Consider the following 72,089-nt stretch of genomic DNA (forward strand, 5'->3'; position numbering starts at 1 on the left):
TTTACTGCCTATTAGAAACAAACCTACCCCCCTACATCACGGGACATATAATTATGCCTTGTTCTCGGCCATGATATTCCTTCCATTCTATATCCAACATCCAACTTAGCAGACAGCAGACCTTCTGGTTCACAACAGGGCCTAGACTGGCCGGATGATATTTTAACAGAATAGCCCTTGATATCTCTTTCACACTTTCATTTAATAATTAAATAGGAGGGCTGGATGGTATAATTTCTAGAAAGAATAGCCTGTGAAATAAAAACTTCTGCGTGGACATTATCTTTCTTACCTTTGTCTGCTATTTTTTAATAAAAAACAACTGTTTAGTTTGCACAAAAATAAAATTAACATCAAAAATTTCTTAAAAAATGATCAAGCGTTTGTACTACGCCGTGTGCCGGTTTTTGAACAAACAACAAACAAAAAAATGAGGTTAGCGGCGTTGCCAATGTCAATTTTCTAAACTATCCAAAAATCTAAATTAAACTCGCCAATTTGGGGAGAAAAATGTCCAGATTCACCAAAAATTCCCCATATGATTATTTTAACAAAAAAAAATAATTTTAATAAAAATACAATATTTATTATACATATTAGAGGGATTAAACTGTAAATTGACTCCTTGTTTTTTAATCCCTTCCCTAGTAGTCATTAAATAATTTGAGGTCACTAAATTTTCTTTCAACTGAAGCATTTGCAAAGGGAAGCATAAGTAAAAAGCAGATTATAATTTTTAAGTTGGGAAAGATATAGGTATCGTCCCGCTCCGTTTTTAAAGCTAAAAATTTTACGCCATTTTCAATCAGCAATAAAATGTTGAAACTCCCCTTATTTTCGCCGCCTATTGCTAATCCCCACAAAATTCCCAATCGGCTCCGGATTCCCCAAAATTAGGGAAATTCCCCACAAATTGGCAACGCTGGAGGTTAGCGTGTTCTTTCTGAATATGCTAAGACTAACGGACTAGTGTCGAAACACAGATAGCTAGATGGACGTATTTCGGCACTTGCGTCGATGCGCTACAGGTACATTTGCCTGCGCGTCGTATGTCTTCTGGCAGTCTTTTAATTTTTCTGTTTGTCTATGGTCTCGATTCTTCTCGAACGAATGAATCATTGCGGTGTCTATGCGATGTTAAGGTCATCCGAGGGCGGGCCATATTGTGAGGTTAGGTCGAGTCCACACCGGCTCGCAACAATATATTCTGGTATTACTTATGTATAACCTAAAGTAAATAAGCAAACGAAGGTAAGTGATGGCAGGTGAAACTTTTAGGAAGATCTGTATGTAAAAAAATTGTAAATTATCGTTTTTAATTTGTTGATAGTATCGACAAAGATGTTAACTTGTCAAAGACACAATACATGATAAACCTAGTACTAAGTGGAAATTTAGACATTAATAACATACCTTTGGAACAAGTGCATATATATAAATACTTAGGGCATGAGATCGGTATTAAAAGGGATAATCAGACCCACGAAATTCTACGAAGAATAGGTTTGTCGTGAATAGGTGGACGGCATTTGGCAAACTAAGGTATATACTGAGATCTGATATTCCCATATGTTTAAGAAGAAAGATCTTTAACCAGTGTGTCTTGCCTGTCCTCGCGTATGGAGCTGAAACGCTTACTTTGACAAAAAAGAACATACATAGAATACAGGTCATGCAACGGAAAATGGAAATAGCCATGTTGGGAGTTACACTCAGAGATAAAATACCCAATCATACAATACGAAATCGAACAGGAGTAAGAGATGCGGTGATATCTGTCTTACATCTTAAATGGAATTGGGTAGGACATGTGGCTAGGATGACAGATGGACGGTGGACAAAGAGACTTGTGGAATGGAGACCGAGACACGAGGCCTATAGAAGCAGAGGACGACCTCCTAGTCGATGGACAGATGACATTAAGAGGGTGTCTGGAAACTGGATTCAAGTGGCACAAAATAGAAGGAAATGGCTAGAGTTAAGGGAGGCTTTTGTTCAGCAGTGCACGGTATAAGCTAAATGATGATGATCGACAAAGATTTATGTATATTTTTTTCACATGGAAATATAAATTGTATAATGCTAATCGAAAAGCACCCAAGCGCCAAACTGTGATTTTGAGATATAGCCTTCTAAAGTATGAGCGAGCTCTATCTCTCTTTGTTGAGCTACCAAGAAAAATGTATCCACAATTTATGACAAAATTAATTTAAGATGAGTACAAGAACAAATTGACAAAACATAGCTTCAAACTTTACACATTTTAATAAACATTTGGCGCATAATTCTTTTTTAAGAAATACCGGAGTACTGTTATTAATTTTAAAAAAGAACCAAGTTCTTGGTTACTTGTAACCAAAAAAAAAATCTACAACATGGTTTACGGTGTTTTCTATTGCAGATTTGTTTCTCTGTTTGTTCTGTAAAATAGAAGTCTCCTTTATCCATTGTTATTGTTTCGAAAATTATATTTTCCCAAGCAGCCAACACAATACTTTTAGATCTTTCACTAATTCCTTTGTTTACCCTTGTTTTAGGCTAATACCTTTCTTGTTTATAATAGTTTTGTAGTTTTAATATGAACAGCACGCGGCTAAGCAAACATTTAAAGAGAATCAACAGAAAACGGGCATACCAGGCCGGTGAAACTCTTACGGGATTTCTTTTGTCGGATAAAATGTTGCATGGCTCTTCGGCTAAATGGCGCCACAGTTTTACTTAAAATTATTTTTATTTATAAATTTAACTAATATTCCAGGAAAATATGAGAAAAGCTTTATTATTAATAGTAGTTATTGCTAATATATTTATTTTAGATTGGTTAAGAAAATTATTATTTTTTATGTTTTGTATATATATAGAAATTTGACATATGTCAAAATAGTCAATAAGTGACACAATAATTATTTAAATTGTTTTTCAATTTTTTCTTTGTTTATAAACTTTATGGTGTTATTTATAATACCTTTGTGTTAGGTGGTTGTCTTTTTCCCTCAAAAGAACCGTTTTACAAAGTTCCCGACTATAAAGCAGACTGATTTGTTTGTAGCGTAGGCTAAAGCCTTCTTTATAAAGCTAGTGGTAATTCAGAATTTATAAATGGAAATCTTCAAAATATTTTCCAAGATGCTAGAATATGTGCAGTACATTTTGAAGCATACGACTTAATAAACATTTGGAAGAAGATAAAAACTTGTATTCCTCATATTAATGCCTGGTAAGTACACAACATTAAAAATATGTATTGCCGTATTGCTGGATTCAGGCTTTAGTAGGTTTGGTACTTTATTCAGAATTCTAAAGTAGCGGATTAAATATTAATATTTTTACCACAGGAAAATAGTCCTATTGCTTAAAAAATGTTGTAGGGCTGGCTGTATCAAATTTAATACCTATGATGATGACACATTAAAGTATGACTTCAACAAAAGCTTACGTATATACGTATTGATATGTACACACATAAATATACTGTATGACAAAAAAACTGCGTCAAGTAGTCTTAGAAATGAACATATCATTCTCCATATAATCTAACATATCAGTGACGGCAGTCTGCGTTTTCAAAAGGTGCTAGTCAATTCTCACTATTCAATGAAGCTTGAATTCTATTATTAATGCTGTTTTTTGATTCATATCATATAGCATTTGACTAAAGGCTATTATTGCAGTAAGTTATAACTAATATATGCTTATGTTTTTACAGTGCCTCTTGAAATTGTTTTTGGACTAGATTACAATGAAGACAGTCGAAAGAATCAGTCGAAACAACCACTCAGTAGTGTTGATTCAAGACCATCCTTAAATTAACCATCTGTATGTAAAACAAAAACAATATCGAACAACACGAACATAGGAAATGAAGTTGTATTTTGTAAATACTTTGTGTTTTATTTAATTCGCATCCCACCTTCGTATATTGAATGTATCAAAACTTATCAATTCAGCATATGCAGATTGTCAATTTGACTTCTGCATATGCTGAATTTTAATTAAATTTGGTTTTTAATGAACATTAATAACGATAACAGAACTAACGATATTAAAAAAAACATTTGTAATACTCAAGTATACAAACAGAAAAGTAAAATTTTATTGTAAAAACTACCCTAATACTTTGTATTGCTGCCCTTGGCTGCTATAACTGCCTGTATATGTCCGTTCATACTGTCATTGAGGCTGCATATATTATATTGCGTTATGTTTTCCCATTCTTCTTTAAGGGCCAAGCAATGTTCGTTTAATGAAGCTAGTACTGCTTCGCGACCTCTAATCCTCCTGCCAAGCATTTGCCAAACGTCGAACATGATGGGCAGTTCATAGTAGCATATAGTTCACAATAATCACCAAAGCCACCTTGTCACATTGAAAAATAACTTCAAAAAGAAGTGATAATTGAAAAAAATGCTAATTGTTGGTGGCAAGTTCATTTCGCTCTTAAAAATTAGCAATAGCTAGGCAACGGCCCAGCTACGTCGAAACACCGGTTCCCATTAGAACACCGAAGTTAAGCGACGTAAGCTGATACTAGCGGATAAACGGGTGACCAGTTCGAAACTCTGTGTCGTGCTGTTGTTCAATAAAGGCAAAAGTGTAAAATCTATTTACACACACTGCTCTTTCACGCCGATTCGAGGCCGGATGAGATCGAATATCTCGTGAGTAAGAGTCGATTTAGACACTTGCCAAGTCGGTAGGCCATTGACCATGATATGGCCGAGGACCGCGGTTCGGATTCCGCGTAAACAAAGTAGGCCCCGTCCAGATTAGCCCTGGCAGCAAAAAGGAGACGTTAACTGAAATCTTTACTTTACTTTTTTTAAAATTAACCAAGGCATGTATTGACATATGATCCAAAAAACAAAATACTCAGGAGACATGGTTATCACCGTAAAATTATATATACTAAAGTTTATAAAAAACTAAGTTTTACGAATTAAAGTTGATATTATACAGTTTGATAAAAAAATCATGAAAAAAAGACTAAAAATAACAAAAATATAACACTTTTTGACCAAAAATTTCTCCTTTGCGTCTTTTTTTGCAGCTTAGTAAGCGTTTTTCTAAAAAGTGGGATATGAATTTATTACTAGTCCTGCTATCAAGTTTAAATTAATTAAACAATTCCAGATTCTAACACGTCATTTTAAAATTAGACTAGAAACATAGTTTTTGTTATCAATCATAGAGGTACTCCGTTTTCACAAAAAGTTGGGTGTGACTTTTTTTATTCGGTACACCCTGTATAGCTGAGCTATCAAGTTAAAATATGTATAAAATTCCAAAACGGGGTCGTCATATCAAAATCACTCTAGAAACATAGTTTTATATCAATCGTAGATGTGCTTCAAATTTTTCGCGTTTTTTGGTATCTGGGGACCACTGTGCGGCGTGGATAACCCTGTAGACTACTGTAGAGAGTGACAAGACATACTTACATATTTTGTCAATTCCATCGGCGCAGTAATTGCCTTCATTACCCCTTCTCTACCTATATGCGTCCTTTACAGACATATTGCCAGAATTAACACGCTTTACCAATAAATGGAATTTTAAGATAAAGCAACATTGTATTTTTTTATATTTATTAAAATGCTTCTCTTTAAGCGTTTTTTTGAATTGGTACTTGTAATATACTTTGTAACAAATTTATAAGCATGAATATAAAGGTTTCTTATTCAATTATTACATTACATAGTAACTCTTATTTGCATACCGCATATCAACAATCTAATGATACAATATTATCTAGATTTTAAAACTTATATATTCATGTGAATATAAACAGTTTGTTTCATATTTAAATATTATTATAGTGTTCTTTATAAGAATTTTAGTGTCAGTAGTAGTAAAAATAATTCAATTTCCATTTTATTTTTCATATCCTAACTTAATTGAAAAGCTCTAAATTCTAAATATAAAAACGTCCAACAAGAATCCTCAAAAAAATGGATTTGATACTAATTGCCTTAGTGATTGTAGTACTTCTAGTATTAGTACTCCCCCCTTTGTTCAAAATTTACAGGAAAAACAAATTTGTTCATCAATGCATTGATATCTTGCCAGGTGATAAATGGTACCCTCTAGTAGGTACTACTTACAGTATTTTAAGAGCTCCAGCTGAAGGTAGGCAGATTTTTATTATTAATAAACAAAATTGTTATATCTCAAGATGGAAGACAAAACTCTGATTGTATTAAATATAAAAAATACGATGCAGGTGTAAATGTAACAAAATCTGTACTATCAGAGTCGATCCACGACGTCGGCAGTCTTCTGTCTCTGTCTCACTCATCGTACGGTAGCGACCCGACGTAAGTCGGAGTTGTATCGTATTAAGGCGGGGCTTAGGCAAAATCTCCGGTCGCCTTTGCATGAAGTCGTGGAGGCTCGGTAGGCTTAAAAGTTAAGGGGATATTCCGGATATTTCATAATAAGGAGATATATCACATTTCGTTAAGGGGATATTTCATATGATTCATTATACGTAGCATTTAAAACTTTTATATGAAAATTCAAAAAACGTTTAAAGCAAATTGGAAACATTTTTCGGGCTTGTCCGAGATTATTAAAAATGATATAACCGGTTGTATTTCAGAACACGCCAGAGAAATAAAATAATCTGAAATAAAAAAGCGCGTTATTTTATTCGGTGCAAGAAGACGATACAACAGATATATTACCGAAAAGTCTCTGTGCTATTTCAATTCGATATGTTAATAAAAGCGGCTAAGTCAAATACCTTTGCGAATTGTATTTTATGAAATATTAGATAACATTGTTATACATTTAGAAATAAGGTTTGCAGATAGGTACTAGTATGTCTCAATTATTTTTATTTATCTCTTGCGGATCCGAAATTTAAAAGATCCTATAAAAAATTTCCAACGCATTTAACATCTGATTTAACAAACTTGTTATATTGATACATTTCCAACGCATTTAATAGTGATTTAACTTTTTTTAACCAGTTAAATCACTTTAACTGGTTTTGTTTGTTACTACACCATTTACAAGTACGTTTGAAATGCATTAAAATGTATAAAAAAATAAACGTTTATCGCCTCTTGCCTTACTTTCAATCTAAAAAGATCTTTTCACAGCTCTTCAACAATCTGATGATTTTACTGATATAATAATAAATAACTTTTCTTTATTAAGAGACCGACTCATCAATTTAATATATAAAACATAATTATTCTTTCTCTCAATACTACCAATTGTTAAATTTGCGTAAATAAATAAAAATAAAATAAAATTCTATGATGTAATCCATAGTGACTCCATAGTAATAGATAAAAAAATAATAGATAAAATAGATTAATAAAAATTATACTTATACATTATGTCATTACGTTGAATGCTGTTATTTTTACTTTAGCTTTGTCCTTAATATTTATGAGCTATGTTTTTAACCCAGAGATAACATATATTTACAAACTGGGCTAGAATTAAAATTTGATATAAACGTATAATTATGTGACAAAAATTAGCTAGATGAAATCAAAGCTCAAAATACTTCCTTTCCTGTTCACTGCATAAAATGATTCTCTTTTCAAAATATCTTTACATTTTAAAAAGGTACTCCGAAAAGCAACAACTACAATAATTTCTCTCATGTTGTCGACAATAGTTGGTCAAGTTTTGTAAACACTGTCTTTAACATATCCCCATAAAAAAACTCAGACTAGACCAAACCAGGAGCATTTAAGTATTCTATCTGTGATCCTATTAATTACGGAATGCACACTGCATTTACCAACTAATAGAATCATATCAATTGTCTCTGATGTAGGATAAGTTTTCATTTTCCGCAAATTTCTGAGATTATTTTTTGTTTTTACTGACACAAAACGATAACTAGTTAAAGTTGGACTAATTAGACAGCTCTATGTTGAAGTAACGGCAGACATATCACAACCACCTAGATTTTATCAAATAATAAAGATCTACTGGCACTAAATCTTAAAAATCAAAATATCTAGGAAAATCTTTGTTTGGTAGGTAGGCAACCTTAATAGTAATTTAAGGAGACATGAATTCCTTATTGAATATCGAAATAATATACTGGGTGTTCCATGTAAAAGAAATGAGTAACTTACTTTTAAAGATGGCCAATGTTCAATGTTAATTGTCACCCTGTATAACTTTTTGGGCCAAGTTTTAATTTGATTTAATATAGAGTAGTTATTTTGCTACATATTACACTATACCGGATAACTTCCAATTTAGGTAGCTTTTTTCAAATTTAAAAATTGTTCTTTATTTTCAGAAAATCTTAAATATTTCAAAAAACTTACATTTTAGTCATATACTTCTCCAATAAAACTCACCTTTATTTTTCTCCTAGAATCCAAAAATCAATGGGTGTTCCATTACAAAAAACACAACTTTGATAATATGTAACTTTTATAGGGGACACCCTGTAGAATTCTCTATATTTTAAAAAACGCTTTCAATTAACATACGTATGCTCCCAAAATTTCATTTCGTGAAATTTGGGGAGCATATTTTATGCACGGATTTTCATTCTCTGAGATAACCTACATAATATGCTCACAAAATTTAATTTCAATACCAAATACCAAATACCAACTGTCGCCCTCTTTGCAGTCTCCGCGTCGTCTGAGAGGAGCCACCCTGTATTTTCGAAAATATAAAAACTAGAAAATAAATTGATCCAAAAATGTATCACTTTACAAAAAATGTGAAAACGGAAATATATTATTGTTGATACAAATTACCATAAATAAAGACTTTTTATGCTTTCTTTAGATAGGTGGGAAGTTACAAGCAAAAGACATAAAATTTTTGGACCAATTTTCAGATCCTGGTATGGTTCCATACCCACTGTTCATATATTTAAACCAAATCATATCGAGGTATATTTTAAAACTATAAAAAAAACAACCAACAAATAATAAACCTATTTTATTTCAGAAAATTTTGAAAAGTCATATTAACATTAAAAAAGGCAGAATTTACCACGTACTTAAACCTTGGCTTGGACAAGGGCTTCTATCAGCAACTGGTAAGACTTAACGAGAGAATTAAGTATATTTTTCTCAATGTGCCAGCAAAGATTATTTAACTTTTTTTGGTTTAAATAGGTGCTTATTGGAGGAGGCATAGAAAAATTATAAGACCAGCATTTTATGGCGCTATTCTGGATAGATATATGGATGTTTTTAATGAATGTGCTCAAAATTTTGTTGGTATTTTAGAACAACATGTAGAAGAAGAATATACAGATATTTTTTCGTATATAAATCAAATTGGTTTAGATGTTATTGCTGGTATATCATAAAGTAGTTTTTTTGTAATATAATAATTCATTTTTTCGAATTCAGAAACAGCAATGGGTGTAAAAATCGATTTTCTCAAGAATCCTAGATCTGAATATCCTGAGGCTATAGAAAAGTATGTTTTGTATACAGAGTGGTTCGAATTGTATTCCAATTGTTCGAATTGTAATATAAGTAAACTTCGGCAGCATATTCTGCAGATAAAAATATGTAAAAAAGTTTGTATACATGTATGTCCTAAAATACTTAGTTTCGGAGATACAGGGTGTAGAAGTTTCATTTTTATTGCGATTTTTTCGAAATAATTTCTGAAGTAATGTTAATATTTGGATGAAAATTGGTGTCTGAGAGTTTTTTGACATGAGAAATTTGATTTTGATGTCAATATGATTCCTACTTGTAGAGGGCGCCACTTTTTTATTAGTTTGAAGACTAATAACTTTTCGTCCGTACCTGTATAACATTACTGAGTAAAAAAATATACATTTAAAACGTCTTTTACGTAAAAAAGATCTCTTGGTAAAAATTGCTACGAGTAATGGTTCTCGAGATATTCAGAATCGAAGTTATCAATAACTGTCGTCATTGACATAATTTATTAAACATGTTGACTAAATAGTTATTAGACTGATCTAATAAATTGAATTGTTTTTGTGTCATAAGTTCAACAGAAACTGTTTTATTCTCATTTCTTCGCAGAAAAAATTATGATTAATTTAAAAAAATTAAAATTTCCCAAATTTATTATTTCAGTCAAATTATCTACTCAATGTGTTTATTTTTTGTCAATAATGATATGTGTTGACTATTTCCATTCTAAATATCCTCCATTTCGCAACGCTTGCGCGTAGCGATTTTTACCAAGAGACATTTTTTACGTGAAAAGTCACGAAAATTTATATTTTTCTATAAGTACGGACGAAAAGTTATTACTCTTCAAAACAGTTAAAAAACGTGTAGGTGGCGCACCCTACAAATAGGAGTCATATTAATATTAAATTCAAATTTCTTGTGTCAAAACACTCCCAGGCACCAATTTTCATCCAAATATTGACCTTACTTCAGAAATTATTTGAAAAAAATCGAAATAAAATTGAAACTTCTACACCCTGTATTTCCGAAACTAAGCATTTTAGGACATGCATTTTATACGAACTTTTTTACTTATTTTTATCTGCAGAATTTGTTGTCGAAGTTTCCGGAATACAGTTCAGACCACCCTGTATAAGTTGGAGGCAGATACCGAATTCGGCCAATGTCCGAAATAATTAGACATATCGCGATTATAATTAATTATACTGTGATTATACCTACCTATATCCACAAAGTTACGCGGAAGAGTTTTGATTGCATTGGTTTCAACTTCTATGCGAAGGGTGTTAATCTTTTGTTGTTATATTATACCAAAATAAGATTAACCCCCTCCGCAAAGAAGTTATATAAAGACTATTTATAACCACGAAGTTGCACGCAACTGGCAAGTTTAGTATGGACAAATCGCCATATATCTAATTATTTCGGACATAGGCCGAATTCGGCATCTGCCTCCATCATATACACTCAGATGCAAAAAAACGCAACGGAAAAATCTTTCGTGTGTGTTAAATTTTTTTTATTTTTAGCTCTTTTTCCTTAATTTTTTTAGCAAACTGTCTATAAATATATCAATTTTAATTCGTAAACTCTTAGGTTATTATACCCTTTAGTATTTGATTAAGGTTATAATAAGGGTTAATACAGGGTTAATCGAAGAGTTCTTTTTTACGCTATCTTTAAAACACTCTGGTGCAATAATTTCGTTAGCAAATTTTCATAAAACTTTTCGGTCAGAACTATGTCTCCAGGATATTTTGTTTTTTAACCTTGGTTGATTTTTAAGAGCAAAATGAACTTACCACAAACATTATGCAATTTTTTCAATTATCGTTACTTTTTGATGTTATTCTTTATAACGACGAGGTAGCTTTAATGACTACTGTTGTGTACGATTGAATATGGTTCTTAGTGTCGAGGATTGTGCAAAAGGCATTGATCTTGTTAAAGATTGCCTAAATTATGAATATTCGATTGGTTCTTGAAGAAGAATAGGAAAACATAACACAATATACACAAGACCAAAATTATTGCATATATCGTTTAAAAATATACGGAAAGGAATTTAAAGAATCTTTTTTAGCCGACCATACCAATAGGTATGGTAGGCTAGTAGGATCGGCAAAAAAAAAGTTTTTTTAATTTCACTCAAAATGAGTTATTTGGGTCATAAATGACCTAAATACAAAATATTTGCCGACCATACCAATAGGTATGGTAGGCTATTAGGATCGGCAAAAAAAAATGTTTTTTTTTAATTTCACTCAAAATGAGTTATTTGGGTCATAAATGACCTAAATACAAAATATTTTCGTGGTGTCTGTCTGTCTGTCTGCCGGTCTGTCCGTCTGTCTGTCCGTCTGTAACACGATAACTCAAAAACCGCTGAACCGATTTTAACCAAATTTGGCACAAAAATACTGTGGCAACCGAGAATCTGGCTATTAGTTTTTGGTGGTGGTGGGGGGTTGGTAAGGGGGTATAGGAGGGGGTTATAAATTTAAAAAAATCGTAACTCCAAAATTACAGTAGCTCGCGAAACGCGGTTTTCAAATTAAGATTAGGAATAATATTTGCAACAAAATTTGTAATAACATCAAAATCAGTCAAAGTCGCAGTTTTCGAGATATTAACATATTTTAGTATGGGCGGCTATACGTGCCTCCCGGCGCCAATTTTTATACATAGCTTTGATAATAATCTAACATGTAATAAACATTTTTTTGTTAAAATAGATATGGTAAACAATGTTTATCGTTTATCGTTTAGACCCAATATTATTACAAATTCTTGCACATTTCGATTTGTGGTCTCTTGGGTTTCAGAAGAAATTTGACCATTGTTTTGGCCTTAAAATGCCTAGAAACATTATTTCACAGTTTAATAGAGTCAGAATATTAACACTGTCTCAACAGGGCTACCGGCAAGTTGCAATAGCTGAAATTGTAGGAGTTAACCAAAACGATGTTTCGCGAATATTAAAAAAAATCAGGGAGACAAACGAGGTTACAGACCGGCCTGGAAGAGGTAGAAAGAGAGTTACTACTGATGTGCAAGACCGTGAAATATCCCTAATTGCACGACGCAATCCCCTGCTTTCTAGTACTGCTATTAAAAATGAGTTAGCTCGCCTTGAAGGAGTAAATGTTTCAAGAAAGACCTTAGCAAGAAGACTCCATGACAGAGGATTACATCTAAGGGGGCCTTTACGTATTCCCAAGCTTAATTTACAGCACAAAATTACGCGACTACAATGGGCTGAGGAGATGAGAGCAAATGGACCTAATAGGAATTTCGTCATGTTTAGTGATGAAACAAAAATAGGCCTAGTGTCAGACTCGCGACGAACTTTGGTCTGGAGAGCAACTGGAAGACGACCACGCTTGAGTGCAGCACAACCCCGTGTCCCGTTTCAAGGGGGAAGCATTATGGTATGGGCAGTTAAAATGCACGGAGCTCAAACTCCTCTTGTTTTTATTGATGGCACAATGACAGGTGGCTCATATCTTAGAGACGTTTTAGAGCCTATTTATTATGCGTCCATTTCGAGGGGCAGTAGGGGATGAATTTGTTTACATGGACGATAATGGTCCTCCCCATCGCACTTTAGCGGTTCGTGAATTTTGTGAGAAAGAGGGTATAAGAAAACTGTAGTGGCCACCGATGTCACAGCGATGTCAGAATGTGATCGAGCATGCTTGGGATACGCTAAAGTATCTCGCTGTTCCTCGCCGCTTCACTATGTTTCAGCACCTCGAAGCTTGCTCGACGCGGTATCGCGCTGCTTGCTCGCCGCTATCCTCGGCGCTCTACTTTCTTAGGATAGTCGTGTAGTAAGCCAATATCTCCAAAAATATAAAAAGAATCATATTAGGTCCAAAATAAAATAAAAATACCGTTATATGCAATAATTTTGGCCATGTGTGTACTTGCAGCGTCATTGGCAGTATGAACCGACGGCGACGTCTACAGAGTACAGACAGTTACAGCAACAGGAGGAGGCAATACAAAATATTAGAGTATTTTTACAAGTTCCCTTGGTTTAACACCTAAACCAAACCAAAACAAACAAACAAGAAACTTCACACTTTGTTATTACAGTTTGTTATTACACTTAGTTATTACATTATTTTTTTTTAATTAATCTTAGTTCTGTGAATATTACTAATATTTATTAAAACCAAGCTTGTATCGTTACTTTTTAACGTTTTTATAAATTTTAATATAGAGTGCAGTGTCGATATGACATTACGACAATAGTCACCAAAGCTACCTCGTGGTATTAAAAATTAATAATGATAGTTGAAAAAATTGCAAATTATTAGTGGCTTTTCGCTCTCAGGGCCGTTCCTGGCGAGCGTGCAGTGCGTGCACGCACGTAGCCGCAACATTTTGGGGGCGCAAAATCGAAGTGTCAATCAGTACTTTGTAACAAAAAACCGATACGCTTTCTTGTTAATAAACAAATACTTAAACATACATCAGAATAATTGGATTATAGGATAAAGGATATAGGATGAAGATTATATAATATAAAGATTATTGGATAAAGTTTGCTTAGCGTCTTTTTTGCGTTGGCCGCACCGAATAAACAAGTCTATGGCAATCTGTCGGCAACACATTGATCTCATCTATTTATTTTTCATTTTATGGAAAGCACTGTTCATTAAATTGTTGTATCCTATGTTATACATAGACATATACCGCCATTACTCGCTGACGAGTATTTGACTCGCATCAGAAGATGGTCACGCAAGGCGTTTTATTCATGAGCTTTTGTTAGATCCTATGTTATAGGGCTTGTTTCTCTCTACAATTTCCTATCTCACAATATACCGTTTGTGTCGGGGAAGGGATCATAGTTTCATAGTTGTCGATTTTCGACAGAAATCAGTACATGCATATTATTTCGTATATTTTTCATTTTATTGATTTTATGGAAAGCACTGTTCATTAAAATATTGTATCCTATGTTATAGGGCTTGTTTCTCTCTACAATTTACTGGCTCACAATGTACCGTTTGTGTCCGGCAAGGGTTCATAGTTTCATAGTTGTCGATTTTCGAAAGAAATCAGTACATGTATATTACAGTTGAGGGTTGGAACCTTTGGTGTTGTAACGTTTTTAGTTCGTTACATGTTTTTTTTTATATATAATATATGATGTCTGGCCTATCATCACCGGATTCCCTCTCGTTCAGGCCGGATAGATTATTTGACGCGTAATTTTTACGTTCCCTGGTCGCCAACCCTGTGATCGTTCGACACAACCCTGTTACTATTCTGTGAAGGTCTCTTCTGTCAACTCTCCGTGCTTAACCTCACTTTGTTTTGACGCTCTGTTTTATCCCAGCTTTTAGAAATGGTGATTATTTAAATCTTGCTGTATAATCTGAATCAGCTGCTATTTCAAAGCAACAGGTAAAGATGAGATATTATCCTTTTAGATTCGATATTATTATTGAATATTTTTAGGGTAGAGTTACGGATGTCCCAACTTGTATTTGTGTTTTGCTGGCACGTTGGCGTCCCTTTTCTTTTGTCCTCCAGACTGTCACATGGAAGAAAGGACATGTTGTTTATTATTTATTGAGCCCTCGGAAGTATTTCGAGGTAGGTTTATTTTGTTTACTAGACCTTGTTTGGTTTTGAACAAGAGTTTCATATTTTTAGGGTCCAAGGTACGGACTATTTCCAAGGTAACGGACTGTGTCCAAGGTACGGACTGTGTCCAAGGTACGGGTAGTGTCTTATATACGGATGTCCTGTGGACGAGTGTCCCCAGTAAGAATGATTTTTTCTTACATATAAGTGCCACAGCATGGGTGTAGTTTGAGTCCCATGCTGCTTCGTTCCCAGCGGTAAGCTAGTTAGTTACGGCTGTACCAATTTATGGTGTCTCATTCTGGCCCCTTTGGTTGTGTTGGATGGCTGAGTACAGAGAAATGCGAGACCACCTCACGATGTTACTGCTTTAAGCAGGATTGCATAAAGAACAGCTAAGTGTAGATTTAAGTTATAGTTTTGCATTTAACATTTAAAACATTTACAGTCTTAAACAATAATGTACATCTTAAATAATATCGTATAGACTATGTTGAGTGGTTAGATTGTTAAGAACATTCATGTCGATTTAGTAGTTAAAATATAATTTAGATCTTAGGTTTCATTGCATTATGTCTTGTAATAGTATTTCTTTTTTATAGATATTATTATTGCACTCTAACATCATATAAAATATATCAAATTAATTAAAGTAATGCTACATTTCATACATTCTCTTAAACTTTACATTTCTTGTATTTTATCATAGTCGTTTTCATAGATATTTAGTACAACTCTTACCACCACTTTCTGTGACATATAACCACTACATATTCACTAGAACTCTACAATGTCATGTATCAGCAACGAACATCATGAATGAATATAGTCATTAGTTTTAAGTAATATACAACTGTGTTTTCTTTCTCTGTACATGCCTGGCGCCCAATATCTATTTTTTTGTTTATTGTTATTAATTAGTTTTCTTTCCAGTGAAATACCTTATCCACGACTGCTCTCCGATGAAAAGCTGCCGTTCGCAGTGGTGGTTGTTTAAAAAACGCTACACTTAATTTGGCGCCCAACGTGGGGCGCCAAATTATGTGTAGCGTTTTTTAAACAACTACGACTGCTCTCCGATGAAAAGCTGCCGTTCGCAGTGGTAGTTGTTTAAAAAACGCTACAGTGTTACACAGCAAAATAAAAACACTAAATCACCACAATACACCAAAACACTTTTAGTACACCAGTTTAAAAGTAAAAGTGTTTTGGTGCATTGTGGTGATTTAGTGTTTTTATTTTGACATGTATATTATTTCCGATTTTTAGTTTATTGTTTTTATGTATTTCATATAAAATAAGTGAGTTTTTTTCTTTAGGGTACTATTTTTGTTACTAAATATTTTTGTGTTTTTGTTTGTTTTCTGTATTTAATAAATGTTTTTATACTTTAATTAGAATAATTTTTTTACATTTCCAATTACATATTGCTCGTTTGTCGCACAATATAAATTCTTTAAATTTTTGAGATTAAGATTAAAATATATAATTGATTTAAATATAAAAAGGGCGCACCAAAGAATGCTGCACGTAGGCGCCAGATACCCCAGAAACGGGCCTGTTCGCTGTTATATAAATTAATCCAGGCATGTGTTGACATGAATCAAAAAACAAAATGCTCAAGAGACATGGTTCTGATCGAAAAATAATGTTTTAGAAAAAGTTACTTACGAAATTATTGCACAGGGTGTTTTAAAGTTAAAGTAAAATACAACCATTCAATTCACCCTGTCTAATCAGCCAAATACTAAAGTTTATAAAAAAAACTGAGTATATTAATTAAAGTTGATAGATTTATATACAGTTATTGCTAAACAATTCATGAAAATATGGCTGAAAATAAAAAAATATAAAACTTTTAAAACTTGACGAAAAAAAGTTCCGTTGCATTTTTTTTCTTCTGAGTATATAAAAATACTGATTTCTATAGTAAATTTTCTATAAATGTCTCTAGTTATATCATCTTAGCTGTAAAACGGGCCTTTAATCCAATTGGACATATCGATTTCTTATTTGGATTGACCAATGATGCCAAAAGTATGAAAGAAAGTTTAGATATTATCAATAAATTCAACAAAAAGGTATGCACGTTCCTTACTACATAAATCAAGAAAATTTTAGAAATTATGGTTTCAGATAATTGCTGAAAGAAAGGTTCTATACCAACAAAACAAGTGTAATAATGAATCGAATTTGAAAAACCGTAACAAAAATTTGGCTTTTTTGGATTTGCTGCTCTCCTACCAAGAAACTGACAATTTCACAGATGAGGAAATTGAAGAAGAAGTTAATACTTTTATGTTTGGTGTAAGCACGATGTTTTTGTTTATAATTAACTTTTTTGTTTTTTGTGTATAATTATCTATTCTGTTTATAATTATTATAAGCTTTTTAATCTTCTTTTTTTGTTACTAGGGGCAAGATACTACCTCCCTTACTATAACATACACTTTACTAGCCATAGGAAATCATCCTAATGTACAGGTACATTTTTTTTAGTTACCGGATAAATAAAAAATAATTCAAAACTACATCAAAATTTAAAAAATAGGGAAAAATTAATACAGATTTTGTAGAAACGTCTCCAAGAAGAAATTGACAGCATTTACCAAGGCGATGAAAGACCAATAACATCAGAAGATTTGAGTAAAATGGTATATATGGATAGGGTAATCAAGGAAACTCTTAGAGTATACTATTTTGTTCCTTTCATGTCAAGAACGCTTGTTGAAGATATCGAAATAGGTACTTTCTTGATTGATATACAGCGCGTTTCAAAAAACATGTGCCATCTCTCGTGGAGAGATTCTTCACCTAAAAATAGGATTTATTTTTCATATCAACATAGGTCCAATTCTGTTTTCTTTCGTAGTTACAGGGTGTTAAAGTCTTTTTAAAATTTTTTCGATTTATTTTAATTTTCTTCCAAGCACTTTTAGCGTTTCGAATGAAATTTTGAGGGTAAAAGTTACTACAATTGCGACAGATTTTAAAGCTAATAAAGTGTAAAAAAAAGCATGTACGCCACTGACTTTTTTTTCTTTTGTTGGCGAAATAGTGTAAGCAGTTGAATGGCCATTAAAAGTTGTCTCTTGATATTTTGTCGATTTCATCGAATAAAAACGGCGTCACCGATGGCTATGAAGTGACAACCGATGACATTTTTCATATAGATTTACATATAAAATGACAGCGATCTTCATTTCATAGCCATCGCTGAAGCCGTTTTTATTCGATTATACGGTATTAACAAGCGATTTTCGGCAATTCGTCGCCAAATTGTGTAAAATTAGGGGTGAAAGTTTGAATAATCTATGATTTTCGAATTACTACTATTTTACTATTTATTGTATGAAAGTTACTACTGATCTAGAAGTATGAAATTTTGTAAAAATATTTTTTAAATGGCGTAATTGGGCAGTATAAGAAGCAATTTTTGGAAATTCATACCCTCGGATGTGATATTGGGGTGAAATTTTGTATTAGCTTTCTTATATCTTGCCTAGAACTATAAAATTTGGCACAAAATTACGTAATTGAACAAAATGACGTAGTTGAACACTGCGATAAAAGAATTAAGGTACATTTGGTAGGTAATGTGTCGTAAGTTGGAAAAAATTTTGTAGGAAACTTTGTTACAACTCGCTCAATGTTAAATACATTAAAATCTACCTGAATACCGCTACAGACAGCATGCTATCATTTTGGTAGGATTAAGAGGTGGTAAGCGGGAGCGATAGTCAAAAGTGAGTGATAGATATGTACCACCCTGTACAATTCGACGCTTTTAAATGGAAACACCCTTTTCTATAAGAGATAGGTGAAAACTAATATCGGTGTCTGGAACTCATTTTCATGAAAAACATGATGGTGAAAACCGCACATCAAAAGCTGTTACCGTTTCGGAGTTACGGGGTGTTTTTCAAAAATGTGCATTTTTAACAAATCGCTGTAACTTTTTTGCTATGGAAAGTTTTGTATTTCTATGAAAACATTTCCAAAGCACCTTTTTACGTAGAATTTAATGGTTTAAGTATATTTTTTTTTAAATTAATAATTTAAGAGTTATCAACAGAAAAATTGATTTTTTATTTGGGACAACCTCTATATTTTTAATTAACTAAAAAGAATTTAAAATTACCTTTCCAAAAATATAGCACACTTGATATTTTGTTATAATCCCCTTCGAAATACAGAATTTTTAAAAGTTCGCCACTTTTAACTAGTAGGCTTTGGACCCCTTATTGATGATATGCCCTTAATGGAACTCGAAAACATATTTTTCCAGCAAGACGACGCACCGTCTCTGAACGCTGAAGTTATCAGCAAATTTTTGCATCCACTTGCAACAATAATTGAATAGCTAACCAACACTCCAGCCGTTGGCCGTCGAGGCCACCTGACTTAGTGCCCATGGATCTAATCCTATGGATATATTTGCGGAAAAATAAAGGTTCCGTATAGAGGTGTGTAGTTCGTGAACGAACTAGTTCCAATGAACTATTGCGACCCCGGAATGAAAGGAACTAGTTCCTGGTTTCTCAAAGAACTAGTTCCTCGGGACCTATTCCGGGATCGAGACTGTGACCGATATTGAATAATATGCGACGGCGACGGATCGGCTAGCGCGCGTATCCCGATGGTAGGCAGGAGTGGGGCGTGCCAGCCGTACGTTATCAGATCCGGACCTAGAGGAACTAAACTAAATAAAAGACTAGTTTACGTACGAACGGATCGGGCCAGCGCGATCGGAGTGGTGCTAGGCAGGAGTGGGGAATGCCAGCCGTATGCCGTATGTTATCGGATCCGGATCTAAAGGAACTAGAGGAACTAAATAAAAGACTAGTTTACGTATGGATCAGCCATCGTGATTGATGCTAGGTAGGCGTGGGGAGTGCCAGCCGTATGTTATCGGATCCGGATATAGAGGAACTATTAAAAGACTAGTTCACGGGAATCTATTCAGTCGGCAGATCCGAGATATAATACAAGGCGACGACGATGGATTCGGCCTTGTCTATTGCCACAGCCGGCGCGGCGTAATTACCACAGAAAATTGTCGTGGATACTGTTTTTAATTTTGAATTAGTTTTTTAAATATTTTATGGGAATGTTTCACTTTAGGTCTCTAAAATTAAGAAATATCTTATAAAACGAAGTAGATATTCTGAATTTTTAGACAAAAACAAAAAGCTTGAAGTGAGGAAACATGCAATTTTTTGAAAAAATTTTGTAATATTTGCTCCAATTGATTTGTGATATAGTTTTTTAAATTCTGATTTGTTTTTTTTTATTTTTTTATCTGCAATAAAACTTAGCTATATCTTTTTAACATACACAATTACCCGTCTCGTTATATTATCTCCGTATATTATAAAAATTATACAGATCATACTGTGAATAGTTCTGACTGACAACGAAACGCATTAGTAAGCAAGGGGGATGTCAATGTTAGTCGGGAACTATTGTGAACTAAAGACCTAGTTTAAGGAACTATTCCTTTGGAGGAACTAGAACTAAGGAACTACAATTCCCACCTCTAGTTCCGTCTAATCTAGACAAGAATTAGAAATACTTAGCAGTTATGAGAGGGTATCTTTCACCCCACTGAGTTAATTGAATTCCGCGAGAAATGTTCAAAAACTTTGTGTTTCTGATTCAGTTTGGGATGACTCTTATTCAGTTTCAATTTTAAAAATGTGTTAATAAACGGTTTTACGATTTTTATGTATCTATTTTTTTTATGATTATATCGTTATTTTTATTATACCACTACACCAATATATTCAGAATCGAATATCGATATTTAATAAGATCGATCTTTTGTTACCGATTTTTTTCTGGATCGATCTTGTTATGTCCGATCTTGAATCGATTCAAAATATCGATTTTTTTTATTTTTGGGACATCCCTACCGTAAACGCGAATGAAATCGAGAGCCAAAGATTGTTATTAATATTATCATACATAGGTAGTTGGGAAATTGAAGGTCAGCACCCCCCCCCCCCCCCAATACAAGTGCCCTCGCTACGCCTCTGAGTAACATGAGTAAGAATAACATAACGTTGCAGTCAGCAGGATCACTGACCGTTATCATGTGTAAACTGATAACGTTTTACACTTGATAACGGTCAGTGATCCTTTTGACTGAAACGTTATGTTAATCAAAATAAGTAAAGACAATAACAGTAAGAATTAGAGGTGAGCAACAAATCGGAAACTGCGATTCAATCGCAGCGATTTTAAAATCGCAATTGCAATGCGTGCGATTTGCGATTGGCTTTCATAGGAAACTGCGACTGCGATTTCTATTTGCGAGTTTCAATTTAGGCAACCAATTACTATAGTTGCGATTTTGATGCGATTGTGATTTTATAAACTAGGACCATGATAACATTCTATCTTAGAGTTTGAATTTTTAGGAGTTGCGATTTCCAATTTTGTTGCGAATGTAATTTTGTGGTCCATTGAAGCATTTTATACTCAACTGCGATTGATTTTTTTCTCTGATTTTGTTTATTTATAGAGAAGAAATTATTTTCTAGGGTCAAGATCATAATCTACCGGGTATTTCTTAAGAGTGGTTCGCTCCTGTAACTTTTTTATTTTTTCTGATAAAAAAAAACGAGATTTGGTATGTTAGCATATGACATAAATTAGGATTGATTGACGTATTCAATTAATTTCGATCACTCCCTGTTTCACCTAAAATGACTACAACTTTTGATTTTTAAATGGCACCCTCGGTATTTTTTTACTTTATTCGATAGAAAATAACACTCTCAATAGAATGGCATATTATATGTCAACTTTTGACATTATCGCTTTAAAAAAATCGTATTTTAAATTTCAATTTAGAGTGCCTTAGTTGTGTCAGTAACACTAATTTTCAATCAAGGAGCCTTGGAAAAATAGATTTGATCGTCTATTGTTTTTCGTGTGCTGTCCTGGCCGATTAAAAGATGCCCAAATCGTATTTTTAATCATATCTCAAAAATGTTTGCAAATGGAACGAGGGTGGCTAATTAGCATATTTCGAAAAAACATTTTTTAGGAATAATTTGGTACGATTTCTAGTCCAATTGTTATGAACCGCATGTTTTTCCACAATTTCCAGTTAAACTACATACAAAAATGTTAAAACTTGATATATGATATGTCAGTCTATTCCAAGTGTCATTTTCTATCGAATAAAGTAATAAAAATACCGAGGGTGTTATTAAAAAATCAAAAGTTGTAGTTATTTACGGTGAAACAGGATTGAATACAAATCAATTGAATACGTTCATCAATCCTGATTTATGTCATATACTAACATATCTACTAAATCTCGTTTATTTATCTGAAAAAAAAGAAATAAAAAAGTTATAGCGGTGAGCCATCTTAAAAAAGTAGATAACTGAGAACCGTAGAAAGACTAGGTATGTGTAGTTGTAGTTGTTGTTGCAGATATTGTGTTGCAGATATTAAAAAAAATTAAAAAACTAAAGAACTGATTTAAACATTGTGCAACGGCCTAGCTACGTTAAAACACCGGTTCCCATTAGTACACCGAAGTTAAGCGACGTAAGGCGATACTGGTGGATGGACGGGTGACCGGTTCGAAACTCTGTGTGTATCGTGCTGTTGTTCAAGGGAAAAGTGTAAAATCTATTGATACACACTGCTCATTCACGCCGGTTCGAGGCCGGATGAGATCGGATATCTCGTGAGTAAGAGTTGATTTAGACACTTCCTAAGTTGGTAGGCCATTGACCATGATATGGCCGAGGACCGCGGTTCGGATTCCGCGTAAACAAATTAGGCCCCGTCCAGATTAGCCCTGGCAGCAAAAAAGAGACGTTAACCGAAATCTTTACTTTACTTTGATTTAAACATTAACTTTTTTAACTGTTAAGCTATACAAAATACACAGACGATTATATACCCAGTACAATATTTAAATATTAAAATCGCAATCGCAGGTTACAGTCGCAGCGATTTTAAAATAGGAATCACAGTTACAATTGCGATTGGAGAATCGCAGTTTTGCTCATCTCTAGTAAGAATAGCTAAGCTAAGCTCTTCACAATTATACTTACCACATTTACATTATTTTTAATGTTATGGTTTTCTTTGAAATAAAGACGTTTTTATTATTAGTATTAGCAGTAGTACAATATAATTTTTTTTATGTTATTAAAACAATTTCCAATGTGTTTTAGATGGATTTTTAATTCCGAAAGATGTGACAGTTATCATATCCATGCACGATCTACACCACGATCCAGAAATATATCCAGAACCCGAGAAGTTTGATCCTGATAGATTTTTACCAGAAGTAACAGCTAAAAGGCATCCCTATGCTTATATCCCGTTCAGTGCTGGCCCTAGAAGTTGTATTGGTAAATTAACAAATTATTTACACACCTATATTATTCTTTATAAATATAGACAAAATAAATCCAAGAAAATCTGAAACAAAGATAAAACTCAGCACATACAGGGTCCGGCAATAGTGTGTTGGGTTGGGCATCTGTAGCTCCTGAATAAAAGACTTGGGAATTTTGTTTAAGTGCAAAGTGCAAACGTAAAGTATACAGGGTGTCCCAGGCTGAGCGTGCATTAGAAGTTTCTAGAGAACCACAATATCTAGATCGGAGATTTTTTGCACATCATTGTTTTACAATGAGATCTATCGATTAAAAATATTTTCAATATGGTGCTCTTCCGGAAATACCGGAAGTTGACAGCAACTTTCTTATTTTAAATGGATGCCCCCATTTTTTATTACATACTTAAATTCTCTGTAAAATTCTATGAATACTGATGTTAAACACTTTATATACCTACCATTAACCGTTTTTGAGAAAACAAATATTTAAAATCTTTGGATGAAAAAAATTACCTGTTAAAAAAAATGGTATAGCCTAAAAGTCAAACTTAGTGATTGCCACAGCCACTACGACATAAAGAGAAGACATGTGGCTATCTATTTCAAAAATTAAATTGTTCAAATGTCATGTAATAATGGCGGTAGCTGCCATGGAATTGAGCCATTAAAAAATTATCATAAATCATTTTTTTCAAATGGAAACCCACTTTTTTTATTTCACTAATGAAAAGGTTTTTCAATTCATTACTTTCTAACTATACATGTTCCTATACCTAAAATAAATCGTTTTTATGTTTTTTAAGATTTAATTTGAAAAGGTATATTTTTTTTTATTTTATCTAGCTTCCTTTGACATTTAGTGTCAAACGGTCAGAAAGTTTATTTCCATCTGTCAGAAAACGAATTATTTGAATTTCCTATATTATAAATACTGCCTGCCCCCCCTTAACTGTTTAAAAAGTGTATTTATAAAAATATATCTCGTATTTTCGCTCTTTAGCTTTGTCTTTGGTGATATCTAATAGTTGATATATTATTAATAATATTCCGTATGATCGAAAAAAAACAGCGCTAAGTTGACTCGGAAATGATGCTGCTTTTTGAACAAAGCGTCACAATATGAAATGGCCAGGATCTATTGTTTTACATCACTTAATAATAATAATAATAATAATAAATGGCTTTATTAAAGGAAAAATAACAAAATACATCATACTCCTTCTTCAGGCAAACTCTAGCCTATGGCTACTCTACTTAACCTGTTCAAAGAAAAAAAAAATAAATATACAATTATAGTTAGTAATATTTGTACTATAACAATTAGTGAATTAGATATAACTAGAAAAAAAAAAGAAATATTTATAAAAAAATAAAATAAATTAACAAAAAAAAATCATATATTATGACAATAAAAAAACAAAACTCATAAAAAAAGTGATCTGGATCAGGGAGACGTCAAATCTGTTGGCTCATGTAAACCTCTTTAAGCTTTTTCCGAAAAGTGCTTAGAGACATTTTCTTAACATTATTTTCGATATTATTAAACAATAAAAGCCCACTTATTAAACAATTAAACCCACTTGACGTTTAAAGTCATAGGCTACTGGTTAAAATCAAGGAAAATATACGCTTTAAAACTAAATCTTAAATAACTTATAAACGTTTTATTTTAGGTATAGGAACATGTATGTTCAAAAAGTAACGAATTGAAAAGCCTTTTCACTAGTGAAATAAAAAAGTGGGTTTCCATCTGAAAAAAATGACTTATGATAATTTTTAAATCGCTCAAATCTATGACAGCTGCGGCCATTATTATATGACATTCGAACAATTTAATTTTTGAAATAGATAGCCACATGTTTTCTCTTTATGGCACAGTGGCTGTGGTAATCACTAAATTTGACGTTTAGGCTATACACATATTTTTTACAGGCAGCTTTTTTCGTTCAAAAATTTTAAATATTTTTTTTTCTCAAAAACGGTCAATGTTAAATATAGAGTGTTTAATATCAAAATTCATAAAATTTTACAGATAATTTAAGTACGCAATAAAAAATGGGGGCACCCGTTTAAAATAAGAAAGTTGCTATCAACTTCCGGTATTTCCGGAAGTGCCGCCATATTGAAAATATTTTTAATCGATAGATCCCGTTATGAAATTATGATATGCAAAAAATCTCCGAGCTAGATGTTGTAGTTCTCTAGAAACTTCTAATGCACGCTCAGCCTGGGACACCCTGTATACTAGGATGTATTTCAGGGAAATATTTTAAATTCTATAGGGTGGCTCAAAAAAGTGTATCCACTCACAATTTTTCCACAAAAAAGGGCGAAAAATATATATTTCTTATTTATTTCTTAATATCCCTGAAACTATCGAAATATATTTACTGATATCTTACGATTATGTACAGTGATCTGAAAGGAAGCCAAAAATGTAATAACGTACAGGGTGTTTCATTAAAAAAAAGCATCCCGATAGAAGATAAAATATTTTCCTGAAATACATACTAGTACTCGTACATACTTACTTTAAGTTTGCACTTAAACAAAATTATCAGGTTTTTATTCTAGGAGCTACAGATGCCCGATGCACTATTGCCGGACCCTATATGAGGTTTATTTCGTAATTTTTAGGTCAAAATTTTGGTTTGAAAAACACCAAAACTATACTTGCCTATATACTGAGAAAGTTCAACATTACATGTTTAGAAAAACCAGAAGACATTAAAAAAGCATATGAAATTGTACTTAAACCTCTGAGTGGCTTAAAAGTAAAATTAGAAAAGAGACATGCATAGAAAATAAAAGACATAGAGCCTCAAAATGTATTTAAATAGTTTTCTGTATATTTTTATTGTTCTTTTATTTATTATACTTAATTATATTGACTGATTAGTTACAGATATTGATTAGTTTTAATCTGTTTTATTCTATTTAATATACAGGGTGGTCCGAACTGTATTGTCTGTACAGGGTATCCGAACTGTATAAAAAAGTTCGTATAAATGTATGTCCTAAAATACTTAGTTTCGGAGATACAGGGTGTAGAAGTTTCATTTTTATTACAAATTTTTTCAAATAGTTTATGAACTAACGTCAATATTTGGATGAAAATTGGTGTCTGGGAGTTTTTTGTATATGAGAAATTTGATTTTGATGTCAATATGACTCCTACCTGTAGAGGGCGCCACCTACATATTTTTTAACGGGTTTGAAGAGCAATATCTTTTTGTCCGTACCTGTATAAAACTACTGAGTACAAAAATATACATTACCGACGTTTTTTTACGTAAAAAAGGTCTCTTGGTAAAAGTCGCTACGAGGAATGGTTCTCGAGATATTTGGAATCAAATTTGTCAGTACGTGTCATCACTGACATAAATTAAACATGTTGACTAAATAGTTATTAGACTGAAATCATAAATTTGAAATGTTTTTGTGCCAAAACTTCAACAGAAACGTTTTATCATCGTTTTTTCGCAGAAAAATGTATGATTAATTTGAAAAAATAAAAATTTACCAAATTTATTATTGCAGTCAAATAACTATATCTATTTTTTGTCAATAATGACTTATATTGACTATTTCCATTTTAAATATTTTGAGAACGGTTTGCTCGTAGTGATTTTTACTAAGAGACATTTTTTACGTAAAAAGTCACGAAAATTTATATTTTTTCACTCAGTAATTTTATACAGGTACGGACAAAAAGTTATTACTCTTCAACACAGTTAAAACACATGTAGCTGGCGCCTCCTACAAATAGGTGTCATAGTCACATGAAAATCAAATTTCTCATGTCAAAAAACTCCTAGACACCAATTTTCATCAAAATATTGACGTTACATCAGAAATTATCCTATTATTATATTGGAAAAAATCGAAATAAATATGAAACTTCAACACCCTGTATCTCCGAAACTAGGTATTTTAGGACATACATTTATACGAACTTTCTTACTTATTTTTATCTGAAGAATGCGCTGCCGAAGTTTTCGGAATACAGTTCGGACCATCCTGTATACAGGGTAACAATTTGAAAACGAACAGTATTTAATATTGCCTCTACCGATGATAGTATGAAAATTTGGCGAAACAAGTCAATTTACATATCAAGGGGGACAATTTTTGAGGCATTTGTTGTCGTGTTACTTTCAACCCCTTGACTACCCCTAAAATTCTAAATAGCAACCCCTATTTCTTTTCCATTTTTTTTACATAAACTGCATTATTTTTTTGAGAATTTTATAAGGAACACAAAAATGGTAAAAGAAATCGGGGTTGCCATTTAAAATTTTAGGGGTAGGTGCCCTGGGGGTCAAAGGGTTGAAAGTAACACGACAACAAATGCCTCAAAAATTGTCCCTCTTGATATGAAAATTGACGTATTTCGCCAAATTTTCATACTATCATCGGTAGAGGTAATATTAAATACTGTTCGTTTTCAAATTGTCACTCTGTATATGTAAAATTAATTATATTAAATTTATAATAATATATGTGTTAAATAAACGAATAACTACATGAAACTAAATTCGTATTTTATTCTTGTGCAAACTATTTAAAAAAATCGTCCTAAAAAATTAATTATGCTGTACTACGTATCTATCCAATTATGTAATTAATAGAATTCACATAATTATAGGTTAAAATAACATGCTTTCCGTAAATACATTACACGCACACGAGCATTGTGACGTTGGGATTACCTTTTAATGAAGTATTTAATACCTTTTTTTAAAGTGAAATGAAAATTAAAATAAATTATCAGTCTTGGCTAATATTTTTCACGTTTTTAGGGCTCACGTTTTCAATACAATATAAGGTTTGGTGCATTCTCCGCCGGTGCTGCCACCATCGGAGAATATCGTAAACAATCGGTATATACAAATACACAGGTTTAAATGGCGAGTATACGAAAAAAAATTATATAATTATTCTAAAAGTATTAGGAAAAATAAAAATAAAATAAAAAAGTAAATATTTTGATATCTTCAGAAGGTCTAACTTGTATTATTATTTATTATTGAAGCTAATAAAACTTTTCAGATTAGAGTTATTAGAATTCAACTACGGTAGCATACTAAGAGCATAGTTACTACGAGCATAGTTTTACGCACCGGTTTTGCTAGTGGGGACATAACTTGGCCTATTTCGGCTATAACTAAATTTTTGAAGGTACATAATTATAATTTTAGAAGATTAAAAAATTAAGCACTAGTTGGTTAAAAAAAGAATATACCATTAATATTATTATATTTTATCCTCTCATAGTATACCTATGTCCATTTAATTTTTTGATTTATTTTTTACTCATTTGTTTCGTCGAACTGCTTGAATCCATTTTTGCTTTTGATCAAATCGGTGTGAGAAGCTTTAAAATGTTCATTCGGGAGAGTTGAATATCTGGGAAAGTTGAGTTATTGAATGCCATTGCACCCAACAACCACGTAATTACGCCCTCCTTTAAGCATTAACATTTTTTCGGCAATTTTATTAACATTTGAAATTGTCAGACAACGCGACGCGACGCCCAGTAAGGGTTTTTTTCACTTAATTTTTACTACCCGAATCAGCGTTACATCACACAAACCTCGTAACTGATAGTCTAAGAGCTGGCTACATCAAAAACCTTATCATCGTTACATGGCTAATTTTTCATGTGAAGTATCCTTTTGCGTATAGTCATATTATGAAATAGTCATGTCTGCTAGCGCGATCCCGCGGCTTAAAGCGGGGGCGGCCAATCGAAAAGGTGAAATTTGGACACTAAAAATATTATAAGGTACACGAGTTATAATTGCGAAAATAGTTTTTATTTATTATTGAGAAACGTGGAGAATTGTTGGAACACATTTTTCTCAGCGCTAAAATGCTGGCAGACAACGCGAAAGAGGCATAACATTTTGTTAAAAAAAAGTATGGCATACATGCATGCCGATTGGTAAATGTCATATTTATTTAAAAATCCGTATATAAAAGAACAAACAAATAGATCGTGGCTAAATCAGCGGTAGTTATCAAAAGCGCGATATTACTCTAGCGCTTTCAGGGAACGCTCGCCGCCTCATTCATTTAAGTATAGATAAATCATGTATGCGATTATATTATAAATATTTTTTTTATTATTTCAATAACAGATACCATACATTTACTATTCTGTCTCACTATTTGTAACAGACTCCCTTAGTCTTCCTCTTAGTCTCCCTCTTAATCGATATCTGCACCGTAATTTTTTTACGTAGACTTACGCGCTTCTGATAACTGTCTACAGTTGATTGAGCCACGATTTTTTTGTCTGACCGTTTGCATACGGCTCTTTAATTAAATATACATGACATTCCGCCAATCGGCATGCATGTAGTTTTTTTTGTCAAAATTTTATGCCTCTTTCGCGTTGTCTGCCGGAATTTTAGCCTCGAGAAAAATGTCTGCCAAGAATTTTCCACGTTCTTAATAATAAATATAAGTTATTTGTTAATTATAACATTTTTAGTGTTAAAATTTCACACGTTCGATCGACCGCCCCCGCTTAAGCCCCGGGATCGCGCTGGCAGACATGACTATTTCAGAATGGCTACACAAAAGGATAATCCACAAGAAAAATTAGCTATGTAACGATGATAAGGTTTTTTATAGGTCCAATAACTGGCACTAACAAAAAACTAAAATACTTAAATATTATGACAAAGCCACGATTTCAATATTATTTTAATACTATCAACATGAACTGTACCCGGAACGGCGTAAATAGCATAGTAAAAACTTCTGATTTCTGCCGTATACACGTTTGATTGAAGCCAATAGGAATTATTATTTACATTAAAATCTTTTCATATTACTTATTCTGTTTTTTTTTATTTTTTGATATTACCAACAATACTGATAATGGTAATGATAAAATTGTAGGAATCAAACCATATTTTCAAATGGTACTGCTTTTGTCGACATCCTCTAAATATGTCTGGAAACAGCTGTCTAAACTCTTGGTAGGCGACGGTTTTCCAGTTACATTTTCTCTGCGACCACACTCAAATAATTTGTAAAAAACTTTATTGTCAAAAAAATATTTTTAGTGTAAACCTGAATCCTGGTAGTAGGTATCGCGTCACAACGATACTCATACTCTACACCTACTTAAATTTTTAAATAACCTAGAAGAAGTTCCTATACCGTGTGTTTCTCAAAAGTGGCTCACCCCTATAACTTCTTTATTTTTTCAGATAAATAAACGAGATTTGGTACGTTGGTACATGACATAAATCAAGGTTAATTGACGTGTTCAATTGTTTCGGTCACTTCCTGTTTCACCGGAAATGACTACAACTTTTCATTTTTAAATCGCACCCTCGGTATTTTTTTACTTTATTCGATAGAAAATGACACTCTCAATAAAATGGTTGAATAATCATTACTTTTTGATATAATTTTTTAATGAGACGAGATGGATAGTGACTATTGACGTAAGGTCATATTACGCTGCGTTGGATACTCTATACTAAATTTAAAAAAAAACGTTAAAGAGAGTCCAGGTTTTAATAAAGGATAAGAAAACTAACGATATTTTAGAAAACGTCTGTAATACTCAGGTATACAAACAGAAAAAAAATTGTAAAAAATACTATAATACTTTGCTGTGACTTTGTGTTGCCTCTCTTGGCTGCTATAACTGCCTGTAATACGTCTGTTCATACTGTCATTGAGGCTGCATAATATATCATATTTATTGCGTTATGTTATCCCACTCTACTTTCAGGAGCAAGCTAAGTTCACTTAATGAAGCTGGTACCGCTTCGTGACCTCTAACCCTTCTGCCAAGCATTTCTCAAATGTCGAACATGATGGGCAGTTCATAGTAGTAGATAGTTCACAATAATGACCAAAGTGCCTTGTCATATTGAAAAGTAACTTCAAAATGAAATGACAATTGAAAAAGTGCAAATTGTTGGTGGCAAGTTCTTTTCGCTCTTTAAAATTAACCTAGGCATGTATTGACATGATCCAAAAAATAAAATGCTCAGGAGACATTGTTCTGACCGTAAAATTATATTTTAGGAAAATTTACATACGAAATTATTGCACAGGGTGTTTTAAATTTAGGGTAAAAAAACAACCTCTCGATTAACCCTGTATAATATGCCAAATACTAAAGTTTATAAAAAACTCAGTTTACAAGTTAAAGTTGATAAAATTATATACAGCTTGCTAAAAAAAATCATGAAAATAGGGCTAAAAATATAACACTTTAAATTTTACCAAAAATTTCTCCGTTGCGTTTTTTTGCATCTGAGGTTATATCGTGTATCTATACTATGGTAAAAAATTTCCCATTTTCTCAATCTCTTATATAAATGCCTCCTAGCGCGATACACAAAACCAATATCCCTACTTGAAATTTTCGCGACACTTTTCAGCCAAACTTTTGCAAATTTCCCGGAAATTTTACCTCCATTTATTAGCTAAATGGTCCGCAAACCTCTTACGGAATACTTACTTTTATAAAGCCCAACCCAATTTTCCAACACTTTTTTCACCCCTCACAAGTCGGAAAATTAACAATTTATTAAAAACAATCTTTATAGCTCGGTGGCAGCTGGCAGCACCGGCGGAGAACGCACCAAGCCTATAATATCATAATTCTTATTAGTGATTTTTTTTTCTGAATACTACTTTTATAAATCCCACATTAAATTTATAAAAGTAGTAAGGAATCAGTAATATAAATAAATAAATCATAAATTTCAATGGAATAAAAATATAAATGTTCAGTCTTAAAATTAAAAAAGAGAATCTTCAGAACTTCTAACTTGTATTATAATTTATTATTCCACCTAAAAAACTTTTTAGATGGGTTCAACCATAGTTTCACGTACCGGTCTTGCTAGTGGGGTCATAATTGGGGCCATTTCGGTTATAACAAATTTTTTTAAAGGTACATAATCATAATTTTAGAAGATGTTCATAAAACATTTAATCACTTGATGATTAAAAAAAGTATACCATTAATATTGCAAATTATATTTCATCCTATCATATTATATGTATATTTAATTTTTTGATTTTGTAACGAGCACTTTGTTTACTCACTTGTATCATCGAACTTGAATTCATTTCACTTGAATCAATTTTTGCTTTTGATCAAATCGGTGTGAGAAACTATGAAGCGATAAGATGTTGTTTCGGGAGAGTTGAATATCCGGGAAAGCTGAGTTATTGAATGCTATTGCACCCAACAACGCCCTAATTGCGCTCTCCTTTCCGTGTTGACATTTTTCGGCAAACATTTGAAATTGTCACAACACAACACGACGCCTAGTTCGGATTCTTTTCCACTTATTTTTTACTATCCGAAACAGCGTTACATATACATACATACTGCCATTACCATTACTCACTGACGAGTATTCGACACGTATCAGAAGATGGTCACGTAAGGCGTTTTCTTTCATGACCTTTTCTGTGACTGAAAAGTCCGATACGTGTGATGTTATCTGCCTACCGCACTCCGGACATTCAAAAATCTCATTGCTTTTTTGCCTCTTTACTTTTTGATTGTCGCTGTTGACTGAGTTTACAATTCTTTTCCATTGAGTTCTATTGTGAACTGCTTCTTCCCACTCATTCTGCATGTTAATCTCCTTTAAGTTTTCGTGGAAAATGTCCTTGTACCTTTTCAGTTGCCACACCCGGCCTTCTCTACAATTCCGTCTACAAATTCACCGTAAAGCAGAGATTTTGGTATGCGGTTTTCTTGCATTCTGCATACGTGACCAGCCCATCTTAAGCGGGATTTTGTAACCATGACTTCAATACTCTCGCAGTTACCTTATTCAAGGACCGATACGTTTGAGACATGATGGAACCACCGGATTCTTAGCAGAAGCATTCTTAACAGCGTTACATCAAACAAACCTCGTACCTGAGTGTTTTATAGTTTCAATAACTGCACTAGCAAAAAACTAAAATATTTAAAAATATTATGACAAAGCCACGCTTTCAATATTATTTTAATGCGATCAACATGAACTGTAACGGTAGTTTTAAGTTCTTTTCAGTTAATTAAAAATATACAGTGGTCCCAAATAAAAATCAATTTTTCTGTTTATAACTCTTAAATTATTAATTTTAAAAAAATATACTTAAACCATTAAGTTCTGCGTAAAAAGTGCTTTGGGAATGTTTTCATAGAAATACAACATTTTCCATAGCAAAAAATTTACAGCGATTTGTTAAAAATGCTCATTTTTGTAACCTTTTTGAAAGGACGGCGTGAAATACATTTCTGATTTCTGCCGTATACAGCGCTGCGGTCGGAATTTTTTTAAATCAACTGAAATATACCAAGCCTATAGCTACGATTCTGTGCGTTAAGTTACGTATTTAATTCTAAATACATACTTTAACTTCCTGTCTGTACACGACAACGCAATCACAGCCGTAACGTAAGATTCTGCGTTACGTCTCAAGAGATGCGCCTAAATTTTTTACCGTGCTCTAACTGTCTATTAATATCTATTTTTTTTTGCTATTCTTGAAATAATATAATTTCATTCCATACGTCATATCCACTACAATATTCTGAGATACGATTGTTGTTATCTTTAAGAACCTATATAAATTGATTAGGTTTAAAATCAAAGACTTATTTTGAAGTAGCCTTAAGAAGAGAAACATTCTTTAAATTAATTTTCTTTTTAACTAAAAAGTTTTTAAAATTTAAAAACTTTCCACTCTTTAAAAATGGATCTTATATTAGCTGGTTTAGTAGTTACATTGTTTTTTATATTAGTTTTGCCTTTATTCAAATTGTATGGTAAAAACAAGTTTATTCACAAGTGTATTGATGTTCTGCCTGGGGATAAATGGTACCCTTTAGTCGGTTCTTCTTATAGTCTTCTAAGAACTCCAGTCGAAGGTATGTATTTTTAAATATTTGTTTGTCTATATGGGTACAAGCTCGGTTTTAAGGGAGGGGAAATTACCCCCCTTAGACCAATCATACTTAAAAAAAATAGTAAATTTTATTAATAGTATATAGTAATTTCCCCTAAACATTCCCCTATAGCAATTTATTATTAGATGTACAGAAGGAGTCTTAAAAAAGTGCAAATATTTTCAGGGATAGATCTCGGTAAAAGAAACATATTTTCTCTTTGCCGTTTTTCCAAAATAGTAAGTCCAAAAGAGTTATTTTACTTTGAAAATTTCCAAAAAAAAATTGTTTTCTGAAATTTTAAGAGCCACTAGGTCTTTTTTGTTTTCTTTCTTGTAAATTTAATCTACTACTTATATTGTCATATTATCAAGAAATTATGTTTTTAACTAGAAACTAAGAAAATTTCAATTTTTTTTTCAAAAATACCAAATTTCCAATTTTTTTTTTACGAAAAAACTCTCATAATCATGATTTTGGGTCGAAACGTACTACCTCTAAAAATATTTGCACTTATTTAAGACTCACTTCTGTACAGGGTGGGTCAAATTGGACGCTTTTAAAGGGAAACACCCGTTTCTATAGGAGATCTAAACTAATATCGGTGTCTGGAGCTCAGTTTTTATCAAAAACATGATAGTGAGAACCGCCTGCATCTATATCTATTACCGTTTCGGAGTTGTTTTTCAAAAATGAGCATTTTTAACAAATCGCTGTAACTTTTTTGCTATGGAAAATTTTGTATTTCTATGAAAACATTCCCAATGCACTTTTTACGCAGAATCTAATGGTTTAAGTATATTTTTTTTAAATTAATAATTTAAGAGTTATCAACAGAAAAATTGATTTTTATTTGGGACATCCTGTATATTTTTAATTAACTGAAAAGAACTTAAAATTATCGTTCCACAAATATAGCACACTTGATATTTTGTTATAGTCCCCTTCGAAATACAGAATTTTTTAAAGTTCGCCACTTTTAACTAGTAGGCTTTGGACCCCTTATTGATGATCTGCCCCTGATGAAACTCGAAAACATTTTTTTTCCCAGCTAAAACGAGGCACCGCCTCAGAACGCTGAAGTTATTAGCAAATTTCTGCAGCCAATTGCAAGAATAATTGAATAGCTAACCCAGATCCCAGCCGTTGGCCATCGAGGCCGCTGGACTTAGTGCCTATGGATTTTTTTCTTTGCGGAAGAATAAAGGTTCTTATTTTTAAATTACCCATATAATCTGGACAAAAATTAGAAGTACTTAGCGGTTATGCGAGGGTATCTTTCACCCCCACTGAGTTAATGAATTCCGCGAGAAATGTTCAAAAACGGTCCCGTCTGTAGCAAAATCTCATGTCTAGATTTGCTATAAATTTTTATTGTTATCAGATATAGGTTAAATGTGTTGAAAGACGTCGTTCAAAGCCTACTTATTCAAAGTGGACAAATTTTTATAAACTATATATTTCGAAGAGGACTCGAGCAAAATATCAAGTATGTATATATTTTTGGAAAGGTTATTTTAAATTAAAAAAAAATTAAAGATGCCCGGTGGCGTAGAGGTACAGGCTCTCGTCTACCAATCTGAAGGTAGTGGGTTCGATTCCCACACCCGGCATTTCATCAGCCGACTATTTTTATTAAAATAAAAATAGTTTGGATACCTAGGTCGACTCAGCCTTAAATGAGTACTTGGGATTCACAATAGCGTAGTGCTAGCCACATTACCTTCCTTTTATACCGAACGGCTCTAGTATGGCAAGGTATACAGGTATACCGTGCTACTCCCAAGAGCGGGAGTACGGACGCTATATACGGGAGCTATTATTATTATAATTTTAAATTATTTTCAATTAATTAAAAATATATAGGGTGTCCCATATAAAAAATCAAATTTTCTCTTGATAATTTTTAAATTATTAATTTTAAAAAAAATATATTTAAACCATTAAATTCTACGTGAAAAGGTGCTTTGGAAATGTTCTTATAAAAATACAAAATTTTCCATAGCAAAAAAGTTACAGCAATTTCTTAAAACGAACGGTGCGGTGGTCTAAATGCTTTTACTTAAACAACTATTATCTCTCTGGTCGTCGTCTGAGTTCACTCTCCCTAGTTTGTGAATACTACTTAAAAATCAATAATTTTATTTATGAATACAGAGTGTCTTAAAACTGAATGTTTTGATGTAAAACCTCTGACGAGGGGTAGTAAAACTCACAATCTTTTAGGATGTTAATTTCAAAATTTAATTTGATTTAAAATTGGGGCGACATGTTTCGGGATTCATTTAACTCCCATCTTCAGGCCCAGAAAGCTAAAATAATAAAATTACAAGCAGAATAGTTAAACAATTCTGATATAGTCATACAGAGGTCAGGTTATAAAATACAATCACAAACAAATTCAAAAGGTTAAAAAAAATCAAAAATGGTTAAAAATTATTTTTATCACAATTACTTAATCACAGACATCTTATGGTAAGCTTAGTTGGAAATTAAAACAACTAAATTACAATCAGAAAGGGCAATAATACTCAATTTAAGTTCAACAAGAGGCGTAACTAAAAAACAATTCTCAGAAAAGGTTGGGAAAATCCTTTCAAGAAATTTTTAGGTGCTTTTTAGGAACAACTAAGCTTACCATAAGATGTCTGTGATTAAGTAATTGTGATAAAAATACTTTTTAACCATTTAAAAAAAAAATTACCTTTTGAATTTGTTTGTGATTGTATTTTATAACCTGACCTCTGTATGACTATATCAGAATTGTTTAACTATTCTGATTGTAATTTTATTATTTTAGCTTTCTGGGCCTGAAGATAGGAATTAAATGAATCCCGAAACATGTCGCCCCAATTTTAAATCAAATAAAATTTTGAAATAAACATCCTAAAAGATCGTGAGTTTTTTGAGTCCTCTACCCCTCGTCAGAGGTTTTACATTCATATGTACTCACACTGGGTTGGAGAACGTTAAGTGAATGTTTTGAATTTAAAGAAATATGTCTATTTTTAAATAGGCGGGTCATCTCAGGCTATTTATTTTTAAAGAATGATATTGAAAAAAAATATAAATTTTTAGACAGATGGGATGCCATGAGCCAGAAACATTCCATATTCGGACCAATTTACAGATCTTGGTACGGCCCCAAGCCGAGTGTGCACATATACAAACCAGAGCACATTCAGGTATGTTCTAAAACATATAAAACAAAAAAAGAGACTAGAACAAGTTTTGTTTTATTCTAGAAACTTCTGAAAAGTCAGACACAAATTTACAAAGGCAAAAACTACCAGGCATTCACATCGTGGTTAGGTCAGGGACTTATGTTAGGAGGAGGTAAGACTTTTTTTCCGTGTACACAAAATTTCCTTTTTTTTCTCGATATACTTTAAAAAATAATGTTTTTATTTTCATTCAAAATAGGTGATTATTGGAGAAGACATAGAAAAATCATAAGACCAGCTTTCTATGCAGCTATTCTTGACTCATACATGGACATTTTTATAAAACACGCAGAGAATGTTGTCGATGTTTTGGACAAACACGTCGGAGATGATTGCGTCGACATTTTCCCTTACTTAAATCAGTGCGCCTTAGATATCATTGCTGGTATGTCATATAAAAACAATATTTTTATAGGATGCAATATAAATAATATATATTTTTTTAAAAATCTAGAAACAGCTATGGGCGTTAAAATAGATTTTCTCAAGAATCCAAGTTCCGAATATCCTCAAGCTATTACAAAGTGAGTATTTTAAATATACATGTACACGTTGTCCAATTTTATTTGTTTTTCTATTTGTATTTTTTTATTTTAACACACGAAAATGGGACACCCTGTACACATGATACCCTTAAATATTAATTTATTTTTTTAGTTACGCACTTTTGGCTGTTAAAAGGATGTTCCACCCAATTGGACAAAATGAGTTTTTGTATGGACTAACTGAAGATGCGAAACATATGAAAATGAACTTGGATATTATACAGAAGTTCAACAAAAAAGTAAGTGTTTAATTTTTTTAAAGGAATGGATTTTAATTAAACTCTTTTAAACTTTAAAAATACAAGGTGAGTCTCAAAGGTGGCTCACCCCTATAGTTTTTTTTTCAGATAAAAAATCGAGATTTAGAATGTTAGTTTATGACATTTAGGATTGATTGACGTATTCAATTGTTTTCGGCCACTTCCTCTGTTTTACCGGAAATGGGTACAGCTTTTGATTTAAAAATTGCACCCTCGGTATTTTGTTAGTTTATTCGATATAAAATGACACTCTGAATAGAATGACATATCAAATGTCAACTTTTGAGATTTTCCAATATATGTAATTTATTTGAAATTGCATGATGTGATTCATAACGAAAATTTGACTCGAAATACCAAGTGTGTGGTACCAAATTACTCGTAAAAAATGCTTTTTCCAAATATGCTAATGAGCCACTCACGTTCCATTTGAAAAAATTGAGATATGATTAAAAATACGATTTTGGCATCTCAACCGGCCAGAATAAGACAAAAATATTAGACGATCAAAAAATGTATTTTTCCAAGGCTCCTTGATTAGAAATTAGTGTTTTTAACACAGCCATGACATTCTAGATAAAAATTTAAAATACAATTTTGAATTAAATCAAAATGTCAAAAGTGGACACATGATATGTCAATATATTCAGAGTGTCATTTTTTATCGAATAAAGTAAAAAAATAGCGATGGTGCCATTTAAAAATCAAAAGTTGTAAACATTTCCGGAAGTTTTCAAATAGGAAGTGGCCGGAAAAAATTGAATACATCTATCAGTCCTAATTTATGTCATACAGTAATATACCAATTTTTGTTTTTTTTTATCTAAAAAAATAAAAAAGTTACAAAGGTGAGACACTTTTAAGACGCACCCTGTATTTCAGAAAACTTTTTAGAACTGCCTGTTCACCGAAAATTTTCCCACGGTATAATTTCTTAATCTCTCATATTACCATGGTTACGGCACTAAAAGGGATGCAGATACAGAAAAATCTGGTGGCTCTCAAAATTCTTTAAAAATAAATCAACTTGTTTAAAATTTTCAAACCTGAATAACACGATTTCGGACTTATTTGAAAAACGGCAGAGAGAAAATATGTTTCTGTTTCTATACAGGGTGAGTCTTAAATAAGTGCAAATATCTCTCGGTGCTGGTAGATCTTGATAAAAGAAACATACATATGTTTTCTTTACCGTTTTTCATATAAATCTAAAATAACCGAGTTATTTTACTTTAAATATTTCGAAAGAAAATATTCTTTGCTTTAAATTTTGAGAACCACTGGATCTTTTCTGCGGTTTCTTTCTTGTAAATTTAGTCTACTACCTATGTTACCATATTATCAAGAAATTATGTTTTTTAACTAAAAACTAAAATAAATCCCTCATAATCGTATTTCTGAAATCGAAATATACAACCCCTAAAAATATTTGCACTTATTTAAGACTCCCTATATAAAACTGACTGGGCTGTTGTAAATTGAATTCTGTTTGTTTTAGATTATTGCTGATAGAAAGTTACTATACCAGCAGAACAAAGCGGATGAATTCCATGACTCTGATAGTAAGAAAAACCTGACTTTCTTGGACTTATTACTTTCTTACCAAGAATCGGACAATTTCACAGATGAAGAAATTGCAGAGGAGGTAAACACATTCATGTTTGGGGTAAGTGTGATCTTTACTTTTGTTTATTAGGATTATTTTTTAATTTAAAATTAAACTTTTTTGATAGGGTCAAGATACTACATCGCTTACTGTAACATACACTTTACTAGCAATAGGAAATCATCCTCATGTGCAGGTAAATATAAGTATATTAAATAATTTTAAGTGATTATTTCCCTCATCGTGAAATGGACCAATCAGCTAATCTAATTTTTCGAATAAATTTTGTTTAGATAAGTGATTAAATTCCAAGACTAGTTTAACCGCGATTATTTTTTCGGCTTCCTTTTGGGTTTTCTTTTTGTCGTTTATCACTAATTCTGAGAGATTTTGGCAACAGTTCATTTAAAAACATTGATTTACAACTCATATGTATGACCTAATAACGATTTTAATCGGTGAAAACCCCTTATTCGATATTATTTTGAACAAATCTTCTTCTTTACGTGCCGTCTCTTTCGTGGAGGTTGGCGATCACATTGGCAAAATCTTCACGATTCTCGGCTTTCCTTATAAGTTCTTCAAAAGTTAGGTGAGTCCAGTTTCTGATGTTTCTCAACCAAGATAGTTTCTTCCTGCCGAGACTTCTCTTTCCTTCAATCTTACCCTTAACTACCTCTAACTTACTTTGAACAAATAAGTGGAGAAAAATACGTCAGAATTTGATATGTTGACGTGATGTTGACATGCGAAACGGTCCTCGATGCATTGTTGCGATGCGTAACCAAGGTAGCAGAAGCACAAACATTACCAGAGACATTACTTACGAGACGTCATTTTGAAACGTCTTTAAATTTTATTTACCGCTGCGCTGCTGTCATAGACTAATGTCACGTACTAGAGATAGATTGGACACTGATATAAAACAAATGGATCCGTCATTTAGAGCCACCTGGTGATCCGGAAGAAACTAATGGAGAGTTTTGGCATTACATAATTTTAGCGTTCCGTTACTTATTAACGCTCATTAAAACGGTAACGTTATTCGAGCGCAAAATTATTCCTTGTAAAATATAACATAATAAATATAGACTTTTTTACTGCCATTTTATGTTTTATTAGATCATTAGAAGTGTAACATAACTAAAACAAAATTAAAATTATGAAAACATACATTTTAAACACCAACAATAGATCACATAGCGCCTATTTTTTTGATTTAGCAACTAAATTATAATATAGTAAAAATATTATAGACTATTAATTGACAGTTACTAAAAATAGGTACAGTATATTACCAACTATGTACTTACTTATTTATGATTAAACTATTTTTTATTTGGCTCATAAATTTATCACTTCTAAAATGTCAAAATGACTTTATAATAAAAAAGTTTAGTATCTAACACGAAAATGATGATCGACTGTAAATATCAGAATGCACAAACTAATAAAAACACAAACTATAAACACAAATCACTGAAATCACTAAACTTTCCGACAAATCAGGAATATTTGAATTAATAATTATTTAAATAATTATTTAAAAATAACTTGAAGGATCACCAACATTTTGTCAACTAGACAAAACTAGACCATAGACTGTTAACATAGAGACTGTCATGTCATCTTCATATATAAATTAGAAACCTGTACTTTAATGTCTTTTGCGCCGTCTAGCGATGCGGAAGAAACTAAATTTGTAGTTCTATAAAATTACCATTGAGTGTCTAGGGCATGGCTGCTGTAGTGAAAATGTTGTTTGTAAAAAAAATGTTGTCCGAAAATGCTAAATTTTATAGTTAATAAAATTCTTATAGTTCTTTGCTTCATCCTAAGCATTCGCTTCATTTCTAAATCATTCAGGAAATAATCTAGCCGTATATCACTCAACCTATAAATTTAATTGATTAAACTACCCAAATAATTTTTTGCATGATTTTGCTTTTTAGAAAACAGTTTCATGGACAATAATTTTGGAATAAAAACCATTTATTTTATATTATAGTTATCAAATTTATTAAATTATTGTGCATTCAACTATTTTCCAAGCAAAATCACGCGCAAAATATATTTAAATAGTTTAATCGATTAAATTTATAGATCTCGTGATATAATATATGAGAATTACTCTTGCTAAAGTATTTTATCTTATTACTCTGGATTTTTAACTCAGAGTAATAAATCTATTTTCTAGAGTTCGTGTATGTTGACATAGAATTACCTTCATCCCCTTCTTAAAATAAGTTTTTCTCAAATGATAATGATATCTATTATTATTTGAAACCTAAAACAAGAAATATTAATTTAAAACTAATTTTATTCTAACACAAAAACTTTTGGCAAATCTGTAGAGCCACGGCTCCGTTTCAGTTTTTCTGTCACTTTTTGTCTTTAAGATACGTTCAGGATTGACTTCAATTTCAGTTGTCAGTTCAGTTGTCCGTTCAGTTCCAAAATAACGACCTATTTAGACAATCAGTTGATTGAGTTTTCATTATTCTCGTGCACAGTGCAGTGAAGAAGAAACCAAGAATGAAAAGAAATAAATGGAGCAAAGACTGGCTTCTAAAGACACATCACATCACTGTCTCATGTAAATTTAATGAATGGACTTCACTTTGTACATTCTGATTGGTCAAACTATTTACGTTAAATGAAGAAGCTTTTAGAGAATTGCTGCATTTAGTGACCACAATTATAAAAAAAAATTATCGCCACATTAAAGGCTAAGTGCAACAGTAAGATTTTTGGCAACTGGGAATTCTTACCAAGGTCTTAAATTGCCTACAGTAATATCAGGTCCTTTTTATTAAAAAAAACGGCCCCCAAGACGGCTGGCGAATGACAATCGTTGATAATTTTCGCGAGTTCTAGCCCTAGACGTCATTCATTTCTTGGCCCCTTACTCTTCTTTATTTTTTTAATGGCGCTTACTGCCAGTTGGTCTTAAGAAGATTGTAATTTATATTTATATTTAGTAAAAATTATTTTTAAATGGCGTAGTTTAAAATCAAAAAAAATCTTTAGAATTAGATATGTGTGCTTGGAAATTGGAAACGTTCTTTTCCTTTTTAATCATTCTATAATTACTGTTAACTGACGCTTTTTTTCGATCATACGGCATTTCTTCAGAACGTTATAACACGCCTTTCTTTTTTGACTATTATGGGTCCTTTTTCTCCGCAAGCATGGGTATTTTTCATAAAGCTCAATAAACTCCATTAGAAAGTCGTGTCTGGACATTGCGCAAGATAGGTACCTATGTGTTATTATGCTACTGCGGAAACTGACACATAAACTGACATGTTTGTTTACACATCATCTTAACTAACAACTGATACAAAAACTTTGGAAAATCCGTCGCGTCGAGCCAGGGCTCCGTTTCAGTTTCAGTTTATTATAATTTTTCAGTCATTTTGTTATGTTTAAACATACAATAACTGTCAACTGAATTGAAACTGAACGGAAACCTAAACTGAATTTTGGCATAATTAAAGTCAAAGTTAAATCTTTCTCAAAAAAATACGATATAAAATATAAACATATATCAATAGAAAAAAGAGGTAAATATGTTTTTTCCTTATAGAAACGTCTTCAGGAAGAAATTGACAGTATATACAATGGACAAGAAAGACCCGTTACATCAGATGACTTCAGCAAAATGGAATATATGGAGAGAGTTATCAAGGAAACCCTCAGAGCCTATAATTTCGTCCCTTACATATCCAGAAGTTTGGTTGAAGATATTGAAATAGGTATTAGATTAATTTGTGTGTATTATACACTAAAATACTTAAAAATCACAATTTCCCCATTTTTTATGTAGTCCGAGTTATTTCTCTCAACACAATTTTAAATATTAACCTAAAGAACAATTTTCTACATATACCGGGTGCGTCTCAAAACTGGCTCAACCCCATAACTTTTTTATTTTTTCAGATATAAAAAACGAAATTTGGTATGTTAGCATATGACATAAATTAGGATTAATTGATGTATTTATTTATTTCTGTCTTTTCCTGTTTCACCGGAAATAACTACAAATTTCGATTTTTAAATAGCACCCTCGGTTTTTTACTTTGTTCGCAAGGTACGGACGTTATTTTTTTGAGATCGAGGTTCCTACAGCGTAAATACGGAATTGTCGGAACAACTTTTTTCACTGTGAAGAGTGATTGACTGGACATAGTTTAATCTTTTCGGCCGTTAGTGCAGGAAATTATATTTTGGCTTAAAATTTGATATTTGTTATAATTAAATATATTGTAAGGAATTTTATCTCTCTACCAGCCATACCGCAAAAAACGTTATCGTCTGTACCTTCTTTTTTGCGTGTTGATTTGTCGACTCGTTTTATTCATACGAGGGCAAATCAAAGAGTATTTTGTAAATAATTATTAAAAATGGCTCCTGTTGATAAATGCAAAGTATGCGAGGAGAATATTCGAACAAATTCTCCAGCAATAAAATGTAACCACTGTGATTGTTGGATACACAAGAAATGCACAGACCTTACAAATGAGGAGTTTACAAAATTGGCCTCTGCGTCTAAGAAACACTCTCATAAATGGGTCTGTTCCATTTGTCTTAGTGCTGAAGTTAGTATTATAGTCAATGAGCAAGATGTCGAAACAAATAATAAAACCGTTATTGACAAAATGGAAGCTCTTTTTTGTAAATACTTCTTGCCTTTTAAGATCGAGATTGAAAAGACCCTTACTGACATAAAGAGCAATATTAGTTTGGTTGTAGAAGAAAACCAAAGATTAAAAGAGGAAAACCAGGCCATGTGGAACAAGTTGAATCAACTTGAAAGAAACTATAACACCATTAGTAATGCCCTGTCATCCGAAGGTGTTATCAGTGAAATTAATGAGCGAAAGAGAAGAGAGTCGAATGTTATAGCTTTCAATGTTTCCGAATCTCGTAGGCAAACCAAAAAAGAGAGAAACGAGGAGGATTACAACTCAGTCATTAAGGCCATAAATAACCATGCTCAAATCAGCTGAAGATGCACTTACTCTCGTTCGATGTAAACCTCAATTAGAGAACTACTCAGGCCCCTATTTCAAAACAGATTTAACTAAGATGCAGCAATCAAATATTAAGAAATTGAGAGAAGACAGATGAATGGCTGCACAAGTAAAACGATAAGATACATCAACGGAACACCTAAAATAGTAGAAACACAAAAATTTCGGAAGACAGAGGATTCAGCTCTACGTACCTACAGTTAAGTGTTCGTGCAATTTACCAGAATGTGCGCGGACTTAAACGCATGTATTCTTGTTGTCGGTTTCCTCGGGGCTGTATGACATTTTTGCGGTTTCGGGGTCACGGATCCAGACATCTACGCGATATACTGGAAGGATCGGGACTTGCAATGAGTGTGACAAGAGGAGGAGGTGTTATTTTAGCTGTACATTCGAGGTTGCATAACGGGACGTTGAACAATTGGGAAATTTTTCTTGCGACATAGAAGCAACTAACACCCACTAGTACCTAAGGACGCAACCTGTAAAGCGATATAATTTTTATAAAGTCAATTATTATTGAATTAATTATGTATTTTTTATATGAGATATACGATTATTCTCTTGAGAGGTGCAGAATACAAAATAACTTAAGTTTTATATTTAACAACTTGATAGAATGTACTTAATTGTTAAACAAAATAAACTCTGCGGTCCCGATTGCTAATACTCGACAGTGTGAATTTTATCAGCCATTGGCGACATCAAATCTGCAGCAGAAAGCGCCCATATACCGTTCTTGCTTCCTATGGGACAACTTAGCAAATTATAACAATACCAGCGACTTCGTTCGCGTCGAGTTAATCATTTGTAATGGTGATGATAAAGCAAAGCAAGAATTTCCATTAACATACAAACTGGATAAAAATTTCTCACATTTATGTCAGCATGAGAAAAGACAATATACAATATGCTGATATTATTATATAACTTGGTAATATTTGAGGGGTAGTTTCATCGCGATGGAATTTGACTTTCGAAAAATCCGTTTGCCAAAAATAAGCTTTTTACGGCAAGCAGTTTAAGCAGAATCGTGGTTAAGAAATGGTCATATTTTATGAAACACCCTGTATAAATTTATAAAAAATCTTAAAATATGTAAAACAACAAAATAAAATATACGTGTTTAAGAGTTTTTCCGAAAAACTCACCGGCTTTTAAATAAAAAATATTTTAATATTTGAGGGATAGTTTCACCCCCTTAGAATTCGAGTTTCGAAAAATCCCTTATTATCGAACCTCTACACCCTAAAGTCAATCTGTTTTCCAAAAATCATCTTTTTACGTCAAGCGCTTTAAGCAGGATCGCGATTAATCAATGACCAGATTTTTTGAAACACCCTGTATACATTTTTAAAAAATCTTAAAATATGTAAAAAAACAAAATAAAATATACGTGTTTAAGCGATTTTTCGGAAACTTGACCGTTTTTTAAATAAAAAATATTGTAATATTTGAAGGGTGGTTTCACCCTCTTGGAACTGGAATTTTGAAAAATCCCTTCTTATCGAACCTCTACACCCTAGAATCAACCTGTATGCCAAAATTGAGCTTCTTACGTTGAGTGGTTTGAGCAGGATCGTGATTAATAAGTATGTCAGTCACTTAAGGATTTTATATATTAGCCTTGTATATATATATATATATATATATATATATATATATATATATATATATATATATATATATTTTAAATAAACAAGGATATTAGTATAGATTAGTATTAGTATAGACCTAGTTAATATTGTCTTGTTATTGGATTTTTTAATCTGTTAGACAATAAAGCATATTATTATTATTATTATTAAATGACACTCTGAATGGAATCATGATACAAATAAAACAGGATATGATTGCACAGGTTGGCCATTTCGTCATAGGTGATAACGAAAGCCCCATTGCTCGGCACGCTCCGCGCGCCAATTTCAAATCGTCAAATTGATAACATATAATAAATGTGAAAATTATTTTTCAAATGTCAAACTCAATGATTTGACGTAAGACACTTTTGAAGTTATGTCCTAATTCTTCCCTATTTTAGTTCTTTTTTTATTAGTGGCAATGAAAAAATATGGATTTTTTTGCATGGCGTATTGACGTCACAGGTGATATGCGCAAACAAAACAAAATTGGAGCTGCTATCGATCATACCTTGTTTTCTTTGTGTCATGGAATAGAATGATATATCATATGTCAACTTTTGACATTTTCTCACATGGTTTATTTAAATGCATGCGGTTCATAACGACAATTTTGGACACGAAACACCCAGTGTGTGGTACCACATTATTCATAAAAAATATGTTTTTTTCAAATATGCTAATGAGCCACCCCTGCTCCATTTGAAAAAAAAAAAGAGATATTGTTTAAAATACGATTTGAGCATCTTTTAATCGGCCAGGACAAGACACGAAAGGCATTAGATGATCAAATATATTTTTCCAAGGTTCCTTGATTAAAAATTAGTATTTTTAACACACACATGGCACTCTAGATTGAAATTTAAAATACAATTTTTTTAAAGCGAAAATGTCAAAACTTGTCTTATAATATGTCATTCTATTCAAAGTTTCATTTTCTATCGAATAAAGTAAAAAAATACCGAGGGTGGTATTTAAAAATCAAAAGTCGTAGTCTTTTCCGGTGAAACAGGAGGTGACCAAAAACAATTGAATACGTCAATAAATTCTAATTTATGTCATATACTAACATACCAAATCTAGTTTTTTTATCTGAAAAAAATAAAAAAAGTTATAGGGGTGAGCCACTTTTGAGACGCACCCGGTATAAAATAAAAAAATTTAACTTTTCTTTGATTCTAATATTTTTTCTGTATTTTAGAGGGTCTAGTGATTCCAAAAGATGTCTCTGTTGTCGTATCTTTATACGATCTACACCGTGATCCAGATATATATCCAGAACCCGAGAAATTCGATCCCGATAGATTTTTACCGGAAATATCAGCCAAAAGACATCCCTATGCTTATATCCCCTTCAGTGCAGGACCTAGAAACTGTATAGGTAAATAAAATAATCCAAAAAAATATGTTTTTTTTTCAAACGTCACAAAATTATTAATTTTTACGACGTGATTGACAATCACTTGACAATATAAAAAAGTCATTTTAACGCCTAAGTACGAAATTATTAAACTGACATAAAGTGTCAAATTCATCGAGCGTAACCATAGTTTCTCTATACCGGGTGGTGCATCGTCGTTGGAAACATAGGAAATCCCATGCAAATTTTGAACTGTTTAAATATTGGCCCCACTATTAATTTTACAGCGTAAAATAATTTTAAGTCGTAAATAAATTGTTTAAAGGTTTATGTATTGTTGCGAGCCGGTGTGGACTCGACCTAACCTCACAATATGGCCCGCCCTCGGATGACCTTAACATCGCATAGACACCGCAATGATTCATTCGTTCGAGAAGAATCGAGACCCACTAGAATGGACTCGTACATACGAGAACATTCGAAAACCTTCTCTATGCGCCTAACGATCTTTGGACTATTCTAGATTTCTTTTACCTGTCGGTATAAAAGCCGGCGGCAGTGGCCTAGAGAGGGCAGTTATAAATATACAGTTGACGCGCTAAAATTCAAAAATAAATTTTTAGTTATAAATCGTTTGTAAATAGTTCTATAAGTCTTTTATCGTTATTATTTTTGTTAATTAGTGTTAAATAAATAGTGTTTAAATAAATTGTGACTTTCTATCCACACGGAACCGACGAAAAACGTAACAATTGGTGTCAAGTGTGGCGTGTGATAGACTAGAAAAATAAAAAGACTAACAATGGCTCCGAAGAAATTGTTGAAAGACTTGAAAGTGTCCGAACTGAAATCCATATTGGAAGAGAGAGAGTGCGAGACAGATGGAAAGAAAAGCATTTTGCAAACTAGACTGAGAGACGTTTTGAGGGAGGAAGGCGAGGATCCGGACACATTTTGCTTTGAGTTCGAAGGTGACCTTGACTCGTGCCTACAAAAATTAGAAGCTAAAATGACGGAAAACTCTCAAAAATTAGAAGACAGTTTGAATGATAAAATGACAGAGAATTCTCAAAATTAGACGACAACTTGAACAATTTGAATAGTAAAATAATTGACTTGGAAGTTAATTTAGAAGAGAAAATCAGTGATAAAATTAATATTTTGGAAGATAAGATCGCAGAAAATTCTAAAGACATACAGGCCAGCTTTAATAATAAAATACTTAATTTAGAAGAAAAGATAACAGAAAATTCCAGGGAATTAGAAGAAAAGATTATAGAGAATTCTACGGAGCTACAAGACAAAATAACACAAATTGAGGACGATGTAAATAAAAAAATCGAAATTTTAAAACAAGAAATAGAAAAGGCCAATTCACCAAAATGTCAAGAAACATCGGAGGCACCGAAATTAGTCGAAAATAAGTATATCTCAAAGTCAGTTATTAAGCCTCCACAGTTTGACGGAAAAACCGCTTGGGCCAATTATTTTTGCCAGTTTGAGGCCGCTGCGAGAGCGAACGGATGGACAATCGCTGAAAAGGCTACCGCTTTGACTGTCGCACTGCGAGGAGATGCGACTGATATTCTGCAGACATTGTCACCATCGGAACAGGGAGATTATCAGCAATTGGTACGACATTTAGAAATGAGGTACGGCCAAGCTCATTTGAAACATGTCTATCATTCCCAGCTAAAAAATCGCATTCAAAAGTCAAATGAGTCTCTGCAGGAGTTTGAAGCCGACGTAGCCCGCCTCGTTCGCCTTGCGTACCCTACTACGCCAGAGAATGTTATGGAGCGGTTGGCAGTACAGGCATTCTCCGACGGCTTACGTGATAACGAGACAAGACAAGCACTTCTCCTAGCCCACCCAACGCACTTGGTGGATGCTTTAGCACGTGCCCTAGAATTTGAGGCCGCGAAACAAAGTTCTCGGTCTCTAGTGAGAGTACGGGGCGGTCAACCAATGTTCCGACGAATCCGTGGAAAGCATTGTGCGGAAAGTCATGGAGGAGTACATGGGCAAGAAAGGACCGACTTGTTGCTGGAATTGCGGCCAGGCAGGACACGTAAGAAGTCACTGTAAAGAAAAGGACGTGGACCCGGTTTCGCCAAGTGTCGAATCAAAGGGACACATATCGAGCAGTACCCAACAGGTTTCAACGAAAACTGCTCAAGTCGCATCGCTACAACACAAGTTCAACAGCATTTTTGTGGATGGTTTCGTGGATGGAGAGTTACGAACCATGCTTTTGGATACGGGTGCGACCAAAACGATCATCAGACCGGATATCCTTAAAACATCAAACAGGATTAAAAACAACACAATGGCGACTACGTACAGCTACAGGAAGCTCCGCTCTCATCCATGGAGAGGTAGATCTTAATTTTGTTATCGGAAGCACCTGTTTTAATCATCGAGTGTTAGTAGCAGACATCGAAGATGAACTTATTCTCGGAATGGACATCATGACCACTAGAGGTTTTGAGCTAAACCTCAAACAAGGAATTTTGAAAATAAATGAAGAAGAAGTGGTTCTGCATCGAAAATGTGAGGAGACGCTTCGCGTGGTGGTAGCAGAAGATGTTTCGATCCCTGAGCGCTGTGAGATATTTTTGGATGGTTGCCTAGAAGGTAAAATGAATAATGGGAGTATTATTCTGTTGGAGCCAAGGAACCATGACAGCGAAATAGGACGAGGGATCGCTGTTGGAAAAGCCCTGCTACGAGCGAAGAAAACTGTACCGGTGAGAGTAATGAACACGAATTATTATTCTGTATCCTTGAAGAAGGGAACCCTCTTAGGGTACTGTTGTTCGGTCTCCTCAGTCGTTCGAAGCGTGGAAGCCTCCAAAGTTTCGACTTCAAAAATTCCGGACAAAATGGTGAAGGAGTTAGTAAACGTTAAAGGATTATCTCCCGAAAATAGAAGAAAATTGAGAAACCTGATAATCAAGTATCAAGATGTGTTTGATAAAGGAGAAGCAGGACAGAGAGGTCGTACCAATTTAGTACAACACAAAATTGATACCGGAGATGCACGACCAATCAAACAAAATCCGAGAAGACTTCCGCTCGCCAAACGTGAAGAAGCTGATAAAATCCTTCGAGAAATGAAAGAAGAGGGTGTCATCGAACCATCTAACAGCCCGTGGACATCGCCGGTAGTACTAGTAAAGAAGAAAGACGGTACCACCAGGTTCTGTGTTGATTATCGGCAGCTCAATAATGTTACCAAGAAGGATAGTTATCCCCTGCCGAGGATAGACGATACTCTAGACACGCTGGCGGGGTCAACGATATTCTCTACGTTAGATCTGAAGAGTGGATATTGGCAAGTCGACATGGCGCCGAAAGACAGAGAGAAGACAGCGTTCTCGGTGGGCTCCGGACTGTGGCAATTTACCGTCATGCCTTTTGGATTGTGCAACGCGCCAGCTACCTTTGAGAGACTAATGGAGTCTGTGTTAAAGGGACTATCCTGGACTACCTGTTTAGTGTACCTGGATGACATCATAGTGGTTGGGAAATCCTTTGACCATCATCTGAAGAATTTGGAAGAAGTTTTCAAGCGACTAGGGAGTTCTGGTTTGAAACTTAGCCCCAAGAAATGTCATCTGTGTCAAGAAAAGGTACACTACTTGGGCCATGTAGTCTCCTCCCAAGGAGTTGCGGTAGATCCACAGAAGACCAAGACAGTGGAAGAGTGGCCGATACCTAAAGATAAACATGAACTACGAAGCTTTTTGGGACTATGCACATACTATCGACGCTATGTACAGGGTTTCGCCACCATCGCAAAACCATTGACCAGACTTACTGAAGGCGAGAGGCGTTTCTCTTGGGACTCAGATTCTGACGAGGCATTCCGAAAATTGAAGAAGGCCCTGACTGGTGCGCCCATACTTATCTACCCTCTTGGCAACGGAAACTTTATATTGGATACCGACGCTAGCAATGTTGCATTAGGCGCTGTTCTGTCTCAGATCCAGGATGGTCAAGAAAAAGTCATTGGTTATTTTAGTAAGACCTTGTCAAAACCGGAAAGGAACTACTGTGTAACCAGACGAGAATTACTAGCAGTAGTTAAAGCAGTGGAACACTTCTACAAGTATCTCTATGGAAGAAAGTTCTTGTTAAGAACAGACCATGCTGCTTTGAAATGGCTGTTGCAGTTTAAGAATCCTGAAGGGCAGGTAGCTAGATGGATTGAACGATTACAAGAATTTGACTTCGACACAGAACATCGAGCTGGGGCAATCCATCGGAATGCCGACGCACTTTCCAGAAGACCTTGCGCTAAGGACTGTAAGCATTGTTCCCGAGCAGAAGAGAAAGAAGTGAAACTCCTAAGAACAACTGTGGTTAATGATAGTTGGCAACCCGAAGATCTTGCAAATGACCAAACCAGTGACCCAGAATTAGGTTTAGTAATTAACTGGAAAAACACAGGCCAAAGACCAACGTGGGAAGAAGTTTGCAGATATTCGCCGAACGTAAAGTCGTACTGGGCCCAGTGGAATTCCTTGGTAATAGATAACGGACTACTTCGCCGTGTGATCGAGAGACCGGAGGGACAAGAAGAGAGAAGGCAGATCGTCATTCCAAAGAAGAGGGTCCCAGAAGTCTTGGAGGAAGTTCACAATGGAACCAGCGGAGGACATGTGAACGGTTCTACTGGGTGAACTGCAAAGAAGATGTGAGGGCCTGGTGTAAGAAATGTGACATTTGCGCAGCCATTAATGGGCCACAAAAGCGTGGTAAAGCCCCTATGCGCCAGTACAATGTTGGTAGTCCCTTCGAACGAATAGCGATCGACGTGGCTGGTCCTTTCCCGGAGACGAACGATGGCAACAAATACATTGTGGTAGTAATGGATTACTTCAGCAAATGGGTCGAGGCCTACGCGTTGCCAAATCAAGAAGCGTCCACGATTGCTGATGCCCTTGTTAAAGAATGGATCTGCAGGTTTGGTGTTCCCATGGAGCTTCATTCAGATCAGGGAAGAAACTTTGAGTCCAATCTGTTCCAAGGCGTCTGTGAAGTCCTGAACATCCGCAAGACCAGGACGACTGCTCTACATCCACAATCCGATGGGATGGTTGAACGCATGAACAGAACTATCAACCGTTATCTGGCCAAAGTAGTCTCTGACCACCAAAGAGACTGGGACAAATTTCTTCACCTGTTCCTGTTGGCCTACCGTTCATCCGTCCAAGAATCTACAGGGCAAACTCCAGCCAGCATCGTTATGGGACGGGAAGTGCGCCTACCCTGTGATCTGAAATTTGGTTGCCGACCGGGAGAAGAAGTCGCCGGAGAAGATTATGTCCACACACTACGTCAAAGGATGGACGACATTCATCAGAGAGTCCGCCTAAATATTCAAAGTGCTAGTGACCGAATGAAGGAACACTACGACATTCAAGCTGAGCATGGAGGATACCAACCAGGGAAGTTGGTGTGGCTATATAACCCGCAGAGACGTCGTGGGTTATCTCCGAAGCTACAATCCTCGTGGGAAGGGCCATACGAAGTCATGGATAGAATTAATGACGTCGTATACCGTATCAGAAAATTGCCAAAAGGAAAACCGAGGGTAGTCCATTTCAACCGTTTGAGCCCCTACCAAGGCGAAATAGAAGATCGTGCTGGGACCGTGAGAACCTGCAGCTTTGATCCCCCTGATTCGGAGATGTCCTTTGACGATTTCATGGCCCGATACAACAGCAGTGAGAAGGCTCGCTATGGTGTAACCAAAGAAGATCAACGAGACCTCTTTTCCGTGCCTCCTGATTATTCGCTCGCTCATTGTGTGGCTCGAGATTTGCGGATGTCCAGAGGAATCGCTGCGACGTTCAATGAGAAGTTTGGGCGTGTCGGAGAACTACGCCGACAGGATCCAGAGGTTGGAAGCGTCTTGAGGCTAACCGACAATGCACATGGTCAAGCAAGGCACATCTTCTACCTGGTCACCAAGGAATGGTCCCCGAGTAAGCCGACTTATCTCAATCTATGGAAGACCCTGATTGAACTGAGAGAAGCCCTGCTAAACAACAACATTGCACGATTAGCCATTCCGAAGCTGGCGTGTGGACTCGATGGTTTGAGTTGGCGTACAATCCGGAACATGATTGAAGTCTTGTTCAGATTTACGGGAATCGAGATCCTCGTTTGCTGCTACAACCCAAAGCTGAGATCGGGAGAGAAAACTGTAGACTGCTATTTCTACCAGACTTCGCAATGTACCAGGGGCCAGCTTTGCAAATACCTCATTCACCGTATACATCTCGGGACGAGCATGTGCCTAAGAAGGGGGCAGTGTTGCGAGCCGGTGTGGACTCGACCTAACCTCACAATATGGCCCGCCCTCGGATGACCTTAACATTGCATAGACACCGCAATGATTCATTCGTTCGAGAAGAATCGAGACCCACTAGAATGGACTCGTACATACGAGAACATTCGAAAACCTTCCCTATGCGCCTAACGATCTTTGGACTATTCTAGATTTCTTTTACCTGTCGGTATAAAAGCCGGCGGCAGTAGTAGCCTAGAGAGGGCAGTTATAAATATACAGTTGACGCGCTAAAATTCAAAATAAATTCTTAGTTATAAATCGTTTGTAAATAATAGTTCTATAAGTCTTTTATCGTTATTATTTTTGTTAATTAGTGTTAAATAAATAGTGTTTAAATAAATTGTGACTTTCTATCCACACGGAACCGACGAAAAACGTAACAGTATGGTAAATACCAGGGTTGGCATGATTTAAATCAAATGATTTAAATCATGATTTAAATCGTGATTTAAATCAAGTGATTTTTTTAATTTTAATCATTGATTTAAATAAAAAAAATAATTTTATTAAAACTTTATTATAAATCAAAAAATAACTATAAAAGTTATAAAAATGTGTCCTAGAAAACTATAAAAATGTTATAAAACTATATAAAAATATCTATTCATCAATTTAAATGTTGGACCGATTTTTGAAGTAATTTCGTGTGAATCCATTAGACCGCTAAACGCAGGGATTTATTTTAAAATTTATGTATAAGTGACAAAAATTCGCTATTCGAATACATATCATTTGCAGTCTAGTGCAGACCTAGGTTCTTCTGATATAGAAACTATATATCTTCATTCCCGAGAATCTATAATAATAATCGTTGTCAGGAAATATGTTGATTTATATTTTTTTTGAAATGGTTGTATTTTTCCAAATTCTTACCGACATTTTGATCTGCAGTGAGTATTTTACACTTTGACTAATACTAATTTCAGTCTCGACTTAAGAGTATTTCCGAACAATAATGTATTGTTTTATTAGGAGTAAGAATTATTTTTTTTTTTTTGATGATGCTGTACCTTTGAAGGACCATCGTAAAGCTAGTCCGACGTTACAAGGAAGCACAAAAAGTACATTTTTACTCCTAATAAAACATACATACTATTTTTTTAAAACATTACAAATCATTTTTAATCAATTCCAAACATTGCAAATAATATAAACAGTAATCGAGCAACAATTTGTACACTCGTTGAATTTGACACTTAATATCAGTTTAATAATATATTTTTGTACTTTTATGCTTAGGCGTAACAGTGCTTTACTTTTATACCTAGGCGTTAAAATGACAAAAATTAATACTTTTGAGACGTTTGAAAAAAAATCCTTTTGATCTGAAGCGAGCGATTTTTTTGCGAAATATATTGGTGACCGATGTGGCGTGGAAAAATGACAAACGCACCCTAGAATTATTAATGTTATTGATAACGGGAAGAGTTATAAAGATTTAGCCATTTAGGATAGGACTTTAATTGGAAATAAGTCCTAGTTATTTGGAAATCCGATTTAAATATTGTTTTGAATTAAAAAAATCTGATTTAAATAAAAAAAATCTGATTTAAATCAAATAAATCTTATTTTTTTGATTTTTTTTAAAAAATCATGATTTTTTCCAACCCTGGTAAATACACATACCAAATTTGAACAATTTTGGACCAGCCGATTTTGAGTAATTTAAGAAAGTTTGCATCTATTTTTAAATAAAAACCGGTAATAATCAAACACCAGTCAAAAACTGACATACCTTAGGTTTACAAACTGTGATTTTGTCATTGTCAAAAGTAATTTAATTTTAATATTCAGGAAAAATTAACCGAAACATGTCAGATACACTGGTCTAAGCTATTTTCCGCGTATTTTATCATGTTCAATTTTTCTTTATGTGTATAACAATAAATTATTATACTAGTACTGAATATTAAAATTTTATTAAAATTACATTTGAAAATGACGTTGACAACTTAAGGAATGTCGGTTTCTCACTGGTGTTTGATTGTTACCTATTTAGTTTTAATTTAAAAATCGATTAAGTTTTTCTCAAATTACTCAAAATCGGCTTGTCCAAAATTGCTCAAATTTAGCATGTGTGTTTACCAAACGTAGACCGTTAAAAAATCTATTTACGACTTCGCTATAAAATCAATGGGGGAGCCAATATCTGTAATATGTTTACAACGACGATGCCACCACCCGGTATATAATTACATACAAGGCATGATTTTTAAATGTTTTTATATTATTTTGTACAGTTGTACAAATATAGTAAGAGACTTGGGGGATAGCACCGGTCGCGTGTTATTTTATATTTCTCACGTCTCTAGCTATACTTGTTAAGTTGTACGTTTGAAATTGCTTAAAAAATTATTTGTGACATTTGAAAAAAATAGTATATTCTATTTGGAGTAAAAGTGTCTTTTTGCGCCTCGACTGTATGTCGGATTCGCTAACGCTCGTACCCACAGCCTCGTCGCAAAAAGTGTCATTTTGACTCTTAATAAAACAATATACTATTTTCTTATACAAACTTTAAAATACAAAAAATATGAATTGAAAATATTACTACCACTCAAGAGCAACTATAGTTCATATCAAATAAACTTTTATTCACGTGATTAAGCTTAACACAACGCTGCCCACTTTTACATATTTTCTTTTAATCAAAATATTTTAGGAAACAAAAATAAATGAATTATAAATATATAAAGAATTATTATTTACATCAATAAAAATTCACCTTCTTTACAGCACTTAAGGAACATAAAGGGTCATTATTACCGCTTTCCCGTTCAAAATATTCTAATAAAGTTGCAATGAGTTTTTTACGGCTATTAAGCTATTTTATACATATATTTCACACTAAAAGAAGTTCTAAAAAGAACAATGTTCGGCTGCAATGTCTGCTACTAAAATTTTTAAGCTTAAAATATCACAACACAATAATTCATTTAAACCAAAAACCCGTTATACAAAACTAAAATGTAAAAACGAATGACAATGTCAGGAAATAAATGTGGCAACTTGACATTTCTTACAGCTGAGCTACCTGAATCCCCAGGGCGAAATTTAGGTTCCAGTTAGTCAACCCGGAGCCAAATATGTTCATGGTTGGCAACAATGAATTTAAAAATTCCGCCCTCGATTATGTAACTAAAAGTTTAATTGATATCAAATATAGATTTGTTTACATTCAAATATCATATTGTCTTCTGTGAATTTCGTATTTGGTTTTTGTCAGGGCCTATAATCCAATTATAGAACTTTCTAGTTTGGTCTAAAAGGTACATATTATGTCTCAAAAAGTCAGAAATAATTTTAGTTAGTTATAAAAACAACATGTTAGGAAAACAACATGCAATTTAGGCCCAAATACGCCAATGTATCATAGTACAAATTGTTATTCTATTTTTTTATTGATTTACAGGTCAAAACTTTGGAATGAAAAACGCCAAAACCGTGATAACGTACATACTGAGAAGGTACAATGTAACATGTTTAGAAAAACCAGAAGATATAAAAAAATCTTACGAAATTGTTCTCAAACCGCAAAGCGGTTTAAAGGTTAGGTTAGAAAGAAGACACTAAAAACTTTGTATAGCTATGTATTCAATAGATTCTACCCAATGACTAAAGAATACATGGACTAACACTCGAGACCAAATTGTTGCCCTACATCCAAACAGTGCCGTGGCGCATATTTTTCTTACCTTAGCTGCTTGAATAGATATTTATATTTTTAATAAATGTTTTGACTACGCCTATGGTGCATTCGGTGGTATCATACTAATTAATTACGAAAAAAACGTATTAAAAACAAAATGTACAAAACTAGTATCGACGTATAGCATATATCAGTACATATAATAGAAAAATAATTATCGAATTCAATAAGAAAACTAGTGGCCTGTTGGAGTGGACTGTTTATTTACCTATGAAACGTAACTCCCGGCTCTTTCTTATCACTGCGGCTTTTACACTTAAAAGCTGAACAACTAATCGCCATTGTAATAAAGTTTATACAAAGTTCACTACACACAAACTATTAAAAATCGCTAAAATTGTCGATGATGACCAGCTGATGACTAACAAATTTTGCTGCAGCCCGTATATGAGCGTCACGTATTATTTAGTCATTGATTCTACCGCACGATCGAAAATAAAAAAGGCATCGAGTTTTTTGGAATGACGATAGATGAAATTGATTATATAATTTTACCTAATATACCTAAAATAACAGCAATCGTCATTTCCAAGTCAACTCTGACGTCTTTTTTAATTATATTATATTCTGTTTGTAAGAATATATAAACAAGGCTAAAAGATTTGAATGTGCTTTTTAATATTCAAATATTAAATGAAGAAATTAGAAAGTGTTAGAGAAAGAACCTCATCAAATATTGGACTGTATATAATACTCTTTTGTATTTATGTTTTATTACTTATTGTAAAAATAATGTGTAATTTTAGTTTTTATGTTATATATGATTTTTTATATGAAAAAGATAATAAATAAATTTTACCATAATATGTAGATAATTTTCTTCATCACACTGTTGTTAGGTTAGGTTGCTGAGGTTTGGGATCTTGTTTGATCCCTCACTAGGAGGCCTTGGGCCCATTGCGATACCCCTGTATTGTTGTACCAAACCTTCCTCTCATTCTTTCTTTCCATTAAAGCACTTCCAGCTCTTTGCAAAGTTCCCGATGTCGCTGATGTTGGCTTCTGCTGCTTCCTCTACTCCCTCCAAAAAACCTTGCCCTGAAGTTTTAAAGCGTCAGTATTCCAGTGCCGAACAGTGGCACAACAGTTGCTCTATGCTTTCTTCTTACTCTCTGCATTCTCTGAAGTAGTCGTCGTTGGAAATCTTCCATCTCACGAGGTTTACCCCCGTGGTGCAGTTTCCAGTGATTCCACATCTACAATTATGCGTACTAGGTTCTTTTTGTACTCTAATAGTTGTTTTGTCTTTTTGCTATCTACCACTGGCCATAGTCTTCGAGCTGTAGCGCAGGTCCTCACGGTGTTGCCACGTCTCTTGCTGCTTGGCCTTGATGGTGGTTCCTATAGCCTCCTTCAGTGTGTTGTATTTTTGTATTTTACTAAGAGTGAGTCCCAGGTAGGACCCTCCACTGAGGCCGCGAGGGCCTATTGTGGCTCAGTTTCTGCAAGCTCTTTAATAGAAAAAGATCATTAAAGTTTGCCCTCAAGACCCAGCCTTTTAACATAGGCCGTTATGTCCGAGGGTGATATGTCTTCTAGGTCTGATAGGTCTAGCGTGGGTTTGCCAAACACCTCAAACCTGGTCCTGCCCCCAGCGGGGCAGGTACACATAACGTGCTTCATTGTTTCGTCATCTTCCATAGAGAGTCGGCATTCGGCGTCTTCCACCAGTCCCATCCTCTGTAGGTGTGATCTCAGCCGGCAGTGGCCCGTGTATACTGCAGTAAGCGTACGCGCTCCGTTCCTACCAGCCTTTAGGAGTTCATCTGTTCTACGTTTGGATGGCCCGGCTAGGATTGTCTTGGCATGTTCCATTCCGGGACTGTCATACCAGTCCCGAAACGTCACACCCCTAACCCATTCACAAAGCCTGTCTCTTGCGAGATATTTTGGTACGCTAAGTGTCGGTTCTGGGCCCACGAATGGCGAGCCTGCACCAGTTTTGGCGAGGGAATCAGCACGTTCATTTCCCTCTAGGCCGACATGTCCCGGTATCCATATTAGCGACACTTTGTTTCCATCTCCTAATATATTGAGTAGTTTCTTACAATGAAGAATCGTCCTGGACGTACTTTTCGTTGCCTCAAGTGCTTTCAACGCGGCTTGACTATCCGAAAATATGCTTATTGTTTTCCCGGTGTATTGCTGTTCTACCAGCAGTTGCACACAGCTTGAAAAATAGTGGTGTGTTTTCCAAGACTGTGGTAGATCTCAATCTTTGGACTGCTGCAGTAAATTCCTGCGCCAGATCCTTTATCGTTTTTGGATCCGTCCGTGTACCAACACATTTCTGCAAGTAATAAGCCCTTTCTCGGCTTATCCTGTGACAAAACTTTCCAGATTTGTCCGTTAACATGGTAGTGTGGTCTTTATATAATTATAATTAAAATAATTTATTGAGCGGTAGGCAGAACTTGGATAATGGGAACTTTTCAGAACCGACTTTTCAGAGCGTAAATATAGTTTATCGTTTACATATAAAAACAAAATATAACCAGCTAAAGATCGAAATTAAGGCATCGCACTTTTATGGTAAGGGCTCTTTCTAAATTCAGTTACTATAAACTCTATTGCCACTTACCTTATTACGTCAACATCCATCAGCAATACATCAACAACAAGAACCTATCGAAGACTTCGTTGATCCCCTTGTTTCTGGTCCTTATCCCGAGAGGGCATCAGCATGTCCTATTTATTAATTAAATGTAATTTTTAAACCCTTCCGTGTAAATCTTACTCTTTTACCAATTTGCTGGATAATATTCATAATTTAAGCCTTAACTAATACAAATGATATCGTGTCATAGGATTACCTTAGAAAAAAAAACCGCCTAGAAATTAACTCTTTATTTCTTCACATTTTTGTCTATTTCTATTTAACTCTAGGAACGGAAAAAAAGATAATCCTAGTTCTATCATTTTCAGACATTCATCTCGTGAACATTTGGATTCTGATTTTAAACCATATATTTAATACTTTTAATTTTCAATATAAAACCTCTAGCGAGGGGATGATTTAATTTTACTTATTTCCTTAAGCATGCCTACGTGCTTTTTCTGCGTTGTTTATTTTGAGATATCCCTAGGGTACACACAACTGGTACCACTCTGTCAAACACAGTTTTGATAATAAGGGATGAATGTTTGTTCTACTTTACCCTCGTTTATGTGACTTTAAATTATTTAGAAGATTGTATTATTTGCTTAGTTAGTTTCTCAGGATATATGCGTACTTTTAGAGAGTTTATGTGTCTTGAATATCATTAGATTATTTGCTTAAGCCTTTTAAAATTCGTTTGCCTATGTCAACTGATAACTTCGTAAACTGAAATGGTCCCATCTTAGAATAACAAACCAAAAGATAAAATTTTACAAAGCTTGATATTATTCTATTACATTTTGCCTTCCCCTTAAAGAAGTAGAGCTATTGTTTCCATTAAAAAAAATAAATTAAAAAAAATACAAACTAATATTGAAAAGAGGCAAACTATAAAATGTTTAAATAATAAAGATCAATCAACGCAGAATAGCTGAAACAATAGGTTCACGATATGCTCTGTCTGTTACAAACTACTATTCCTTAACTAAACTCATTGACTAAACTGAAGTTCCTAGAATGTTTGTTGACTCCTGCTGAACATGTATCGCGACTTTGCTACGATTTGCTTACCGCGCGCGTGTAAATCGGTTTGCGTATCCGTATTCTCGTACTCGCGTGATTCGCACTTCTATCGGCCTTTTGTTTTCCACTGTCTTGGCGAACACTCGAACTCTTACTGTCTTGGTAAAAATTTCGTTTGACTGTCTAAGTGTCTCAATTCTACACTGTCTTGGTGAATTCACGTTTTTGCACTGTTCTGTTTGACCACCGTCCGAACGAAGTCAATGACCAGTTAACGCGCTCGCGAATCAAAGGCTCCACGTACTGCAATATTCCCGAAACTATTGCTGCATGGCTTCACCTGTGATGTAGGTCTGGATGGCCTCGGAAATTCGGTCATATCACTTGCATCCCTGTGATATCTGTATGCTGATCTGCTTGAACGGAAAACATCTTATTTTCCATTCTGTTGACTTTGTCCCCGACTTTCCTCTGCATAAACTTGCTGTTATATTCAGGCATGAACGTAGACTATCTCATTTTGATACTTTTTCGTCCAACTGTCACTATCAAAATGCTGCTCATTTCTTTCGGATATAGCATTTACATAGGCTTCGAATAGTACCTGCCTATATTCAGTTCTCAGCGTCTCATTCCCAAAACATCCTGTGTATCAACTCATCTGGATAACAATTACGTGTCTAACATTCTGGATAACCATCGCCCTAACTGTGGTTGTATGAAAAACCTGTTACGGTTATATATTTTAAAGGGGTGTTAATTTTCTTAGATTTATGGCACGTTAATAAAATATAACAATACATTTCTTAATACATATTAATTATTTATTTATTTTCTATTTACAAGTAAAGTAAATGTGCATTAACTTTAAATCATAATTTAACTTCATATTGTTGTATTTTTAGCCAAATGTAATATTTTGTAAATAATATCTTTGACTCGATCTTGAGGTATTATTCTTCAGGTTATGGAAGGGTAAATGCATCGTGTAAAGACTTCTTATTTATCTAAAATAACGTTAATTAAAGTAATATTAATAATAACCACTTTATATACTTACTTTTGGTATTTGTTTACTTCTGTTCAAGTGGAAATATTCATTGCATTTTGTTAGTTGTTTGGTTGCTACAAAGGGAAACCATATTATATTAATTATATTATACGAAACGATGTACATACCTTTTTAATAACAATAATACCTTCAATAATTATTATTAATAAATAATCTGATTGTGATTTTTGTTTAGATTAATTAATTTGTGGTTAGGGCAGAAACGTCAAATCATCAACGGGTCTAACGGTGTTGCCAGCTTCTTGAAGTTTTCTTAAATCATATTTCACCTCATTCATATTTAGTCTCTAAATAATTAATTTTAGCATTTAACTTATTTTAATACTTTTATTTATTAATGATCTTAAACTCTTATCAATTGTATCTAGTTGTAATTGCATTTAACTTATTATTATTGTTTGATTTATTATTAAGTTTCTTTTATTATCGGATTACTCCTGGCAACATTGGTACTTAACTGGTTGCGGATGTACCCATAAAATAATAAATACAAGAAGAAGTGTCAAGTCAATGTTAAATTATGAACAGTTGAAAATTGAATTTTGAAAAGTTTGAATTAAATTATGAACATTAAATTGTGAACAGCGTGGCTGCCTGGGTAACTAATTTTCAGATATGGCGGCTGGGACATTTGACATGGCATAGACATGACAATTTCAATTTTATGAAATGTATTTCCGTTTCCGGTTTTTAATGGCGGGCTGTTCAGGAGGTTTAAATGAGGGTTAATATACTTTTTACTCTTTCTGGTAGTAAATAATACAACAAAATTACTCAAAAATATTTATTTGGACTTTAGAACAATGTAAATATGCAAATCAACACAATTAAAGAGCTATAAACCAATAAACTACTGTATCAATATCAAATATTTAAATAATATCAGAGATGCTGTGTTAAAGTGAATTAGTAAAGTAACAGTGCATTGACTTACAGAAACTTGAAGATAAATAAATGTTTTCACAGCTTCACGGGCATAAAACTAAATAACTGGAAGCAGGAAAAGGCAACCGGAACCCACACAAAATCTGGAATCAAAAATTTTTTAAAAAACATAAATATAAGTACATAAGACTTTTGTGAATTAAATCAAACAGGACTTGAATGAAAATAAAATGAATAAAAAATATGATACATATACATCTAATACCTCATTTGTATTTTAAAAATAATCTACATACATAGATTTATAGCATTATTGCTATGAAAATACATAATAGGTACCTATGTAATATGTAATTACGCATTTCTGTTCATCTTGTAGAAAATTAATGTAGGCTAATAATAGTTCAATAATCATAATTTACCTTGTATAACTTGCTTTCAATTGCTCAAAATCACCGATCAGTCTTTAAAGTAGAGATACGGAAAAATCCTTGGCAAAGAATATCCCAAGATCCTTGGGTTTAAAGCTAAAAAATATAAAAACAGTTAATATATTACCTATTTTTACATATAATATGGCCTATACCTACTACACGCAGAAACGTCGATTTCATCATTTTTCTTCATGTAATTAATATCATATATACTTTATTAAAGTGTTAACAAGGAACTTTATATCAAAAAAACATCTTTGTACTTATAAATTTCAGCCGAAATATCAGAAACAAACTTCCAATCAAATCTAAACGGCAAAAAATTAAAATGGCGCCCGACCTTGCCAGAGGCCTCGGGAGCTGACGCTGACACACAGACAAAAGACAAAAGAACAGGACGCCGACGTGCATAAAAATGTTCCGTAGCAGAAATTGACAGAAATCATATAGAAATATTCAGATTTTTGTCTAGGACAGTCTAGAAGGCCATGCTTTCTGCCTGGGTAGAACCGCGCCACAACTGTTTCCAATTTTCCGGTTTACTGTCACCCCCCTGGATGTACCTAGGGATTTTATAGCTAAATTTATATCAGGAGGGGGTTTCGATATTAAAATTCCAAGCGCCCACCTGTCTGGTGATTTCCTTTTCTTTTCTTTTCGGCACGCTGGCAGTGAAGTCACGTTTTGAGTTGAAAAATCCTTTCATTTGATTTTGGGAAAGGTTAATAATTCTCTACGTTTAATTGATATTATTTATATCATACAGCTACGGCTGGATTGAGACGAAACTAATAGCGTTGCATTTTTTGTATTATTTCCAAGGAAATCGCCCGCAGTTTGGGTAAGTTAATTTTGGTTTATTAATTATCACGTGGGACAAATTTTTATTGGGTTAATTTTAAATTAGGCACCTTGGTTTGGTTTTTCTTTTTACGCACCAACTTGATTCCACGACGGTTTTCACGACTGGCTAGCGAGGTTCCTGTTCAAACCAGTTGATCAGCTAAGGGGAAGCCACGTGGTTGGGCCTTCTGGTTGTGCGGCAGATCCTGGCGTAGGGGATTTTTGGGACCCTTACGAATAAAAGCTAAGTACCAAACTCTTTATTAGCTCCCTCTCGTTCCTGCGTACTTAATAAATATTGTACCTTTTTTTTGTTGCTTCTGATTAGTTTTAGTTAAAGACCATTTATTTAGTAATTATAAGTATCATTTATATCGTGGGTACCCCGTTTTTTCATTTATATTAAATTTTAGTAGAGTAGGTAATTTTTTAGTCTAAGTTACACTAACTGGTCATCTAACGGGTAACCAGTATTATCAATTGTTGCAAATATTTAATTTATAATATAGTCATTTTAATTTCCCTATATTATTGTAATAATTATTTAAACCATTTTTAAATTGTATTGTTTCAAATGATGAGCTGCCCTACTCTGAATAAACGTCTGTCTTGTTAATCTGTGTTTTATTGTGTAATTACATTGAACTAAAATTTGGTGTTTTATATAGGTACAATTTTGAACCCACCTCCCAAACGGGAAGGTAGCAAACCAGGTTCTCGAACTAGATGTTACTGCTTGGTTAAGCATATTATGACTAAACGTGGTAACTTCTCTGCTGCATAGTGTACGTCATGTTTCCCAATCCTGTTGTTAGAACCTCTCTATATTTCGTGTTGACTGGTGAATCCGGTTTAAAATTAACTGTGGACCCTGCATATACTCCAACAGTTATATGCATTGAGATTCTCTAGATCCCTCCTAATATCGCTCTGTAGTTCGTGTTGTATCGTGATAAGTGATATTCTTCACGTACATAGTCTTCCGGATAACATCTCGCTGAACTCAGGATCTATCTTATACTTCCTATTCGAAAACAGTCAAAACCTTCCAATATACTATCGATTGGCATAATTTCAGCAAATAAACATAAAACAACAGCGGTAATATGGATGATTGTCAGAATAACGAATCCTATGAAATATTTAACTTTCTAAAACATAAAAAAAAATTAAAACGTTCTTACAAGAGAAACATGTTTTCAAAAAGACAATTTTTTTGAAAACAAAATACGTTAATAACGATGAAAATTTTACTCTTGGTCACTGAAAACGACTACACATCTATGTTCGTACTTCCTTCACATTCTCTACGTTTCAAACACCACCTGTATTTCCATTTTACAACGAATGTCTTATCGAGGTCGGCCTGTCTGTAGCTTTTCATATTTTGACCATCACACTCAGACATCAGGTTTTCTTATATATTATAATAGAACTCGAGTTAGATAATTCTGCATTTTTGTAACATCTGATCTATCAGGTAAACTGTAGAATTTCTGACAATATTACAGCATTTATTTTCCTGGTTACTTTCAAAAATTTAGATATCCTAAAACTCAAAATATTTCTTTATTCGTGACTCTAATACGTGATCTACTAAAATAACACCCTGTAAACAGTTTAAGCAAGAATTATATCAAAATTGTTGGAAAAAAGAAATAAAAACTTGGAAAAAGAAATACAAGTTGATAAAATAAATGCTAAATAAACCAAAAATGAATAAATATCATTCAAAGTATAAAATTCACAGTGTACCTAAAATTAATAATGGAAAATAAATTGATTGCAGTTAAAAATAAAATACCTATTATGGTTATCTAGTTATAAAATTTACCACATCAAAATAATGTTTGCAACACCAAGGTTCATTAAAAAGAACCTATGTTATATACCTGGAAATCTAACAAAATTAAATATTTAAGGTGGCTATTGCCTCTTAGTAGTAAACCAACTTCTTTTCCTGCCAACAGCTTATTTCAAAAAAAACCTGTGTAGAAAAAAATGAATAAAAAGATTTGCATATACCTATAAATGCTGAATAAACAGAAATATATTTTAATTATCTAAATAGATGACATTATCTGAAAAAAAAATAATGAAAATGAATTTATAAAAACCACCTGAAAATTAAAATAGATAAATTAGATTAAATCAAACAAACAGAGCTCATTCAAAATTAAAACGATGTTAGTTATGTTAAACAAATAAGATAAAAAAATTAATAACCAAATTAGACAAAAAAATAAATAAACCAAACAAAAAAAAATGTTTAGATCAATCTGAAAAATAAAATACCTGAAAATAATCGTTATCATTATTTTTACTTAGCTCAGAGCAACAAATAATTTCTTTAACGAATGGAGGGAGAGAAAAATAATGAAAAAAACTGTATTATCATCCTGGCAAATAAAAGTCACTTACGTATGTTACACATTATTTTAATAAATATTTAAAAAAAATAGATACTTATTTTCAACAATAAAACACAAGAGAGAAAAAAAAACTGTATATATTCAATGTACCTTTGAATGCAAATTATTACTCTGAACCTTATTCCGTTTTAAGCAAATTATTATTACTCTGAACATTTACTTCGTTTTAATCTTTTAGAATAAACTTGCTGAATTATGCTAACCCTTTCTCTGTCAGTTTCTTTTCCTTCTTATATGATGTTCCATCTTCTAAAAATCCGATGTATCACTGATTTTCCCCCATGTAAGTTGTACTGGAGAAATTTCTTTGCCATCTCCTGTGTCTATGCAATCACTCTGCCTTAGCTTTTAGCGGCCTACCCTCTTGGGCGAATATGTCCTCATATTCCTGGAGAAATTTCTTTACCATCTCCTGCTCCGCCATATCCAGATGCCCACATTCAACCTTTGAATGTACCTCAGACGGTTATCTATTGTGATTTTTGATGGATTATGATAGGTTTTCTATTGTAGCCGTTAACTGTAGAAATGTTGACGGCAAAAGTGGTTCAGTGGTTAAGACCATAGTGTGTGCAGGGACCCGGGTGTATACAGATACACTACAATCATAACCAGGTAATTACAATACTATTGATTTCTTCATGAGTTTAACTAGTCAGGGTTGCATGCAACCAAGCCTTGATCCTCCGGTCTGCGCTAAACCTTAGGCGTTAAACCCATGAGTACTTTCTAGTCTATTGTTTTTTATTCCAAGGGTTATTCGCATACATGTTCTGTCTATTGCAATCTTCGAATTGAGGGTTCGAATTTTCCGTCCTACGGCGTCCATGAGCGTTTCCGCCTTCTCTGTGTAGAGCCGTTATGTATAAAGATACCTTGCTTTCCCTAACTTGCGTAAAATCGCCGACTAGAGTGGATCCAGTGCTACTAGCTGTGGGCGATTCTCCTTTCCCCCACCTGCTACTGCCACTGTCTTTTATCCCAGACAGCAATTCAAGGGTTCCTCCCTCCGAATTCTCAGCACGCTCTGGTCGATAGTTTCTTACGCCATCACTGACCTCCTTATCAGTGAACGCAGGTTCAGCACTCATTGTCGTGAATGACAAATCCGTAAATAAATTAGGCGTACATCTGATATGTCCACACTCTATCCTCTATCTTCCTTGCACTAAAATCTCTTCCTTTCGTGCAATAACTTCCTTCTGTTTACCCGTGCTTTTCGGAGCATGTCTAGGCCACCTTTAGTAAGTCCCTAGACCAGATTCAACGTCCTGTATATAGTTTTTAGGATACGTTGATCCGAACCCGATAGACCAATTTGCTGCTACTGAATTACATCGCCTTCTCCACAACCTTACATGCATAACCCCGTACCCTATCTAAATCATTGTCGAAAAATCCATTCTCTTATTTTCGACGACTACTTTTTAAAACACCCTCGTAAAAGATTTAAAGCTCTCTGGGACGTAACCGTCGCTTCCTTGTGTCCCGTCCAGGTACCTACTATTGAAATTGGGGTCTTAAAAAAAACATCTGGTTCCAGTTCACAAGTGCATCGATTTTCATCTAGAATTCGTTATCTACAAAGGTTACCTAAACTCTCTAAACGGAGAACATTTTTTTTCTATTTATGTTTCTAGAATAAAGGAAATGAATATAACGTAGCATCAAAAGTAATAGTAAAAAAAAATAAATGAAGTATGCTGCAGTATAAGTCAATTGTTGCAAACCCAGGTAATAAATATTCAACAAGCCAAAACGCCTAATACGTTTTGCAACCATTTAAAAAAAACCACAGCTGACTATTCCATTTGTCCAACTGTAATAAAATTTTAGCTTTTTTCAGAAAGACATATAAGAAAAATTATTCATCAAATAACAGTTATTCCATTACAAAAATAACACTTACAGAAACCAAAAAAAAAACTTTTAATATTTTAATTAAAACGACAAAGGTCCACAACAATACTTCTTACTGTATAACGACATGTGAATACTTCGTTGCATGTCGAGAGAGTTCGCTGACTTTTAATTATTTCTGTCTATGAAACATTACGTGCAATTATTAATTATCAAAAAAAAAAAATCTTAGTTGACCATTGTTCCTGCTGCTGACAGATGTTGACATATTTACCTGTGCGATTTCTTTGTCATAAATATTTACGCTAATTACCATTATCGCAATCGATTTAATAATAACCTTCAAGTTTCCTTAACTTTTTTTTTTAATAAAATAAAAAGAAACATCTATCGAAATTTCATGAATCTTTCTTAAAACAAAACACTATACTGAGATTAAATATTCTGAATTACCGCAAATACTACTTTATGTAAAAACATATTCTGGCAATTATTCTTTTAAAGAAAAAACTTAAAATCAATAAGACCAAGATCATTTAAAATTTCTACAAAATCTCTAAATCACTCTTATCGTTGTAACAAATATACAAAATAGAAAATATGGAATGCATTTCAAGAAAGTAATAAAATCAAATATCGCCAACGAAATTACTTTAAGTCAACAAATAAAATTTTGCGTTCGTACAGAAACAAAAAAAAACTGAAAAGACCTTGTGCTACAACTATGTTTAAAACAAATACAATAGACCAAAAAAAACATCAAAAATAATAGAATTATAACATTTTAATCACTAAAATCTATTAAAAACATATTAGAAAATACATTTCCGATCGATTATAAAACGAGTCTTTCATTTATTACAATTATGATGACTGAATAGAGTTACTAATACTGTTAAAAATCACAAAAGGAAATTAAAGGTAATCGAAAAGAAAGAAAAAAAAAATTAGTCTTCACTTTTTAAGTTAAAGCAAAAATAAAATTAAAAACAATAATCTGGGTACAAACTACAAATTGATTTTTCTATATCCCACCGCTGCCACCAATTTTTATGTGACAAAACTTTCCAGATTTGTCCGTTAACATGGTAGTGTGGTCTTTATATAATTATAATTAAAATAATTTATTGAGCGGTAGGCAGAACTTGGATAATGAGAACACCGACTTTTCAGAGCGTAAATATAGTTTATCGTTTACATATAAAAACAAAATATAACCAGCTAAAGATCGAAATTAAGGCATCGCACTTTTATGGTAAGGGCTCTTTCTAAATTCAGTTACTATAAACTCTATTGCCACTTACCTTATTACGTCAACATCCATCAGCAATACATCAACAACAAGAACCTATCGAAGACTTCGTTGATCCCCTTGTTTCTGGTCCTTATCCCGAGAGGGCATCAGCATGTCCTATTTATTAATTAAATGTAATTTTTAAACCCTTCCGTGTAAATCTTGCTCTTTTACCAATTTGCTGGATAATATTCATAATTTAAGCCTTAACTAATACAAATGATATCGTGCCATAGGATTACCTTAGAAAAAAAAACCGCCTAGAAATTAACTCTTTATTTCTTCACATTTTTGTCTATTTCTATTTAACTTTAGGAACGGAAAAAAAGATAATCCTAGTTCTATCATTTTCAGACATTCATCTCGTGAACATTTGGATTCTGATTTTAAACCATATATTTAATACTTTTAATTTTCAATATAAAACCTCTAGCGAGGGGATGATTTAATTTTACTTATTTCCTTAGGCATGCCTACGTGCTTTTTCTGCGTTGTTTATTTTGAGATATCCCTAGGGTACACAACTGGTACCACTCTGTCAAACACAGTTTTGATAATAAGGGATGAATGTTTGTTCTACTTTACCCTCGTTTATGTGACTTTAAATTATTTAGAAGATTGTATTATTTGCTTAGTTAGTTTCTCAGGATATATGCGTACTTTTAGAGAGTTTATGTGTCTTGAATATCATTAGATTATTTGCTTAGGCCTTTTAAAATTCGTTTGCCTATGTCAACTGATAACTTCCTAAACTGAAATGGTCCCATCTTAGAATAACAAACCAAAAGATAAAATTTTACAAAGCTTGATATTATTCTATTACAATCCCATTCGTCCCTATTCGGAAACAGGACGTTGTAGGTGCGCGTCAAGAGTTGGATTGGTGGTGTGAGATCCGAGACCATTCCCAGAATCTCATCCGATTGTAGTTCGTCTACTAGTCGGTTTTGTATGAACATGATTGTTCCTTGGCTCTCTCGTGCCATATTTAGAAACCTATATGTAGCCCATCTCGCCTCCCTCTCCAAAATAATTTGAAGAGGAGGTAAGTCGAGTAGGGTTTCCATAGCTTTTGAAGGCGTAGAATGAAAGGCATCAGTCACCGCTAAGCATGCTTGTCGTTGTTATTTTGACAGTTTATTCTTTGCCGTTGTTTGGTTTTCTGCCACCAGGCAACTGCGCCATACGTGATAATAGGTCTGATAGCTGTCACGTATAGCCAGTACATATTTTTGGGGTTTAATCCCCAGTTTCTACCATAAATTCGGCGGCATGCCAATAGAGCATAGCAAGCCTTTTTTGATATTTTTTCCAGATGGGAGTTCCAGCTAAGTTTTTTGTCCAGGTTTAATCCTAGATACTTAACTTCCTCCGCAAACGGAATTGTCTCACCAAGAAGAGTGGGCGGTTTTAGTTTGTCTGTTTTCCTTCTTCTGGTGAATGGTATCACGGTTTTCTGTGGGTTTACACTTAATTGTTCCAGTATGCACCAGCCGTGAATTGCATCTAAGACTTCCTGTATTTTTGAGGAGATGTCCTCCTCTTTGTGTCCTTTTACTAGGATTACCAGGTCGTCCGCGTATGCCTGTGC

The 72,089-nt window shown here is 33.6% G+C and overlaps 3 protein-coding genes across 3 annotated transcripts; all 3 read left to right on the plus strand.

Moving 5' to 3' along the window:
* The first annotated feature begins 5,826 nt into the window (after positions 1-5,826).
* LOC115874359 (cytochrome P450 4C1-like) lies at positions 5,827-9,307 on the plus strand. Its single transcript, XM_030889493.1, has 4 exons — positions 5,827-6,126; positions 8,776-8,882; positions 8,941-9,031; positions 9,111-9,307. Exons 1-4 carry the CDS (start codon positions 5,949-5,951, stop codon positions 9,305-9,307), a joined length of 573 nt encoding a protein of 190 aa, XP_030745353.1. The 5' UTR covers positions 5,827-5,948.
* On the plus strand, positions 9,263-26,314 carry LOC115874320 (cytochrome P450 4C1-like). Its single transcript, XM_030889431.1, has 7 exons — positions 9,263-9,420; positions 16,957-17,083; positions 17,139-17,309; positions 17,418-17,486; positions 17,579-17,747; positions 23,207-23,386; positions 26,014-26,314. The coding sequence occupies exons 1-7, from the start codon at positions 9,359-9,361 to the stop codon at positions 26,175-26,177; spliced, it is 942 nt and encodes a 313-aa protein (XP_030745291.1). The 5' UTR covers positions 9,263-9,358; the 3' UTR covers positions 26,178-26,314.
* Positions 26,315-34,019: 7,705 nt separating this feature from the next.
* LOC115874482 (cytochrome P450 4C1-like) lies at positions 34,020-58,566 on the plus strand. The gene is made up of 11 exons (XM_030889633.1): positions 34,020-34,294; positions 37,391-37,497; positions 37,558-37,648; positions 37,736-37,921; positions 37,991-38,060; positions 38,194-38,320; positions 39,840-40,007; positions 40,075-40,143; positions 43,537-43,705; positions 47,825-48,004; positions 57,760-58,566. The coding sequence occupies exons 1-11, from the start codon at positions 34,120-34,122 to the stop codon at positions 57,918-57,920; spliced, it is 1,503 nt and encodes a 500-aa protein (XP_030745493.1). The 5' UTR covers positions 34,020-34,119; the 3' UTR covers positions 57,921-58,566.
* The last annotated feature ends 13,523 nt before the right edge of the window (positions 58,567-72,089 follow it).

Source organism: Sitophilus oryzae, unplaced genomic scaffold (assembly GCF_002938485.1).
Source record: "Sitophilus oryzae breed Bouriz unplaced genomic scaffold, Soryzae_2.0 scaffold_1018_pilon_pilon, whole genome shotgun sequence".
NCBI lineage: Eukaryota > Metazoa > Arthropoda > Insecta > Coleoptera > Curculionidae > Sitophilus > Sitophilus oryzae.

What these genes read in the sequence shown, in the direction of transcription:
- LOC115874359 (XM_030889493.1), top strand. Translation starts at nt 5,949, where the DNA reads ATGGATTTGATACTAATTGCCTTAGTGATTGTAGTACTTCTAGTATTA. An exon ending in TTTAAGAGCTCCAGCTGAAG is followed by an intron (nt 6,127 to 8,775) that starts GTAGGCAGATTT and finishes TGCTTTCTTTAG; the next exon opens with ATAGGTGGGAAGTTACAAGC. An exon ending in TTAAACCAAATCATATCGAG is followed by an intron (nt 8,883 to 8,940) that starts GTATATTTTAAA and finishes ATTTTATTTCAG; the next exon opens with AAAATTTTGAAAAGTCATAT.
- LOC115874320 (XM_030889431.1), top strand. Translation starts at nt 9,359, where the DNA reads ATGGGTGTAAAAATCGATTTTCTCAAGAATCCTAGATCTGAATATCCT. An exon ending in TGTTGAAGATATCGAAATAG is followed by an intron (nt 17,748 to 23,206) that starts GTACTTTCTTGA and finishes AATGTGTTTTAG; the next exon opens with ATGGATTTTTAATTCCGAAA. An exon ending in TGGCCCTAGAAGTTGTATTG is followed by an intron (nt 23,387 to 26,013) that starts GTAAATTAACAA and finishes CGTAATTTTTAG; the next exon opens with GTCAAAATTTTGGTTTGAAA.
- LOC115874482 (XM_030889633.1), top strand. Translation starts at nt 34,120, where the DNA reads ATGGATCTTATATTAGCTGGTTTAGTAGTTACATTGTTTTTTATATTA. An exon ending in TAAACACATTCATGTTTGGG is followed by an intron (nt 40,008 to 40,074) that starts GTAAGTGTGATC and finishes CTTTTTTGATAG; the next exon opens with GGTCAAGATACTACATCGCT. An exon ending in GAAATCATCCTCATGTGCAG is followed by an intron (nt 40,144 to 43,536) that starts GTAAATATAAGT and finishes TTTTCCTTATAG; the next exon opens with AAACGTCTTCAGGAAGAAAT.